Source organism: Mya arenaria, chromosome 9 (genome assembly GCF_026914265.1).
Source record: "Mya arenaria isolate MELC-2E11 chromosome 9, ASM2691426v1".
NCBI classification, from domain to species: Eukaryota; Metazoa; Mollusca; class Bivalvia; order Myida; family Myidae; genus Mya; species Mya arenaria.
Window position 1 is genome coordinate 26,043,491 of NC_069130.1, and position 72,089 is coordinate 26,115,579.

The 72,089-nt window shown below is 35.7% G+C and overlaps 3 protein-coding genes and 1 pseudogene across 3 annotated transcripts; 1 reads left to right on the top strand and 3 right to left on the bottom strand.

Moving 5' to 3' along the window:
• Positions 1-4,192: 4,192 nt before the first annotated feature.
• On the bottom strand, positions 4,193-8,025 carry LOC128203692 (uncharacterized). The gene is made up of 5 exons (XM_052905216.1): positions 7,963-8,025; positions 7,386-7,599; positions 6,929-7,065; positions 5,105-5,264; positions 4,193-4,441 (listed from the first exon to the last, which is right to left on the bottom strand). The coding sequence occupies exons 1-5, from the start codon at positions 8,005-8,007 to the stop codon at positions 4,281-4,283; spliced, it is 717 nt and encodes a 238-aa protein (XP_052761176.1). The 5' UTR covers positions 8,008-8,025; the 3' UTR covers positions 4,193-4,280.
• Positions 8,026-17,840: 9,815 nt separating this feature from the next.
• On the bottom strand, positions 17,841-20,104 carry LOC128245885 (uncharacterized). The gene is made up of 3 exons (XM_052964106.1): positions 20,037-20,104; positions 18,359-18,584; positions 17,841-18,059 (listed from the first exon to the last, which is right to left on the bottom strand). Exons 1-3 carry the CDS (start codon positions 20,102-20,104, stop codon positions 17,841-17,843), a joined length of 513 nt encoding a protein of 170 aa, XP_052820066.1.
• Positions 20,105-21,250: 1,146 nt separating this feature from the next.
• On the top strand, positions 21,251-25,303 carry LOC128245886 (uncharacterized protein K02A2.6-like). Its single transcript, XM_052964107.1, has one exon. The coding sequence runs from the start codon at positions 21,251-21,253 to the stop codon at positions 25,301-25,303; it is 4,053 nt and encodes a 1,350-aa protein (XP_052820067.1).
• Positions 25,304-54,630: 29,327 nt separating this feature from the next.
• LOC128245887 (uncharacterized) lies at positions 54,631-59,865 on the bottom strand (annotated as a pseudogene).
• Between the last annotated feature and the right edge of the window lie 12,224 nt (positions 59,866-72,089).

Sequence of the window (72,089 nt, forward strand, 5' to 3'; positions counted from 1 at the left end):
GTCTTTAAAAACTTAGTGAGATACCAATGACATGGTATCCATCCAGTACGTCTTAGAACGAAACATTCTTTATATCAAATTCAAACTTTTGCATGCGAAAACATTTTAATTTTACTAAACTTGTTCTATAAAAAAGTAAACGGGTTATCATGAACTGGCAATTGAAAAAATAACACACACAAACTTACACACACACACACACACGCACACACACACAACATTCTACTTAACTTCTGTTCATGCCCTTATTCAACGTTCGTGTATGGCCAGTATGTTTAAGTGTATAATTTGATTAAATGTATATAGATTTTCACGATGTAAACATTTCGATATGTAGATTTTTTCGTCCGTAAAATAGAACGCCATTATCAGCGGCCGTTGTAAAACATTTAACTGCAAGACTGTGACCTCACTAAGCTATAATACATTTAGCACTATAGCGCCACAAGATGTCTAAAAACACGTATTCCCAGTGAAAAAACAGTACCTTTATCCGTATATAGACGTGGCTAAATAGATTCAAGCGTAAGTTCATATTTTTATCGTAATTCGAATGAGTGTTAACATCATTTTAAACTTTCTAGTAAGTGATTGAAATCAGCAGGGTTGACATGCATTGACATACCGCAATAAAACATATGCAATAAAAAGAACGCCATTTTATGATAAACATGTACAATAATAAATAAAAAATGTATCCCCCACCACAAGAAGAACAGCCAAAAGGTCATTAAGATAAAAATGTTTCATACACGTATCTAGATGCGGTATCGCCCTCTTTTCGTTGATCCATAGACCCCTGTCAGTTTGACATTGTAATCTTGTATCCCTGACGGCTGCGACTAAATATAATATTAGACTTTCACACTTCTGGCGTAAGTGGTAGTAAGTAATAGGTAATAAGTTTACATGTGTTTGGCTGTTTATGTTTATTCAAAGCCAACCTTACTATTCTTAACAAATATAAAATTAAGAGTACGGGTGCGATCGTTTGTACACATCACCAGTTATATTTGAATAGATCAGTATTTATTTTCAATGAGGCCACCAATATGATGGTAGACAATCCCCTTCACATCACAAATGTTAGCTTGAGCGAGTTATCACGCATGGAGAAAATAATCCATGTGCCTTAAACTGGCTACACTATAGAATCAAGTGTTCCGCTAGTTTAAGAAGTAAACTTAAAGGATTCCCTCATTTCGTATCGTCTCCTGATCAACATGCATGATATTAAGCGCAGTTAACTCGCTTAGTTAATCCTAGAAAGCAGTATTTAAATTATTCATACATTTTTAACGATTCCTTTTTCCATCAAGGGATAGAAAATCCAATCAATCCAGATACTTTTTTTAATAAGATCTTGGACTTCTATAGCCAGCGTAAAACGTGATCGATTAGTGATGCAAAGTGGCCGAATATCGAATCAGTATAAGAACCTGTAATTAATGTTGTTGTTGTCTGAACATCGTTAGTGAGATCAGCATTTCGTACTAAATACTGGATATAATCAGTTCTCTGATATACTCAATTTTATGTCCCAAGACCTTAACTTAAGAAAGTATGAAAGTATGTTATTCTTATTTTATTTTAAACAATGTAGTATGGCTAGGGTAATTCAAGCATGGATTCTGGTAGAACTATTCTCTAGAAGTATGAAATTAACTATGTTATTCCAATTGTATTTTAAACAATGTAGTATTCTGGCGAAATGGCTAGGGTCATTCAAGCATGGATTCCGATCAAACTTCCTTTAGATCTGATCGACCCTTAGCTTGTCCAGCATATCAAAATGAACGTAAACATCTTCAATATAAACAGGAAATATGTTGGAAATCAGAAGTAAATATCTTCAAACAAACACATGTTAAAAGGAAACTCTTGATGAAATGAAACTAACGTAATCAGTCAAAAATATTGAAAAATATACGTTTTCAAAACAAACCTCTCGATGGTATGTCAAATAAGCAAGCATATCCTGTCTATATTAGTAAATCATATAAAAAGCCCTTTGCTCATGGTTGTTGCGAAGCGAGCGGTTACAAGAGCATGTTTACGTGATCTCTTGTATCAAACAGTTTCTAATAAAGTTATACCATGATGTTGTCGCAACTTATTTTTAATGGTTGTCGTTTATGTAGTAGTGCAATGAAGTAGACTAGTATGAAGACTTTTTTGTTATGTGTCCAATTTGAGTGTTATACATGAAGTTTTTTTTTCCTAAAAGATGTTGCAGCAATTTAGAAAAATAACATTTTACATATTTTTTTTAAAATCGATTGTTGCTAATGACCCTATGGACAGTAAAATTCACAAATTTAAATACACTCAGGAAGTCCTTCGATAGGAATTTGGTATAAAATATTCCCGACATTGAATAACCCATTAACATTCAAACTCTCTTATTGCCACTTTATGCTTACATCAGTCCATTAAGGATATCAATCCATCAATAATACAAACAGAGGCTTGATTTAAACTTCCAAAATTATAAGTTTTTATAGTTTTTAGTTTTCATCGGAATACATTATGTTATTGAAAGAAAATAATAAGATTTTCCTATATTTATAGTTATCTTTTCGTCCATAACCTCCCTTTAACAAGCTCAGTGGCCAAAAAAAAAACATTTACCCCGTTTAATGGCACAGGTTAAACGCCAAAGACATATAACACAAACACAAAATATCACAAACAAGAAACATGGAACAACAGCACAAAATTTCACAAATAAAGTGCATGTATACTATATAAAAACTAGGTGTGTTTATCAAGGCTTGTAAGGTACCGCCTTTGAATGGTAAGTAAAATGTAAATTTACTGGGGGAGGGGGAGGGGGGAATACCAGTTTGTGTGCACAACCTCACTCTTATTCCAATTATGCAAATATAATGTAATGGTCGATCAGTATACATTAAAAATAGTAATAGGTAATTTCTATGTTGATATCATCATTCTTTTCATGGATGACTTACCTCAGGATGCTTTATTTTTTATTTTCATTTCTTTAAGAGGTTTTCAACATGCGTTACACTATAATCAGGTCATCTGGTACTCACACAAGTAATAACATTCAAGTGAGTCAACAAAATATACGATTGTTTGCAGTTTCGCTGTCCCTCTTGGCTTGACAATTTAACGAGTTGAACGTCAGTGTGTAGTACCGATAATCATATCGATATAAGAGTACATTCACTTTCCAACGTCAAGCTGTGTATGCGTACATTCTCTCTCATCAAACTCCTAGTTTATTCGTATTTGAAAGCTATTCACCTCAATTGTTTATTAAAGTGCTGTTATTCATTACAAAGTATTTTTTAAATATTGTTAATAAAAAATCACGACTATTAATAATATTATGCGACACAGTCGTATACGCATTTACTTTGTATACTTATAATAACCTTTAACGTTTTAGTGGTCGACAAAATATTGTGTAAACCATCCATCGATTTACCTGATTAAAATTTATAACGGCCGACTGCTGATCTCTTTACAAATATTACAAGTAATCTGCCTTCTCCTTGGACAAAAAACATGTTAACCACTGTTTGATGCCGCTTCGTAACACGCAGCTTAGACATACACATGAAGACGTACTGACTCAGCAACAAGAATACGCTACTTTAAATTGTACATACATATATATTTGTCGTGCTCAATAATTTACCTAGAAAAAAATGCAATGATTCTTGCATCAGAAAAACATCCCATCACGATCAATTGAAACGTTGAAGTTTGAATCATGTCCTCCCAATGGTGTAAGTGGAATTCGGAAGACAGGGGTTTGTGAGAAACGTACACACAATTGCACATCTACTCGTATTTTGTTTTTCTGATCTTAACAATTTGAAACAAATGCTTTAATATTGATATCAGTCATGGTTTTATAACGTACGTACGTTCTACGACCGGACAGGCGGGAGAATGGACGATAGCAATTACGAATTTATTTGATCGTCTGTTAACAAATGAAGGAATCATCTAAATGATGTTAAAGGAGTTTGACACACATAGTTTCGTGACATGCGAACATCGTACGTCCGGACGGTAGGGCTTTGATATTACGATGAAGCAAAACCACCGAATGGTGCAAACGTTCAATACACAATGACCTAATACATACGTAGGTAATAAAAAGGGACATGAGGGTGGACGGGTATTCCCCCGAGAGACCCCCACAAAGCTTTATTACTTGTTCCATGGTTTACTTTATTCTCAAATATTGCAAATAAAGAGTGTCCATGAACGTTGTCCTCACTCTCTGGATATTGTAGCTAGCCTCATGGCGAAGCGGTAGTGGTGACGGGTGTCTGGCAAACCGGGTTAATGTGTGTGTCTATATGGCCATGTCCGTTTACCGTGGAATGATGGATGGACAGCCCGCGGCACTCTAGACCATCACCACACGGGCATCCGAAGTCATGCAGCGCGCCCCCAACATCTTCAGGTTTAGAGCGATATTGCATTTTAGACAAAGTAATGTATTTCAAATCGGTTTTTGAATCATGCTTAACAGAACATTAATATAATTATAACTAACATTATTTTTCTATATACTCGTCATTTTTTAAGGTTCAGTTGTCCTCCGAACTGTTATCAATTATGTATTACTTGCCTATTACAGTTGTCTTTCTTTATTCACCATGATCAGCGAAATATTTCTAATAAAGATATTACCATAAAAAAACTGAGCATACAACATTTACTGGATGAGAAATAAGTGTTAAAATATTAAATGTTCAATAAAGTTTAAACTTATCTATATGACAACGACTGTGAGACAAGTTATTAAAACATTACAGTAATAACTCTCGTTGGCACGATGTTACGAGAGCGTGTGGTCTTGTGTCGTGGGTGAAACTGGAGTACCACGAGGAAACCCATTTGGTTTGGTTACCACAAATTATACTCAAATGCGCCAAGGCCGGGAATCGAACTATGGCCACCAATCCAATAAGTTATTCAATATGAATTTTTAATTGTCAGAGTGTAAATCAACGTTTTACAGCGTAGGAATAATACTATTTATAATGGTTGGAAAAATGCAGTTCGGCAATAAATTCCAGCCCTTTAAGCGTTTTTTCCCAATGACTCGATTACTTACCGACAATAGTGCAGGTATCGTTGAGCTGTTTGAAGTTTCGGCAGTACCCTGTGGACTGTTGCCGCCGGTTGTCTGGGTGAAATACGCAGCACATGCCGCCAGGACAGTCTCCGTCTGCCGAGCAAACCTGTCCGCTGTACGTGGCAGAGTCAATAAGACTCTGAAAGAAACATAAAATATAAATATATAGATAAGAGGTATCTTGATAACGCTATAAGATCCTATTTTGTTTCAGGAATGGTCATTGATTTTTAATTGAATAAATAAATCAGCATCAAACATTATAATATTTTTCTACGATAACATATTATAGAAAGGTGTGAAAATAAAGATAAGCATTTATTCTTTAATTTACAACAATATTCCTTTTTTTCTGTTTTCATTTCAAACTATTATTTTGACATGTGTTTTGCTGTATCAGAAGTGATTCCCATCAAGTTTGAACTAAGGGATGTAATTTATTTTTCTTAAAGTATAAACGTTAATAGTTATTATCCTATTGATCAAATTCAAAAACCATAATAAATATGAATATGATTCGCAAAAAATAAGATTACTATAAACGCACAGTGTATGAACTGTATTTCTAGGAATGAATCCAAAAAGCGTTAACATTCATGTCATTTTGAATGTCCTCACAATTCATACATGAAAAGCTAGCATTGTTGCGAGTTTGCATGCGGCGTCTATCTCACAATTCATATAAGAAAAGCTAGCAATTTGAATGCCCTTGCTAATCTACCAATTCATGCAAGCAGTAGTAGCATTCATGCGATCTTGAACGATCTGGTCAATTACACAATATTTACACCTCTACTTCCATTCCTTAAATGAACTGCCTTTCGGCAATGGCGTTTATTAATCGATGAACGCAACATCTTCGGATATGTTCGGATCGGAATTTATTGCATAAAAATATACATGCAAACTATTGATCTTTTTGTTGTGTGTATTGTGTCAGCGGGTCAAGTAAAATATTAATCAACACTTAAGAAAGTGCTAATTCATTATATTTTAAATGAATTGTTGCAATAAGTGTTTCAATTTTACGTTTAAACGTGATTTCAAGTGGTTAATCTTTCCCGCGTTATTGTGACGTCATTTGAAAAAATGTTTCCGGTTATAGTCGGGTGGTTCTATTTACAGAATGGGTAAGAAAGGATTACTGAAAGGTTTTCTAAAATGAAATAGAGTTTGTTTTTTTTTGACAATTATTGCATGAAATAATGAACTATTTGTGTAAATATAAGTAATGAAGTACGGACTCCACACCTTTTGACCAGCCCAATTGCGTTCATACCCCGATAATGACATCAACCCCTCAATTCATTCCTTAAATAAATTCATGAAGAGCTAGCATACACGCGATCTAGCTTGTCCTGGTCAATCTAGCTATTAATCAAGAAACGCTAGCATCAATGTGATCTTGAATGCTCCGGTCTATCTAGACAATCACCCAATAAACGCTAGCATTTATGAAATATTGCATGCTCTTGCCAATCTAGCAACTCAAGCAAGAAACAGTGGAATTACTTCCCCCGATATTCATTTCAATTCTAAGGTAAATGGCCAGTCACGTCAAAAATGACGGGTTTTACATATTACGCTGCCTACATTTATCTGGACACACCTGTTAATTACTTTTTTAAATATATTTACAGTTGCAGTGCGTTTTGAAAACGTTTACATTTTTAGCATGGAATCATCCATGATACCTTTTATCCGAGGAATAAACAAATTTGATTCAAAACGGCTTCTAGTTGCCATGTCACTTTAAATATGCCATGCACATATTGATCAACTTAAACACTGCAAAGTACGTACCGACTCTGGTGACTGACACATTGGCCGTTCATGGACGATTTGATGGGCGCTCTCGTGCACAATCAAGCCCCGGCACTCCAGACCGGACGTACACGGACAGAAGAACTCGTATAACTCACCGTTTGCCGGGTCCCGACCTGAATGAAAAATACCTTAGAGCATGTTTGTTAGAAACAGATTTGGATAAAACATGAAATGGCCTGGTTAAAATAGCTAACCGTGTTGATAAATAAAAGTGTGTCAACATAATGTGGGTTAATGTTCTCCAATTGCATAACGGTGTTATAGTAATTCGACACACCCTTCCACTCATTTCGGGCATTTGTACCCTAAATGTGTGGTGCACACTTGTGCATTGCATATTTTTTCTACCATATAGACAATTATTGTTGGACACTTTTAGGGTTGTTGCTCGCCAGATGCCCCCAGCCAGCTCCCGACTCGTAAGTGTATTCACCTATAGGCCAGCAATTCTCATTTAGATTCCTCGCCGACCTGCAGAAGCCGTGGTCATGTTCATTGTAGTGATCAAACAGAAAGCGTTTGCGGGAATCCGGTTTATTTAAAGGATTGTGCACGCAGCACTGGTTGAGTGGACAATCCGCCTGGCTTTTGCAGGAGACGCCGTCCACAGGGGTGTCCGTGGAGGGCGCCAAACTCACATCACATGGCTGAATAAAAGTACGTAGATTCAGTATAATGGCACATATTTCAATGATCTTTGATTCGAGTAAGCGTTCATATAATACACAAATATATGGATAAGGATACCCGTGGAGTTGGAACATTGATGTAGGATGTAGTAGGGAAAGAGAACAGGGTGGCGATCGTAAGTTAAGGTCAATAGTAATATGTTCATGGGGAATGGTAAAGCGATACTGCAGGCAAGGATAGGAGGAGACAGAGTATCACCATGAAGAGACAGGATCGGGGTTGAGTGCATGTTAACCATTTGGAAAGATGATTCAAAAGGAAAAAGATGCAAAATGTAACATTAAATACTAAACAATATGTTATTTGAAATGACTACTTACCAATGAATAAACCACCACAAGAATCACAAGTCTGCTTAAGTACATCTTCTTATCATATGCCCATTTCATACACTATATTTCATGCAATGGCATACTCTTATCAGTTTAATAAACGTACAAAACCAAAGAGACATTGCGCCATTAGACTGATAACAGTTGACTGTAAAATTTGATAAGTCATCGCCATTATATACAATTATTTCAGTCGTTTAAATGAAATGTATTTTGATTCCTTAGGAATGGGCGAATGTCCAAAGGTGCGCCTCCTCTAACAACAAAATATAAAACAGCCTCTGCTGTAGGATTGAACGAAGGGGTTTTGAGTTCCATATCTTTCTCATGACTTTTAAAAATGAATTCTATATTTATTTTCTTTCTACAATGATTCCACAAGCTTTCGTCACAAAAAAAGCTTAATCAAATCAACTTAATACATTAAGGTAATGGTATGCATGTGCTACATATTTTCCTGATAAATAGTTCGTATTTTTGTTAACAAATTACATCATAATATAATATATTCCCTCTTCATATTAGCTATTTAATGCTAAAAGTTTGATAATGTATATGTACAAAAGTTTATTGCAAAACTCATTTAGTCGTTAAAGTATGACATGCTATAGCTGCTTAGTTCTAATACAATCGATAGAAGGTTATCAAAGGCGAACGGTCACGATGAAGCTGCAAACTAATTATATTGCTTTGTCACTGCATTATTTTCTCACAAAACAGTCAGTAGAAATGAAACTGTCTTGGGTTAGAGAATTTATAGGTCAGTTAATATTGAAGATAGTCATCTTGATACTTGACTTACGTAATGAATCCACATAGAGATTGCTTTCTAGACCTAGAGAGTTCTTGTGACGTTCGCTCTCAATTGGAAATCTCATTTACGTTGTCTTTATATACATTAAACCCAATGTTGCGAACAGCACGCTTTAAGATCGCAAAATTTTAGCAGATCAAATAGGGAGTGATTCGTTTTTAATAAAGATGTATTACTATATTTCATTTGAATAATATCGTTTGTAAAGAAGCACATTATTGGGGAGGGATAATTTTGTTACTTATAAACACAAACATTATATATAAGCACCTTGTTACAAGCAAAATCATAAAAAAGATGATACTTTGTACATTTCATTAATATCATGTGCTAATGCCATGTTTTCGGTTTAAAATAACATTTCTTTCTGTATTACACTTGTACAATATTAATTCCACATCCGCATGACACTTCAATTGTGAACAATACTTGCTTACTATATGTGGTAATATTCCTGCAAATCGGCAATTTTACATTTAAAGCATAAGGGAAAAATGTAATAAGGTTATGATCAGTTGCAGTTTCATCATTTAAACAAGGAGGGAATGTATTAGAAACGATTGGTTTGTCATCATTGTATTCGAGAAAGCGCATCTTTAATAACGTATTAAACAGAACATTATCATTGTGAAAATGACCAAAATACAAACGTTAAATGCCAATAAAATACGAGTTATTTACGTTCAAGCACAAACATAATAGTTCGTGACAGTCTTAAAGGTTAGATTCAAGAGTTAGTTTAAAGGACACTTAAAATGCTATTATTTTCAGCAATTAAATCCCCGTTTATTAAAATTTTATTAAAATGGAGGGATGGGAGATTTATTGGAAATGTTATTTCCAAAGATAAAATTATAAAATAAAAGAGGTTTATCTTAACAATCAACATTGTATAAAAACGGTCAGTCCGAACGATGTATCAGTAAATTAGACTACAGGTAAGCTTTCCTCCCACCCCAGATAAGTTGATACAAATATATGGTCATGCTGGAAATTTTAATATGGCCCATTGGCATTAAATATAAGAAAATACCCGTATGGAATTATGTTTTTTTTTCACTATGTGTTCCAGCGAAACATTATATTTCAACCTATTTTGTTAAACTAAAGTTGGAGAAGGAATTAAACCTATCCCTTGACCATTGAACATGCTTATAATCTTCCCTCCCCAGATAAGTGGATCCAAATATTTGGCCATGCTTGACATCCTTATCATACCAAAGGGCAAAGATAAAACAAGTACCATTATGAACCTGTTGTAGACAGTCCTCTGTAGCACCTATGAAACCTTGTGTTGTGATAATATTTAAAATACAAATAAATCATATCTCTCTTCAAATTGTACAAACAAAGTCACGCCGCATCCAAGAAATAATGCTGCACAGTCCTCAGCACTTTTTAAAGACTGATTTGACTATATAAATACTTCGAATCAGTGCGCGGATATCTATAACAACCACAAATGATCACATATCAAAAATTATATTTCACTTTATTTTCACAAAGTGTTTCAGCGAAAAAAAACATTTAAACTTTAGCTGGGGGTAAAAGTATCGACCAATGCCGCACTTGATAGATAGGGTTTATCCTAATCCTCGCGCTTGGGTTTGGATGAACCTAGTTTACACGAGCGGCCATGGTAGATACTTGTGTTATGCGTATGATGAAATTAACAGATACGCAAAAGTCTACGGTGTGAGAATATAAGTATCTTCCATGGCCGAGAGTGTAAGATAGGTTCATTCCGACCCGAGCGTAGGGTGTTTTGCGGAAACGAGGTTTACCGAGTTTCCGCATTACTCCCTGTGCGGGGGTCGGGATGAACCTAACTTATACGAGCGGCTATGGTAGATGCTTTTTCTCCCACCTCAGTTAAACAAAATTAAGTAAAAATGTATTTTTTGCTGGAACTCTTTTTTGCTTAGTGAAAATAATTGCGTATGGATATGCGATAGCACGTGGTTGTCATGGATATACGCGCAGTGATCCAGTTAATGTTAACAGTCAAATCGGTCTTTTTAAATAGTTCTAAGGAAAATAAAGCATTATTTCTTGAATGGTGCCTGAAAACTGTTTTATGGTGACATTTGAAGCGAGAAATAATTAATTAGCGTTCTAAATATTACCATAATACAAGATTTCCTTGATGCTACTGACGACAGTCTTCAACAAGGGAGGTAATGACAATGTGGTAAAAGGAGTTCCATACGGGCATTTTATCTTAGCCCGTGGGCAAGATAAAAATATCTAGCATGGTTAAATTATTGGATCTACTTATCTGAGGTGGGAGAAAAACTGGGACAGTTCACATAGGCTAGGACAAAAAAACGGTTGTGTCTGATTAGAAGGTGAGAGTTTATCACGTGTTATAATTAATAACTATGATAAGAAAATGGCATGTGAAAGTGTTTACGTTCACCGTGTAATAGTTACGAACAATAACAATTAGTTCTTTTCAAAACTCGTATTTAATTTTTAGGCTTTTCTCATCCGTTTTAAATCACAAAACTTTATAACATATATTGTAGTAAAACCGTTATGTTGATGCGACGATAAAAATCGTTTTTTCTACCGATATACTTATTAAAAAGAGTGTCAAATTGTCAAATTTGGCATATTCTTGTGTTAATTCGTACATGAAAAATGATGCGTGAAACAGCATTAAAAATCGCCGTTTTTAACAATACAGACTTATTAAAAACAGATTCACTAAATATGAAATATGCAGAAATGTAACAAACACATTTCTGGTTTTGAATGGCGAGGGGCGGGATCAAGATGGCCCTAATATGATTCCTTAAACATTTTGTGTGTATTTGTACATTACTTTGAAAAATATACGGAAGTATATGTCAGTTAAATTTCAGGGGTATAATTTCTTCTAGAAAGTTAGATAATGGGCTATAGTAAAGTAGACATTAAGTGATATTATTGACTTTAGCATGACCACTATATCTACTGGTTTTTCAATTGCTAATGGTAATAGTTTAGAGGGTGACATCAGCGTTGCGTCCACCTCTGCCATAGCACTAAGCGCTTTTTTGAATGTTTAACAAACCGTATCCCGACTTTTCAAGATGAATGTATTATAATTGATGAAAAACCTTCACAATATTACTAAAACAAGTTGTCTAGACAGATAGTGGTTATTCTTATTCCACATTGAAGAAATTAGAGCTTTATCCCTGTGTAGCATGACGACAGGACAAGGAATAAAGTCAACAAGGCATAAAAATGCTTTATTCCCCTAGCCCGACAGAGCCTTTCTTATTTCTTTCGACCTAACCCTTTTTTGCCGTAGTGTGGAATTGTTGAGTGAACATATTAAAATTTGATCGTTTTGGACCTATTTACTTCTACAAAAGCGATATAATAGGGTAGAAGTACTGCGTTTTGATCCATGAGGTTGTATTCGACTCCAGTGGATTTTTACAGATTCGGATTTCACGAGGTGAAAGCCGAGTGAAATCAAAATCTGCAAAAATCCACGAGATATCTATACACAGTAAGTTTGTTCATCAGAAAGTTAAAATCGATACAAATCGCAAACATGGCAGCTAGTACAATTCATCTGTAAACGGCAAATTGTGTATTCAGTTTATATAAATATTCCATTTATCTAATACTAATTATTGCGTGTCTACATAGCCCTATGTGGATTTTAATATACTAGTACACAAACGAATGTCCCCATTTCTCAGTGTCAATATTTATAATACATTGAAAACTACAGGGACATACCAAGTAGTCAAAAATTCAAAAATAAACTCTGTTTGGAGGCAATCATTGTTGTCAATATCTAGCCGTATACAATGGGCATCTTTTGTGTCAAACATTGGAATGATATACATAAGATCATTAAAGATGTGGAATACAGAAATAAATAAAAGATATATAGTAATACGTTACACAATTGATCAAAAAGAGTATAATAGTGTAAACATTGTTTTAAATCAGATTGCCTATTGCATTTATAAAACCTACTTCATTTGTAAAAGGAGATCCAAACCGATCAATTTATTACCTTTATATAATGATATTTAAATTCATTTGAAAAATAAAAGCATTTCTAAACGTTTTAAACGATTTTGTTAGTAATATTACAATATAATTCTAAGGCAATTTTTTAAAATGTTTACTTTTTAACTCATTTGTTAAAAGATATCGTTCATATTTTTGTATATATAAACATATTTATAAATTGTATGATATGTTTGTTCTATAAAAAAGCGGGTTGTCATGGGCTGGCGAAATCAAAAAGAAAGAAAAGAAAACAAAAAAGACCAGCCATCTTGTATTAGAAATGTCCGAATTAAATAAAATGGCCAATTTGATAAGACTATAGGGTATGAATGACGAATTCATTAACGCAGTATTCGTTTGCGGTCGATGTTATACATGTGTGAATTCTGAGCATTTGCCAATATTAAGATCAATAACAACGCCGATGTAATTCGAGAAATCCACTTGTTACCATCTGTCACGTCCGATTTGTAAGCTACGACTAAAAATTCCTCTTACGAAGCACGCCAAATAAATGTGTGTGTCACAACGATCTCAAATGTTTATATCTACGTCTATTGTGATATAATGTGCGTAATCTTTTAATCAATCGTAATCACAATATCCTAGTTATTTGCAAAGTAAGCTGTGTAAAGTCAAAATGTAAAGACATCGATGTAACATCACAAAAATATTTGTATAGCAATTAGTCGCTAACACTTCACGAACACGAACACTGATTTTTCTCTTCTAATTTGACGTTGAATTGAAATTTGATTTTCAGTTTAACAGACAACACAGAGGACCCCAGTAGTTATAACAAAAACAATTTGATGAGTCAAATATCTTTTAATGTGAAATCACATCATAAAACGTCAATAAAGCAAAACAATTAACTTAAAGTTAATGTAACAGTCTGAAAATCAATACAGGCATTGTTTTTCTTTATTAAATACATAAATTAAATCGGCAGGTTTTGTTTGTAAATCTTGTTAATTTATTTTGGGTTTACAGATAATATATTCGTTTACAATATTTGTAATTATATTCCCTCAAGGAGCTTGTTTCTTTGCAATCCCTTGCTGGCCATTCCAATGATGCAGCACCTCAGTTCTGCTCTATTGTATTTGTTAATTAATGTTTATTTAATATGTTTGTTATTAATGTCGTTTTTATTTGAATGTAGGTTGGTCAATTCGCATATTATTTATTATGAACACAGGCAGAAATATCCTTTTAAATAACAAAATACAACATGAAAACATCAGTCGCGGTTGATATTGAATGAAATCATAGCTTGACCTTGTACATCTTTTGCAGTAATGAGTGTTTGTATATCGAGTTGCGTCACTAGGTATCGACGCATTTTACACTCGATTTTTAGACTACAAACACTGTATTGTTATTTATTTCAAAATCAAACACGTATATTGTCACTCTGAACATATGTACAAAGTTTCATATCAATTATATCACCCATTTATGTTGTCACTCTGAATATCTGAGCTAAGTTTCATTCAAATTGAATCAAAGATACATGTTGTCACTCTGAACGTGTTTACCAAATTTCATGTTCACCTCAAATATTTATGTCATCAGTCTGAACATGTCAACTTAGTTTCATATCAATTATATCAAGCATTCATGTGGTCACTCGGAACATCTGAGCTAAGTTTCATTTAAATTGAATCACATATACATGTTGTCACTCTGAACGTGTTTACTAAATGTCATGTAAATCACATCAAATATTTATGTTATCACTCTGAACATGTGAACTAAGTTTTCTTTAAATCATATCAAACATGATTATTTCCTCGAGTTGACAATAAATATATAACCCCATCAGCCATCTTATATTTATATACTGTTATAAACATGATATATGAAAAAGGATGCGAACGAATGCAGAGCTGATAATAACTGGTACGTAAAAAAATTCTTTGTTAAAAGTTTGACAGATTTCACCAAGTTGAAATTTTTCACTAACTTGAAAGATTTATAAATACGGTCCCTGTCATTGATGGCGAAATACATTTTCAGAAAGTCTACAGACTATATTCATCCTTCAACATAAAACCAAACTTGTGAAGTAATAATAGGCAAACACATGCAATTGCCTTGAAGAACAAACACTTTTGTAAAAACTGTGTTAAAACAGCATGCGGTTTTCGGAAAAGACAAATAAACATATTTGTTATCCCATTTCTTTTATTATTCATCGGATCCTTAAATTTGTTATCCTTTGAAAGCGTATTGCTTGCTGATAACAAAATTCACATTATAGATCATAACGAAATTGCAGTTTGTACTCTTATTCTTTTTTTTTTTCAACTGAAATCAGGTGAATTGTTGGTATTTTTTTCTGTATCATGTTTCCTGTTTACATTTTCTGTCTCTTATAACCCTCATTAAAAAATGAGTAAACTGTAATGAATGTCTAAAGCATCTTGGTTACGATTTTAGATTGACATTTATTTGTCTGGACTAAAAAATCATTTGTTATTGCTTCACTCAGTTAAATCGAATACTGTAGCTTTCAGACAATACTCAAACACTCGAAATAACAGAGACTGTTATCTGCTTTCTTCATCAGTTGTTAGTTGTAATAAAATGCATGTCCATTGAACAAAACAAGTATATGATACGGTCGAACAATGATTTAAGAAACAGAATTCATCTTTTGAAATGAAATAAAATATATATATAAATGCATGTTTCATATTTCTCCACAGAAAATTAACAAAGGTTTAAGTTAAGAAAAATTAAAACAAATTACTGTATTCATCCTTTTTGAAAAAGTTTGAGCTTTAAAAGTACAGTTTTGGTTATTGGTGGCTGAATACATTATACGAAGGCTTCAATGATTATTTCCACACTTCGACATAATATGCAACAACTGCATCTGCATTGAAGAGCTCTGATGCACAAATATATTTATTGTTGTAATTTTTGAAAGCAGTTCGTCGGATATGTTATCCCTTGACAGGGTTTTGATTGATGATTTTAGATAATAACGGAATTGTTGTATGAATTTTCATTCCTTTTTTAACAGAAATCAGGCATTAACATTTTATACAAAAAATATTTTGGTATAATAATTGCATTTTCTTTTTCTACACATTAACACCTTCCAAATTATGAAAAGTATAGATTCAACAGATATTCCAATTTCAAATAATTAAGTTTTGAGTGATGAATCTATTAAGCGACTTGGTCACGAGGAAAACATTTATTTGTCTGGTCTAAAAGTTCAAGTGTTATGGATTAACTCGTTCAGTTAAGTCAATCGAATTCAAATATAAGGATGTCTCAGCCTAATCCATGCGTTCTGGTCCTAGCGTCCGTTTCATTTGAAAAAAACGACCACATGTTTTGCTTAGTTGTACTGGGAGCGCTTCTTACAAAAATACTCGTAGCATATTTGCAACAATATCTATAACACATTCCTTGATAATACAATATGGATAATATCGTCCGCTACTGTCGGAATGCTGAAGTTCAGTCCATGCACGACTAAACCAAGTCGTGTGTATTAAAGTTTTTTTTTTCCATAAGCCCGTTAATGCCTACAATAAAAGCAATGCGAGTAACTTGTTTCCATCCTGGCGGGTTCCCTGTCAACAAAAATACCCTGTGCATATTTGCAACAATATCTGTAACGCATTGCTTGGTATAGCAATACTGATCATATCGTCCGCTAATGTCAGAGTGCTGAGGCTCACTCAAAGCACGAAGAAACCAAGTCGTGTCAGTTCAAGTCTGTATATAAGCCCGATTATGTATACAAAAAAGCACTGCGAGTTCCCTTTAAAGCAATCCGTTGTCATATGAGGGTTTTGCGCACAACTTGTCATGTTTAAGGAAAGTTTCATGAATGCCAGCAACAACTTACTGAGAATTTTGGAATAAACTTCATAAAAGAGATGATCATGTCCTACTCGAAAAAAATGCCTGCTTTTTATAACAAACATTAGCACATGTTCACGAGCAAAAAATATGATTTCCCTTGCTTTGATAAGATTTACCTTTTGCGTTTTATCTTTATATAGGATTGTTGGGATAAGAGTGAGGTTTGTGCACAACCCTCACTAAATTTGCATTTTACTGACCTTTCCAAGGCGGTACCTAACAATCCTTGATAAACATACCTAGTTTTTTATATATAATATGTATGCACTGTGCTGCTTGTTGAGTTATGTGCTGTTCTTCCATGTTTCTTGTTTGTGATTTTATGTCATATGTCTTTGGCGTTTACCCAGTGCCATTAAACCGGATTTATGTTTTAACTTGTTGCTACTGAGCTTGTTTCTGTAGCTTTTCGCATCAGTATCATTTAATCGTAATTGTCCTCAAACATACATTACTGTGCATTCATGTCTGACAGCAGATTATTTTTACAAAGTAATGTAGAACTTTTCAAATATTTTTTAAAAGTACAAGCGTTAAGGTCATGGCCCGAAACCTATTAAATTGTTTTTGCTTTAGATCTACCATTGCATCACAAACAGGTTCATAAGCCTGCCAATGAGATTGAAGCACGTTGCAAACAGGCTCAATATGTTGTTGTAGTCAGCAAGAGGATCGCCGCTGATTATGGCAAGAAAGAGGAGCAGATGGAGCCAAAGGCCAACGCACAATATGGTGAATGTTTACAGTTTGTACATTGTTTTGTTTGCAGGTATGAGGATGTGGCTTATTATTCGAAATCCTTTTACGAATAACTCAAGTTCTAGTCGATTTTCCATGTTTTCTCCGAGATAAACAACAACAAAAGTTCGATGTCAAAATGCATCCAATCAACGAATAATTTTATTGGGAAAACACAATATTTAATCTACTGACGGCGCATTTTATATATATTTATTTTTATTTTTACTTTGTTTAACTAATTTTCCTTTTTGTCTCATTGCCGAAAATTTATTTGATGTGTTTTTTAAAAATATTCTGAAATATTTTACATTGGAGTACATTTAAACTTCAACTCAAAGGTATTTAAATGTTAGGAAATTATGAGGTCTTATCAGACGAAATCAACGGCTAGCATTTGCTATGACTTATGTCGACTTCCATTGCAATTTTGTTCATGATTATCTACATTCGGAAAAGCACTATAACCAGAGTGTATTGGCGCAGACTGTGTCATCTCTCCTTCTGTCATGTAATATATGAGAATATCAAAAAGCGCCGTCCACGATTCACTGACTTCATCTGACCACGTGGCATCAATGTGAGGCTTGATTGCCATGAGGAAATGCGGAAGTATCGTCTAAACGTAAAAGGAAATGGAGTTAATTTACATACATTTCATGTGAATTATCACCAAAATAAACAAAAACGATTTGTAATGTACATAAATACCTCTTTTACTATGATAATATCTGGCTGACACTAAAATAAAAATATGCGTTTCGGGTAAGTAATTTCTTTTGTAGTAAAAAAGCTAAAAACTAGGTATAAGTCTTTGTAAAAGCCATTGAATTTTCTACAATATTTCTTTTATTCTAAATTGGAAACGTTACTCATCTAAACTCTGTATGCACTACTAGTCTACGAATTCGATCTTACCGGAATTACGTCACTAGGCACATTGTATTTCCGATGTATCTGGCCAACATCCTTAAGAGTCCTTGCCAGTGTGCGTCTATCGTCAAGTTGCGTAACAACAGCGTCCACTGTTGCCATGACACGTAACGCGTGCTCGTGTATTAACCCTAAATGTTGTAAGGCCGGTAACTCATGACCGTCAAAAGCTCCAAATATTTGTATTAGCTCTGGACGACCTTCAAACATCCTGAAAGTACAAAACAATCACGGAGTTTTTTTCAAAGTATTAGTTTTTTGAATGATTTGAATCATCTTTTTTTAGCGAGTTCCCCTTTGCCTAAAGTTTCTCGGTTGGATTTGAAACATTATCTGTCCGAACACAGGTTTTTGTTTTGTATCGATTGACTCAATGCTTTTGGAAGCTGTTGCCTATGCAGTGGTGAAATAAACGCGGCAGTTATCCACTGTCTTTTCAACTTATCAGTTATTATAACAGTTGTGTCTAGTTGAGTATCCGCTGTTACAATGGAACAATAAAAATGGCAAAAAACAAAACTACTTATCTTGAATGAACTTGTAATATTCCTATATCGTGCTCAAGAATATAATGATTATCCTATTTTCATAGTTTGAACATATGTCAAATGCGTTGGCACCGATCTGTCATAAAAGCTTTAGTTTACCATTACAGGGAATCGCATAGATTATATGCGGAATTCTTCTTTAAAAGTCGAGTAAGAAGTTTTTGTCAAAACTATTTCTCAAAATCTACTATAACCATAATTAAATTCATCCGATGAGTGCAGACATGCCTTCTTCTTACTGATCTTTCTGTGATAAACAAAGTTAAATATCATCTAAAATACATTTTCTGTATCATTTTTCATGTTTCTTTCAAACCATACCAATTAAATACGGCCTGAATCAGGTTTCGTTTTTTTTCAATTGAAACTTTTTTTTTAAAACTTGGAACGCAATATTCAAATTGGGCAAGAAATGCCGTTCGATTTTAAAGCCATATTGTTCTGAAATCGTATCTTTGGAATGTTTTTTTTTAATGAACAACAGTTTTATAGAAGACCATTTTCAAATCTCCATTTTCCCTCCTGCAGCAAATTTTTAAGTTGAGCCTTGTGGCTGTCACTTGAAAAAATGACCACGCACAAATTTATTGTGTTAAAAGCAATAAACAAAGAGTGACAATCTATCCTAAAAAAGTATAATGCTATTGCTCCAAGACTAAAACGATTAAGTTTTACGGAAATGCGCCACAGATAATTTAACAGTGCACACATGAGGGTTCAAAGTAAACACCGATGCAGTCTAGGGCTGTGTATCGTCGCTCAACTCACGATACGATACGTATCACGATACGGAGTATGCGATTCACGATATATCACGATACGCTTATATATATATAAAAAAATATGTAGGACTTTAATGTTTGCCTATTTTGTAAATTGTTGAGCATATCCTTACCAAATCTATATTTTAATGTTTTTAATAGTTTGTAAATTGTTTTCTAGATTATTAAATGAATATTATTTGTTAATGTTTGCCATTTTCATAAATTGTTGATCACATTTTTATTAAATGAAAATTGTTCATTTAGTTTTGCCTCTTTGTTAAATGTTAATTGTTGAGCCAATTATTGTTATTAAATGAGTATTATTTATTTGTCTTTTGTTCTCTTTACTACCGGTAGTATTTCCTTCCGCCATTCTTGTCTTTGCAGACGACTAACACTGTCAAAACAGCGAAAGCCATTTCAGCCGCATTTTCGCATACAGCTAGCTCGCAGATTCCAGTTTTTTCATATCATTTGTAAATCAAATTTAAAAAAGAAAATTAAAATGCAAATCATTTCATAATTTTATTTACATTTTTCATTTTAGTTTGAAAAATAAACACGGTGAAGATAAGTAAGATAACTAGTTGTAACGTATTTTGCTAGCTCTACCTGCTGTTTACGAAAATGCGGCTGAAGTGGCTTTCGCTGCTTCGACAGTTAAAAATGAAAATTAACAAATTGACCGGATCGTGCAAAGGTGTTTGGAAAGTGTTTCAAGCATACAAATCTTAAGTCGAGGTAACGAATCTAACGATACGCGATACACACGATTTTTTACAATGCGATACGATACAGTATATCGTCGGGTACCGAATCGCGATTTCACGATGCACCGATGAATCGTTACAGCCCTACGATGCACTGTTCTGCAATATCCAAATATATTTGACAACATGATCCGCCTTCTAGATTTTATAACGAGAAATAATGAATAAAAAAACATAGTTTGTTTTAATATCAAATACGTTTATAAATGTAACAATTATCGGAAAGTAACAGCTGCACCTCAGCATAGTTTTGTTTGATCGAAAAAAAATAAGTTTCGAATTTCTGTCTACGTTAAAGACGGTGTCACTAAAATAGGTGTTTTGTTATTTTGCCTATCGCTGTTGTTCATTTGAACTATGGGATTTGAAGCGCTGAAATAACTTTCTGAAAGGTTTTGTTACATATAAGTGCTGGTATGTTGTACTCGAACACTTCAAAGGCATAAGTCGAACCATTTCAACATACAATTATGCTATTATTTTTACCCAGACATAGTTGTTCTATATCTATGGAACGGACTATAGATAGACTGACCACGTGATTGGCCAGAGCCCGCGGAGCCCGGCACGCTCCAGCGTCAGTCATTAACTATAGCTCGATAGGATAACATGCAACTGTAGATTGTGTATTAAACTGTTAAATAGACATAGCCTTTTGTACTTGCCTTCACCCTTGTGTTGACTTTACATTAGCACTACTACAAATATAAAACATGATGTCAGAAAATAGACGAATTACGTAGTCCTGTGACAGTGATCTTGACATTATTTGGACTTAATTCATAACAGCGAAATATGGATATGTCAGGAATTACACCTCCGTGCATGGATTGGGACAGTACAAACCTCCCGGAGGCGTGGGAAAGGTTCAAGCGACACGTGGAACTCATCTTCACTGGACCTTTGAGCTCCAAATCAGAGATAGAGAAAGTGTCATATCTTCTCTTGTGGATAGGCGACAAAGGCCGCGACGTTCATCAAGCGTGGACTCTGACTGAAGCCGAGAAAAAGAGCCTGAAATCCATTTACAAGAAATTTCAAGCTCACGTCCAGCCAAAACTCAACCCAATTTTCGCGCGCTTCAGATTCTACAACGAAGTTCAAGGAGCTGACACTATCGACAAATTTGTCACTCGACTACGACTACGCTCACGTGACTGTAAGTTCAACGCAAACGAAGACGAAATGATCAGAGACAGGATCGTTTTCGGCACGAACAATTCAAGAATAAGGGAAAAACTCATCAATGAAGGAGAGAAGCTAACGCTTGACAAAGCACTCCAGATAGCTCAAAGCTTTGAGTACTGCCAGACTCAAATGGCAACCATGAATTTGACGTCAACGCAAACGGACACACCGCCAGTCACCCCAACACCCGTGGACGCCATACACAGACGTAACGGACGTAAGCCACCGCCAGACAACCACCAACAGCAGCGCCAACCACCACAGCAGCGCCAACAACAACGTTCATATCAACGATATGAGAAATCATGTGACAATTGCGGACGAGTGCACGGACCTACCAAAACTCAGTGCCCAGCATTTGGCAAATTGTGTAACAAGTGCCAAAAACAAAATCATTTTGGACATATGTGCAGAAGTAACCAGAATTACCACAAATCTGTACATGACATTGACGCTAGTGCTGTAGACGGTGCATGTGGATATTCATGTGACACACCGGAATACTACATCGACATGGTAAGCACACGTTCTTTATCACAATCGCCAGACCGTGCCTTCGTTCCCATCACTCTTGGTCCTAGCAAAGTACCAATACATTTCAAAATTGATACAGGCAGTGAATGCAACATAGTTTCACATGAAACGTTCAAACGCCTAAAATTAAGTGCCCCTCTCGAGCCCCCCGACAGCAAACTGACCTCTTACTCAGGCGACCTTCTCAAGGTTCTTGGAAAAGTGAGTCTTCCCTGCTGCCACAAATCTGATACAATCATGGCTACAATCTATGTTGTTGAGAATCGTGCCCCTCCATTGTTAGGACTCAGATCATCACTAGAGTTGAATTTGATCAAGCTGACCTACTCTGTAGAAAACTCCCCCAAAGAGCCCCAAGTACTGACTAGGGATTCTGTAATGTCCGAATACAAAGAGCTTTTCCATGGAGTTGGGGAAATTCCAGGGTTTGCGAATTTACACCTTAAGGAAAATGCAGTCCCCGTTGTGAACCCCCCGCGAAAAGTGCCCGAAGCTCTTAAACCACGACTTAAGGACGAACTCGACCGCATGGTCAAAGACGGAATTGTCACTAAGGTCACCGAACCCACTGACTGGGTAAATTCGATAGTTTTGGTAGAAAAGCCAAAGACAGGTAAACTTAGGGTTTGCATTGACCCAAAGGCTCTAAATGACTCAATCCGTAGACCGCATTACCCAATGCCGACTTTAGACGACGTGACGTCAGAGCTATGTGGGGCTACACATTTCAGTATTCTAGATATTACGCATGCGTATTGGAGTGTCAAACTAGATCACGAGTCTTCCCTACTTACAACGTTCAGTACGCCTTTCAGCAGATATAGATACCTAAGGCTCCCATTTGGCATCACATCTTCAGGCGACATATTTCAGCAGAAATGCAATGAAATCTTTGAAAACTTGCCCGGAATTCATGCCATAGTAGACGACATTTTGATACATGGTCGCTCACGGTCAGAACACGACGAAAATTTGCGAAAAGCGCTCAATAGAGCACACGAAATAGGCATTAAATTTAATCCCGACAAATGCGTTATCGGAGCGACAGAAGTCCCTTTCTTTGGTCACGTCATTTCTAGTCATGGCCTCAAACCCGACAATGCCAAAATAGACGCCATTGTGAAACTCAAAACGCCGGACTCCCGCGCAGAGTTAGAAACATTCCTCGGCATGGTCAATTACTTGGCCAAATTCGCGCCAAAACTCGCCGAAACCACATCCCCTCTCCGGAGCCTCTTGCAGAAAGATATCGAGTTCTTTTGGGATGAGCCGCAGACACGCGCGTTCGAAAAGGTCAAGGAGACGATAACAAGCTCACCCGTTCTAGGTTACTTTGACCCAAAGAAGCCCTTAGTCTTAGAATGTGACGCATCACAAAACGGGCTCGGATGCTCCTTATGGCAGGACGGTAGGCCCATAGCATACGCTTCAAAAAGCTTAACTAATACTGAGAAAATGTACGCAAACATTGAACGCGAACTCCTTGCAATCGTGTTTGGTTGTAAGCGATTCCATCAGTTTACGTATGGTAGACACGTAATAGTTCACAGTGACCACCGACCGATTTCTGCAATAATGAAAAAACCCCTGTCGGCAGCCCCTCCCAGGCTTCAGAGATTGCTGCTATCTCTGCAAAAGTATGACGTAACAGTAGAACACGTACGCGGAAAGGACATTCCCGTTTCTGATTACTTGTCAAGGCACTCAGTAAATGAAACTTACCCGACACTGATTGAAGGTTTGGACACACACGTCCATTCGGTTAAAAGACAGCTTCTTGTAACCGACTCACGACTTGAAAAAATAAGACAGGCTATTAGAGACGATCATGACATGAAAGTATTGAAACGGACTATACTACAAGGTTGGCCGGAATCGCGGTCAGACTGCGAGTCCGCGGTAACCGATTTCTGGAATCACCGGGACGAATTGTCATTCGAAGATGAACTATTTTTCAGAGGTCAAACACTCCTCATTCCAAAATCCCTGCAAGTAGAAATGGTTAAACAGGTTCACACAGGTCACCTAGGTGTAACCAAGACTTTACAGCGCGCCAAAGACTGTTTGTTTTGGCCTGGCATGCAAAGGCAGATCACAGAACACGTGTTGCAATGCCCTATATGTTTGACTCACAGAGATTCAAATACGAAAGAACCCATGATCTCTCTAGAATTCCCAGACAGACCGTACCAAGTTTTGTCAACAGACTTGTTTCATTTGGACGGCAGAGACTATCTACTTACGATTGATCATTATTCAAGATTTTTTGAAGTTGACCATTTGACAAATACACGATCTAGTACGATTGTTCACAAACTGCAGGCACATTTTGCTCGCAATGGAATTTGCGATGTTTTACATAGTGATAATGGGCCTCAATTTTCGAGCTCAGAATTCGCTGATTTTGCAAAATCATGGAAGTTCAAACATCAAACGTCTTCACCTCTTCATCCCCAGGGTAACTGCTTGGCTGAACGCGGAGTAGGTATTGCGAAGAAAATTATGAAAAAAGCAAGAGATAGTGGTCAAAATGTATACCTTGCTTTATTAGAATATAGAAATACGCCACTAGATTGTGGATACACCCCTGTTCAACTACTTTGTAGTCGCAGAACCAAATCAGTTTTGCCAATCACAAACAAAGCTCTATTGCCCCAAATAGTGAATGCTAGCAAGGTGAAACAGACGGCTATTCATACAAAATCGAAGCAAAAGCAGCATCACGATTCATCATCAAGGCAATTAAAGCCCATATTCATTAATGACTCTGTTAGAGTTCAAACAGGAAAAATTTGGGTTCCTGCAAAAGTCGCGCAACAAAATGGACCGAGGTCATTCACTGTACAAACACGAGATGGAAAAATTTACCGCCGAAATCGCAAAGTTCTACATAAAACAAATGAAATTGTGTCAGACATCCTGCCTTTAGATTACAACATTTCGGCTAGCTCTCCGATTTCCCCAGATGCGCCCCAGTCGGTCAGCTCAGGTCAAATTCCGACTTCAAGCAATTCAAACAGTGAATCAGGCTCCCCTTATGTAACACGGTCTGGCAGATTTGTGAGAAGGAATGTGCGCAACTATGATCAGAACTGGGTTAACCACTTATCAGCGATCAAATGCTGATAAGCACATTTTCCTTTACCTGTGCTTTGAACAATGTAGGAGCAGTGGTTAGTTAACTAGCACGATTTATTGTTTTTACATGTAATGTATACAACTAATCCACATTGGTATTAGCATCTCATTTTGTAATGCAATTACTTATTTTATTCCAGAACGAGGAAGATGTTCTATATCTATGGAACGGACTATAGATAGACTGACCACGTTATTGGCCAGAGCCCGCGGAGCCCGGCACGCTCCAGCGTCAGTCATTAACTATAGCTCGATAGGATAACATGCAACTGTAGATTGTGTATTAAACTGTTAAATAGACATAGCCCTTTGTACTTGCCTTCACCCTTGTGTTGACTTTACATTAGCACTACTACAAATATAAAACAATAGTGTTCGGCTTTGGGTGAAATAGCTAAATTGTTGTGTTTTTTACGTTAATAATGTTTTTCCACGAACACTACTATTGGATAATGATTATTTTAAAACAAATCTGATTTGTGATTTATGCAAAATGATACTTATCTATCTTTGACCGTTGCCAAGGTGAGGATTTCCAGCATCCAAAAAACTAAATCTACTTATCTGGGGCTGAAGAAATTTGTATTCAAACAAATAAGAATCACGTGTACGTTTCCGTAGATATGTTCAGATTTAAGGTCATCAACATGCAATGAAAACTACTGGGACAAGCCCGGTATTAACACAATCAAATATTTACCCTGTTTTGAGGCACAAGCTTAGTGCCAAATGGACACTAAATGAGAAACACAAACATTCAAATATCACATGCAATCGTATTAAAATAACACCAAAATAGCTTTTCCGATAAATAATGGGATAAACGCCAAGAACCGTCACAGAATTCGATTTCACTGGAATCCAAGTCTACTGGGGGCTTAAATCAATGATAAGAAATTCTGAAAACTTAACATAATTTTTACTTTAAAACGGATTATTTCAGAGCTATGATGTATAAAAAAGAGAATAATACTTTAGCTAGTAGATCATGTTGATACACACGAATACGTCGGAGAAAAATACTAGAAAATCTATTCACACGACTCACATCATAACAATGTGACACATTTGCTTTCTGCTTAAAGCTATATTCATACACACAAAATGTTAATGTTATATATTACTGTTATTTGATGTTAAAAGCTTCCTTTGGTCAATTAAGAAACACACGATAGACTGAAAATTATCACTCATGAACATTCCACTAAGCATGACTTAAAGCGTTTAAAGGTAAATGTAAACAGCGGACCTGGCGGACTTTGCGACACATTTTAGACGTTATATAACCAGCAAAAAATATTCTTCCGTTTGGCAGATCGGATGTGTTTGTTTGATTGATTATTTATTCAATAAAGACCATTTCCGATATTTCATTGTTATTCAAGCCAAATGCGCGAAATAATGTATCTGCATTATCCGTTTGTTCGCCCTTATTTACGGCATTGTGACCTAACCCATCTCCATTGCAGTGTATAAAGAAGAATTTAGTAATCAACTCTTTTCATTTTACTCGGTTAAAGCCCAACGAGATTACTTAAGACCCCAATGGATGCTTGTTGAACAAAGATGAATGACATCTGAAACCTAACACGACCTCCATGAGAGAAAATAAGGGTTTGTACTGGTTTAATGGATGCCGGTCAGTCAATGTGTATGTCACCTTGGTTTGTTTCAAATTAATCTTTTAAGGACGCTCAGATCCTTGAATTTGATTATCATCAAGTCCCATAGTTATCAAAACCGGATGATTATATTTATGCAGCTCGTAAGTTTTTTAAGAGTATATGAAGGTCTGTCCGCATCAAATGATTCCATGGCAGCTTACCCCAGCCGCCGTGACGCATTCAAGACTTAAAAATGGATTTTGTTTTGCCATAATAATTATGAGATATACTGTTTGTAACTACAATTCCCATGAAATCCAGATGTTTGTAGATTTGAAGAAAAGAGAGAGAGATAAGTGATTTGGATGCGGTGGCCTTGGTCTACAAATTGCTCAACATCAAGACCGATACACGGGATACAACTTGCCTGACTTTCATCCATTGTTAAGAACACCATGTTTAGGTTTTTCTAAATGTCAAAATTCGGATAACCTTATATCTAAAGAAACGGAGTGACTGGCTATTTCTGAATATTCGATTTTAACAGCTTTAATTAGTGCCGATTATACCATTTCCCTGAACTTCCCATTAAATGCTGAGCGCCATGCAAATGACCTACCGGTACAATATTGTAACGTCAGTATGACGAGGTCAGGGTTTGAACCACCTTCTGCACCTAAAGCAACCACTAACTATCGGGATGGGTACTTATTTGAACAATTAACGCAACATCATTTATGTTCATATACAACGTCACATGATGTTGCCGAGGTATCCAGGGCAAAGAAAAAAAATCAAATCAAAACAGTTGTTGGAACTACAATATGACGTTTCAGCACACCTTTTGTGAAAGTCTTATCAGAAACAAATCAACGTTAACATTTTTTGTTACGTATGCAATAAAGTAGTCGACGACAGTAAATAAATAATACATAATTGTTTTGGGATAGGAACTTACGTCTAATAAACCAGTTTAAGGGTTTTTGCTTAATATAAATATAAAAATGCTATTTAAATACATAATTTGTCCATTGGCATCTGGTACCCATTCAATTATGACTATTATGATTTTCCAAACATTGTTCTTTCCATCAGTTATTAACTAATGAGTGTTGCTTATAGTTCCATCTCATTAAATCGTCTTTCAGTATCCACCAAGTACCAATATTTGGATCAAGACTCTTCACTTAAAAATGCAGCTTAGCAACCTAACCAACATGACATCATAATTAAGTCCCCTACATGCAAAAAACACGTTATAATCTAATATGTTATATTATAATGTGTCAAATTTTAGCGACATGGAATGGCACGCTCGCTCATTTGTGTTGCCCTTCTTAATATTTTAACAGTGAATCATTTAACCCAATATGATCTAACTTTAACATATAGCGGTTCACTCAATCGTTGAATAGTTAAAGTATGTAATAATGCTTAATTGACTTAAAGTTGTACAGATCAAAATACAAATGTTCGACAAATGTTTATTGCAATTCTCTTGCATTGTATGATTTGTATGTATGACATATTTATGCATGGAAATAAGGTATTAACTATTGCGTTTAGTAATGGTGGGACAAATGTGAGGTTTAGAACTCTGAACTGAGCCCTAGCCACCTAGTGAACTCCTGCTTTAACATAGTGTTCCTTTGCAAAAACCCAAACATTACTTGATATTAATGAATTTAATGTTCATGTTTTCTATATTAATCGTAATTTTAAGACATTTGCCTCTCTTTGAGTAACAATGATGCTTATACCTTATGTTGGGACGATTGAGAGGTTATGAACTCAGACAGTCCTTGTTGCCTAACTCGGAACAATGGGTTTTTCCCATTGCTGTAAAGTAATCAATGCTGTCGTGCGAATAACGTGAAGCTTATGATGTCTTTAAATTAATATTTTTCTTTTATTTGTAATCCATCTATATGGTTTAAGTAAGGTAATAACAATGCTTAATTTAACTTCAATAAAACACGTGATAAAAGTATTGAAAAATACCTTTGCTCGTCAAGGGAGATAACTTGTAAGGGGATGATTTTATTTTGGTTTTTTACAAGTTCAACGTTATGTTTTGGTTCCTTAGCTAAAACCGTGTTAAAAAATTACATAAGAATGACAGAGAACATGAAAGGCATGAATATAGAATGGCATATTGGCATCCATGAAAGTAAATTGTCCTTATCTAATTGTGAAGAAGGCAACATATTACAAATATTATATGAATTTCCCAATTTTAATATCGGTACTAATACGTGGTCATTTTTTTTTTTGAATTTTTGAAATACACGTTACAAATTTTAATGTTCCAGGACAATAACCATAACTACAGAATCAGTTGAACATGGAAAGTTAATATTTATCTAATATGGCGATATATGTCTCTCGTAATAATGCTTTAATTTTAAAACAGAGAAAAAACACCAAACAAAAAATATACAACCACTAAATAATTCAATACTGAGCCAACAAATGTCTTTACTCCCACGTTTGCAATAGTTAGTCTGAAAATTTGCCAAGTGTCTTTGACAATTAGTTTTTTGAGAAGTTGTAATCCGGTGTAAGCACTTCTCAATGAGCTGGTCTCTAAGTTTGATATATAGCATTTTGTCACATGCACAACCCCTTGTATCAGGCTTTTTCACTTTTTGTCTTGATTAAACGTCTTCCCTTAAGCCAAAGTTTAACCGAACCTAATTCATCTTCATGGGACCACCTTCCCTTTTCTGCGTTAGTATGTGAATAGGGCGCCTTCAGTTTTTTTATCATAACTTGTTAAATACCATGATTAAACAGCACACCATATCAACATAACCATTGAAAGATAACCATTGAAAGATAACCATTGAAAGACATATTAATGTATTACAAGTCTATCCAATATTAAAATATTTTAACTCCTCGTCTTCAAATCGTCCATTAAAACTAATTCGAGAAATAACACGTACATATCAATCCCGTACTGTGCAGAAATGCAATACAAGTTGAAAAACATATATCTTTTTTAAATTGAATTATTTAGTTCTTAATTTTCAATGTTCGCGTAGCAACGCTAATTTATGTATTCTGAGTAAGGACTCCAAATTTCTGATAGAATTTTTTTTTTCTTTTATTGCTCGCTAAAACTATACCGCAAAACCAATGCTGTTAATACGAAAATGATGGGATAGCTTAATTTTCTGGTTATTAAACGTCATTTAATCTGTCGACTTTCATGTAATATATTTTATATCTATTATAACCGTTTCTTTATTTTCATTAGTGTATCTCGCATTTCTAGTAGAAATAAAATAATTAATTACTAGTCCGTGTTTATAAGAATGTATTGTATGTCAATATTTCATCATACTCTATCGTCAAATTTACATGCATATGGAATTAGGCGCTACCTCTACGGCTTAAAGAGTTATTGCCAAAAACGTCGTAGTTATAGTTCAATACTACAAGTTGGACATAAAAGAAATGAAAGGGAAACGCATGCTAACAATGCACTTGAAGGTAGTTCACCTTATTTTAAAATGCAAGCAGCTATACTCAATAAATACTCAAAAAGTCAATACCTACCCAACAAACGTCTTCACGCCAACATTTGCAATGTTAAGTTTGAGAATCTGCCAAGTGTCTTTGACAATAACTTTTTGAGAGGGAGTGATCCTGGGTAAACACTTTTCAATGAGTTTGTCTCCAGATTTAATATGTGACATTTTGTCACATGCACAACCCATTTTATCCGGCTTTTTATAAGTTTGTCTTCCTTTATCCTTTGAAAGCCATATTAATGTATCATCGAATATTAAAATAGTTTACCACTTTTCCTTCAAATTGTCCTTTAAAATCAGGTCAGGAAATAACAAGCACATATCAATTCCGTATACTCCAGAAGTGCAATACCAGCTAGAAAAAAGAGATTTTATAACTATTCATTACAAAGTTCTTTATTTTCAATGATCGCGTAGCAACTCTTATTCATGTCTTCTGAGAAGCAACTCCCTAGTTGTTATTATAGAATATTGCCTTTTTTAAATGCTTGCAAAAACCAATACCGTTAACCAGAGCAGTTTATGCGAGAATGAAGGGACTCCCATAGCGAAGTATTATCTGGTTGTTACATTATACAATTTTCAATTTAGCGTCCAAAAAGAACAATGGGTGACGTACCAGACATGTTTTATATATCGTGATGTGAAAAAACATTCAGTTGCCGGGCCACAGTTAAGAGAATGTTGAGAAAATTATTGATTCAACACATAAACATATTTCGACATTAAACACACTTGAGTGACATTGCATGGACAATTTTTATCGTTGAAAAAAAAAGATCAACTATTTTGTCATCAAAGTTCAGTGAACAAAATACATAATAACCATACCAGCCAAGTTGTAAAAATAAGTGTGGTATCAAAGCAGCAAACGTTTGAAATAAAGTTACAGCCATAATATAGCTTTGTTAAGTATCTCAGACAATAACATTGTAGCTATAAATTTGACACCGAAGCATTATTTAGCCTTGATATAAGCGTTTAATTGTAGTGATTGACTTAATACAATCGGAAGATGTCATGTTTAGTAATTGCTCAAATACTTGGAATAAAAGGGCCGTTTTTTTACTTTGCATCACAATGTGTCGATAACAATGAACGTTGTGTCTAGTTGATATGCATCTGCTACACTTGAACAAAAATATATAAAATGTGATGAGGGTTAACAATTGGAATTGACAAAGTAAGTATATTTTGAAATTCTTGAAACAATATAGTTTCTATTTAGCGAAACAAATAACCTCAAATGGAACTCTTTTTACTAATACCAAAAACAATATTTTCATGATGCTTATAAGAAGACAATATACAAAAAATAAGAGACGAAAACCGGGATCGAATTGCCCTTTATCGCCACAACTGTATTATATCCGATGTTGAAGTATGTATACATTCCTCATACGTTTGCACACAAATAGTTTCAACATAACAAGGGGATCGCCTAAATCGTTCCATAAATTCCATTTGAAATCACGTAGTTTATGGCAATTAGATACTCAATATTTTAAAAGCGGTCCGCTCCTTCCACGTAGGTCTATACTAGACTATGACTCAAAGTATCTTTAGTCAAAGGGTAAGGGTTATTACATCTTATTGTTCAATTTAAGTCGGCCATATATTCGAAGTCAGATAGGCTTGCTTCTTGGCAAATAAGGAAATTATTATCTGTATCATGATTGCCTTATTATACTAAAATATGTGTCGAATATTTCTAAAACATTCCTGTTTTTGAAGAGAATTGAATTAGATTAAGATTTTTGCTGGCCTGACTTGAACTTGAAATCCCATTGGTCATTGTTCAATAAGTCAAATAAAATAAGGAATTATCAAAAACAAGCTCAAAAAACCTCTAATTGTTTAAAAAAATGTATATTATAATTCCCCAACAACGAGTAAATGTTAAAAAAGTATGTTCGGACTTAATTGTGTTTGGTCGGTCCTGCTTCCTTGCGATAATGCCTACCCAACAAAGAGTCATTTCGGGTATTTTTTATTATTTTTTATTATGATGTTTTGTTAAAGTTGATATTTCATATTTAATTTTGCTTTAATTGCAAGCCACAAGAAAGTTGGTTTACTACCTTCAAGATAGATCAATATAGTCCAAAGGAATGTTAACTCAATCCCTCAATTCCTGTTTCTCATATAGATGGAGGCCCTACTCTAAATCTAATAAATCAGCATAGCAAAACTCTAATGTAATATTTTGCTAGGTTATGATATTCCTTTTAAAAAAAAAACATTGACAATTACCAAACAATAATTAAACCAAAAACAGTCTCTTTTACATGTCGAACATTCAAATCATTCGTAACTAGTCATCCCACTGGTTTACCACGACCGTGTATCTTTTTAAAGATACTTTTATTTTAAGATAATCAGAGCAGAGGAAAAGCCACAAGATCTGGAATCCATATTGAAGCCCTGCTTTTCTGGAGAATAATTTTAGAATGGGCACGTAGTTTCAGAAGAGAAGTTTCCATGGCCAATTGCAATTAATCCGTTTTGTTTGTGTTGTAAATCTCTTAGCCATTGACACATAAGAAGAAGGTCATGGTTACATTGGGCGCTGTTGGGTTCGTCCAATAATTAACTCTATAAAAAGATTATTTTTTTGTTGTAAACAACTATCTTGACTTCTTTGATTAGAGATGCAAGCATCTATACAAGTGTACTACGCTCATAATATTTTTATGACGTGTTCGTTAAACGGTGACGTAATTAATACTTGCACATCTTTGAATTGCTGTTGAAAATTGGATGTCTTTGATGACAGATTATTTTCAAAGCTATCAAAAGACCAATATAAGAAAACACCTCTTTCCGTCTCTGCAGCAATGATTTTAGTCGATCAATATGGCTGGAATACGACTTTAATTAAAAGAAACCCGTGAATAGATGTCCACACAATGGATGTTCCTTTGGTTGAATATGGCTTAGTGCTTAAGTAGATGATGTTGATTAAAGCATTCCCAACACACTACTCAATATCCTTCATTATTCTTTTATTATTGCATTAACACTATCAAAGTATAATGTTACATTACGGTTATGAGCTACAGATTAAAGTCCACAATCATGACGGATCATAGTAAACAGCAATGCACTTATACATATATCTATAAATATAGGATTAATACACGAATAAGTTTCTAGAACGATAAATAATGTATAGAATCAAGAATGTATTTATTATCAAAACATAGCTTTACCTTAGTTTTGTTTTATTTGAAAGCAACTCATTGCTATCTACTGTCAGGGAGGTGTCATTAAAACAAACGGTTTGTTAAGCATATCTCTGTCGATCTATGATCTAGAAGGCGCTAAAATCACTTCTTGAAAGGTATTAAAAATAAACATGTATACGAAATTAAATATTTATAATATAATAAATTTAGCTAGGCAAACTTTGATAGCTAAGCCTGAGATTTCAAAGATTCCTGTTATTTCTATAACTTTAAAAAAAACAATATGTTTGATATAAAATCCTTAGGGTCACTTGTATTCTAGACTTTGAACTGTAAGGTGCTCCATTACATTTTGTGTGTTACCAAAGTAAGGACATTTAATTTGTATTAGAAAAATATAATGTAGGAACAGTTTAGACATTTAACTTATGTTACAAATAATGTTATAAGGAACACTTAAATAAGGTAAAAATTTTGTGTTACAAATTTATAATACTTATACACATGTGCTACAAGAATATTATGATGAAATTATAGGATTTATTTCTACCGGTGTTCCATAGAACTTATCGTGGAGACTATTAAAACTTTGAAACATTCATTGTGATTTGCATCAGCACTGTAAGCTCTCAGTCACGTCATAATACTTGTTATGATGTATCTCATCACTATAGAAATCGGGTAATACTGGGGATATAACGAGTAATATAATTTGCTGAAAAGTATGTATGTATGGGTTATCCAAGATAGCAGTATATAAATTATGCATCAAGTTTTAAGGATTCCTATTTTAAATCGCAGGACAGAAAATCCAATCAATCTAAGATGTTGGACTTCTAAAGCCAGCATAATAGCATGATCGATTAGTGATGCAAAGTTACCGAACATCGAATCAGCATAATAACTTGTTATCAGTGTTTAAATTTCCAAAACTACTGTTGTCTGAATATCAGTAATGAGACTAGCATTTTGTATTATTTACTGTATATAATCAGAACTCTGGAATACTACACTTTAAGTTCCAGATTCCGTTAGTATTTAAGGAACATATTCGAATTATAATCACTTATTTTCTACTACATTTTTGTAACCTTGGTCAAGGTCGGCTACCTGACTTCAAGATATTATGCCAATATGTTATTGGGAAACAAAATGTTTGTTTAGCTAACAATGTGATTGTTATGACCATGATATATTCAAACTATTAAGATATTATTAAAGTATGAAAATTATACACAAGCTTCTTGTTATAGAAAGTTTAAACCAGTGAACTTCGTTTCCACCAAACTTATCATCATATGCACCCGTCAGATCATCGCGGCACGGGATGACGGGTGGACAATTATTGATTATCGCAGCACTGCCCGACAAAGACGAGCACGTTTTCACCCTGACCTCATTTTCTTTCTTTATAGTTCAAATAAAAGTGAAGTTATTTTTTGGGACTTTTTTTACACGTTAACTGCACTTTAACATACGGAAAAGGTTACAAAGATGTAAAGTTTTTTTATTTTTTTTTTTATTTTATTCTGTTAAGCAATGTATTTTTTCTGTTGAAATGGCTGAAAGTTATTCCATAATATTTAAGCAACAAACTTGAATTTATTTCCTTTGAAGATGAATGGTTGTCCTTTTGGTATTAAGTTGCAATTAAGAAGAAAATTATGAATACCTTTTTTGTTAAATGTTCAATTTTTGAGTGCTATACATGAAGTTTTCTAAAACAAAGGTAAGTTTGATATATTTTAGGTTATAAAATTGACTAAAACTATAATATACTTGTAAACATGGTTTAAAGTCAGCTTGCTTAGTTCATTTATCATATATGACTGTTATTTGAAAGAAGCTGATAGCAAATAAAAAGTTCTTCAAAATCGTTTTAAAATAAAAGCATTTCAAAATGTACTATTTAACACAACTACTCGAAAATTATTGGTTCAGTTCAAAAGGAACTATATCCGATCTTATGAAGTTTAGCATAATAGTTTATCCTTTATTAAACTCCATACGGCGGATAGTTTAATATGGATGTTTGGTTTATGTTTGGTATTTGTTCATATTGATAAAAAATAAATAACTCAACCTGAATTCGTTTTAAAGAAAAGAAAATGTCACCATCATGAAGTGTTTTCATTTTCTTGTACATAATATATATGCTTGTTGTCTAAGACAATCTGGACAGTAAAATTCACAAATTTAGATACTCTCAGAAAATTATTCGAAAGGAAATTGGTATAAAATATTTCTGACATTGAATAACCCATTAACATGGAAACTGTCCTGTTGCTTACATTAATCCAGTAAGGTAATCAGTCAGTCAATAATACAACAATAAGTTAATTGATATTTTAAAGTTACAAAATGTTAAGTCTGAATAATATTAAAGTATTCCCCGAAATACATTATGTTATTTAAGAAACAAATCAATTAAATTGCCATAAACTTTTAGTAATATTTTCATGTGTTACCTCTCTTTGATATTTAATATCATAAGAGATCAATATAGATTAAACATAGAAAAAGCTGTGTATGAGTACATCCTTCCTCATAAAACTCTTAGTTTATTAATATTTGAAAGCTATTTACCTCAATTGTATATTGGAGTGCGGTTATATATTACTAAGTAATTGTTAAAAGGTTGTTAATTATGAGCTGACAATGGCTAATGGTTTAATGCGGCACCGTCGTATAAGCATTTGCTTTGTGTACTCATAACAAGTTTTAACGTTTTAGTGGTCGCAAAAAAAAGATTGTGTAAAATATCCACCAACACTGTTTATATCCTCCGATTTACCTCATTAAAACGAATAAGGGCCGACTGCTGATTAACTTACAAATATTAAAAGTAGTCTGCCTTATCGTGGAACAAAATATTATGTTGACCACTGTTGTCTAACGCTTCGTAACAATCGACTTAGACATAAACATGAAAACGTACTGATTCAGCAACAAGAATAGGCTACTTTAAAAAGTACATGTATACACAATATATTTATCGTGCTCAATAATTTACCTAAAAATCAAATGCAATGATTGTTGATAAAAAAGATGCATCAGAAAAATATCCCTTCACGATCAATTGAACAAGTTTGAAGTTTGAAGTCAGTCCTCCCGATGGTGTAAGTGGAATTCGGAACACAGGGTTTTGTGACGAACGTACACACAATTGCACATCTATTTTGTTTTTCTGATCTAAACAATTTGAAACACTGGTGTTGATATGAGTCATGGTTTCATTACGTACGTACGTTCTACGACCAGACAGGCCGGAATAAAGTAAATGAAGCAAATCATCTAAATATTGAAAGTGTAGTTCGACACACATAGTTTCGTGACATGTGTACATCGTTTGTCCGGACAGGAGTGCGGAGGAACGAGAGCTTTGATGAAGCAAAACACATTAATGGTGCAAACGTTCGACACACAATATCGTTATACATACGTACGTCATACAAAAGGTCAGGAGGGATGGGTATTTCCCCTAGAGAAGGTAAGATGACAATATAACAAGTTCCACGGTTTACTTTATTCTCAAATATTGTAAACATAGAGTGTCCATGAACGTTGCCCTCGCTCTGCAAACATTGCAGCTAGCCTCCCGTGAAGCTGTAGTGGTGACAGGTGTCTGGCAGACCGGGTTTAAATGTATTTCTCTATGGCCAGTTACGTAGCAAATAAGAGGTTAATTTCCTTTAGAACTACTACCAACAGGTGTTCTACTTGACCATTACAGTTGTATCTCTTTATTCACAATGGTCAGCAAAATATTTCTTATGGAAAGCGAAATATTTTTTATAGAAATATTAACATTTACAACTGATCATACAACATTTACTTATAATAATTGATAAATAAGTGTTTAATATATTTGATGTTCAATTTAGTTCAAACTTATGTATGTTACAACGATTGTGAGACATATTTTTACACCATTTATATTAATCACTTTCGTATGCACAATTAACGAAAGAGTGTGGTCTTTTTTTGTGGGGGAAACCGGAGGACCCGGAGGAAACCCATTTGTTCGGCTTGGTGGACGCAAATCAAACTTACATGCGCCAAGGCCGGGAATCGAACCTTGGTCGTTAAGGTGAGAAGATATTCAAGGGCATTTTGAACTGTCAGAGTGTAAAACAACGTTTAACAGCGTGGGTAAAATACTTTTGGAAAATGCAAAGGTTCGCCAATAAAACTCACCGCTTTAAGAGTTCTTTCTCAATTCCTTACCGACTATATTGCAGGTATCGTTGAGTTGTTTGAAGTTTCGGCAGTACCCTGTTGACTGTTGTCGCCGGTTGTCTGGGTGGAATACGCAGCACATGGCGTAGGGACAGTCTCCGTCTGCCGAGCACACCTGTCCGCTATACGTGGCATAGTCAATAAGACTCTGAAAGAAACATAAAATATAAATATATAGATGTAGAAGAGATATCTTGATTTCGCTGTAAGATCGCATTTTGTTTTTGAGGAATGGTCATTTTTTAATTGAATGAATAAATCAGCATCAAACATAATAATACTTTTCTACGATAATATGAATAATAGAAAGGTGTGAAAATTAAGCATTTATTCTTTAATTTACAACAATATTACGTATTTTTTACTGTTTTCATTTCAAACTATTATTTTGACATATGTTTTGCTGTATCAGTATTTTTTTCAATCAAGTTTGAACCAAGGGATGTTATTTATTTTTCTAAAAGTTAAAATGTTCACAGGTATTATCCTACTGATCAAATTAAAAAAAAACATAATAAAAATGAATATGTGTTGCAAAACAATAAGATTACTATAAACGCACAGTGTATGAACTATATTTCTAGAAATGCATCCATAAAGCGTTTAGATTCATGCCATCTAGAATGTCCTCACTATTTATACACGAACAGCTAGCATTCTTGCGAGTTTGCATGCGGCGTCAATCTCACGACTCATAAAAGAAAAGCTAGCACTTATGCAATTTGAATGGCCTTGCTAATCTAACAATTCATCCAAGCAGTAGGTGCATTCATGCGATCGTGAACATTCTGGTCAATTAAGCAGTTAATTCACGAAGACCTAGCACGCATGCGATCTAGTTTGTCCGGGTCAATCTAGCTTTTAATCGAAGAATTGCCAGTATATATGCTATCTTGAATGCTCTTGTCTATTTAGACACTCACCCGATAAACGCTAGCATTTATGAGATATTGCATGCGCTTGTAATTCTAGCAACTCATGCGAGAAGCAGTGGAATTAATTTCCCTGATAATGATTTCATTTTTTGTTAAATGACCAGTCACATCAGATAAAAAAGAACTGTGTCAACATAATACGGTTTAATGTTTTCAAATATATATATATATATATATATATATATATATATATATATATATATATATATATATACTCACTGAGGTAGCTAGGAACTAGTACGTACGAGAGTGTGTTGAATCTCGTGTTCCCTTAGCAACATACCACCAGTCAAAACGTCCAGACTCAGTGGGGCTATGGCCTCCCCTTTATTACCTATCTTACTGTATTATGGATAGGAGTTTAACGCGCCTGAGGCTGGACTTCAATCTGTTACCTGGAAGCTTGGTGCAATACTAAAACACACTAGATCCTATTTGTGCCCAGTTCGGGGATATATTTAACAGTGCACACTTTCTGCTTTATTGTACCACCTTTAGTGCTCAAATGACTATTTAATATGTGGCTCTTATTACGCTGATTGTACTTTCAATAAGTATGATCTATTGGACCTCTGCAATGCTCTCAAGAAGTATGTCTATCGTCCGGTGGACGTGCTCATTCGGTATTGCGAGATGTCCGACAAACTCTAAATAATACAAATAGTTAATGCCCAGGTCAGTCTATATCACTACAATATGTTAAAAATATGCAATGTTTGAACTCATTTATAAATTTAAATAAAATAATAATGTAGCATAGTTTACAAATATCAGAGTACGGATATCTGAATATAAGGTCTAACTAGGACAGAACTTGAACCTGAGACGTTCCATAACGCAGATAACTTTATAGTATGCTTATGCTTGACTGCTCTACCATCTGAGCTACTAGGAAAACAAATGCCTAAATGCTAATAAATGCTGACTTTAAAACTCCCTGAGAGTCTCCAAGAAATGATGGCATATATGTAGCTAAATTAAAAAAACAACAACATTAAAACTGGTAAAATCTGACAAGTTTGTATCTGGTGGCCAGAACTTAGATGGCCACTACTTATCTTGTGGCCTCAAATTACTTGCCAGAACATAAATAATGTGTTGCATATGTCACCTCTGTGCCACCAAATATCAAAAGTATTGATGTATACTAATTGTAATGGTTTGCACTTCTACCTATTTGAATTGTTTGCCTCCTTTAAAACGTAAAAATAATCCCATATTTTTTTTTTATAATTTAACGACTTCAGAAATTCAGTCTGCAAAACTTATCGTTGTGAGGATACCCTTGTAACTAAAATTTATATCAGCATTTCACCCTTCAATTAATACACGTTTGAATTTCAAACTTTTTTAAGTTTGCAATATATTGGCTTAATCTCACTGAATTTTATTTACTCCTATATTTTTATTTCATTTTAGATTTATAATTACAGTACAAGTTAAAAATTGAGCATGCGCATTTTAATGACTTCTTCCATATATTATCTTTTTTCTGTGCCAGATTTTTTCCCGCTCCAAACTCGATCAGTCAAGATACGCTTTCCTATCTTGACCAAACGACTTTGGAGCGGGAAGACATTTGGCAAAAGACAAAATTTCACAATATTATTATCCCATACATTAACACTTTAAATGAGAACATATTAACCTGTTCGCATGGGTTTTTTTGTCTTATTTCGCCAAAACACATTCCCACTCCTCCAAAAGAGCAAAGCTACCAGTCGTTAATAGGCTATACTGTTAAACTGAAATATAGTAGAAAATTTTCATTCAGAGCGTTAATACGTTTTGGGTGTGAACTATGTTAACTTCAATGTAATGTAGCAATGGTCATGAATGTCATGTTCAGTTCAATACAATGATAACCGTTCTACGTGAGATAATAGTGACTTTTATTGTGTAGAATATTGAATATATTTTAAAATGGCAATGTATCTGAAAACCAAATGATGTGCAGATTTTAAAATAATAAGTCAGACTTAGAATAAAACATATTCTTTAGTTATGCTACAGGCAAGATTAAACAACTTATTTCTGTTCATTCATCCATCAATTAAAACACGTTTGATTATGAATCAAACGCCACACGTTTTTCGAGTTTGTAATCATGTGTCAAATGTCACTAAAATGTATTATATTTATAAAAACTGTCCAATTAGAACAATGAAGCATGCTGATTTGATCTCTTTGTTAATGGAGTTTTTTTCATTAGTCTCTTGTCTATGTCAGATTTTTCTCCGCTCCGAACAGCAATCCTACCAGGCTCGGTCCTTAAACGTATTGAAATATCATTATCCCATGCATTAACACATTTTGATATATTTTTCTGATTGATTCCTACCAAAGACCATAAGCAATTCGACAAGTCATGTAACTCGCTATGCGGTTAAACCTGAAATATATTAACACATTCTCATTCCTACCATTAACACGTTTTAGGTGTTAACTATATAAATTACCTTTTTTACTATAGTTTGTTGTTTGATGTTCATATTTTTGGCAACAAATTTACGCAATCCCAGGAGATGAATATATTAGCAGAGAACAATACACTATGGAAGCTCTGGGCATTATCAGGTCGATGTTTCAAAAACGCATGATATGCATCCGTGAGCGTGATCCGTGAATTCTTATGAATTTGCAAATGAAGGTACCGAAATAATATTAACAGTCAAAATCCGTTGAGTTGATGTCGCTTGGCTCGATATCCTCGTCTTTTTTACTTTATGTTCATATAAAATTCGATCGGATGGCTCGAATTCTCGAGAGCCGATTTTTCTCCATCCTCCCTAGTAAAAATTGCACACTTTGATTGGTTTGCTTGGCTCGATGTCATTTTCGCGGTGCTAGGTAAGAATTTCAGACCATAATTTGTTTGGTTGGCTCGATTTCGCACAAGGCGCTAATCAATTAGATGTACTTGATTGACATGATAATCATTATTATAGGAATCTTTAATTTCTGTCTTTAATTGGCACGAGAACAAGGTGTCAAAATTATGTCATAACATATTTCAAATCCTTCTGAATTTTGAGAAGGCCTCATTCACATAAAATCGTTACCCCCCCCCCCCCCCCCCCCCCACTGATAACAGTATTCGGTTTCCTTAAGATGTCTTAATATATGACAACTATAACTGCTGGACTACTGTTGATAACAGTATTTGGTTTCCTAAAGATTTCATATAAATGACAACTATGACTGCTAGACTGCTGTTGATAACAGTATTCTGTTTCCTAAAAATGTCTTTATATACGAGAACTATGACTGCTGGACTACAGTCGATGACAGTATTCGAATTTCTTAAGATGTCTTTATATATGAGAACTATGATCGCTGGACTACTGTTGATAACTGTATTCAGTTTCCTTAAGATGTCTTTATATATGAGAATTATGTTTGCTGGACTGCTGTTGATAACTGTATTCGGTTTCCTACAGATGTCTTTATATATGAGAACTATGACTGCTGGACTGCTGTTGATAACTGTATTTGGTTTCCTAAAGATTTCATATAAATGACAACTATGACTGTTAGACTGCTGTTGATAACAGTATTCGGTTTCCTAAAGTTGTCTTAATGTATGAGAACTATGATTGCTGGACTGCTGTTGATAACAGTATTCGGTTTCCTAAAGTTGTCTTAATGTATGACAACTATGATTGCTGGACTGCTGTTGATAACCGTATTCGGTTGCCTAAAGTTGTCTTTATATATGAGAACTATGACTGCTGGACTACTGTTAATAACCGTTTTCGGTTTCACTTAGCTGTCTTTATATTAGGGCTTTTACTGCACTGTTTTAAGGCAGGATACTTAATCGTGTGGATTGAGCATTCTAATGTTAAGATTAAATCATGGTGGTACCTTTCCGTGCAAAGGAAAATACTATCCCCAATTCCAATGGCACTGATATAACGCCCGCCTGGAGGAAATCTTTGAGGGTTTTACCATTCTTCATTACCTCAATTCTGGAAGAAAATCTGTCCAACTCTTGCCCCTATCATCTCTGCATACATATCATAATCAATTCGCCCCGATATACAGCAAATATATGGTCTAAAACCAAGTTTCTTTTCCTAAACCCCTGCTTAAAACAAAACGTATTCCTTATTTCATATTTTCGATAAGCAAACGTTTCTCACCCATGTGTGGAATGTTGCAAATAATGTCAATTACAAATATATCAGTTATACCCCTGCAACTTAAAACGTTTACTCAAAATACTCTATGTTATTATCAGAAAGTCTGCTCTCCTGTTTGTTTCCGAATTCTATGTTTCACACTACTGTGATGATACTGTGCAGGTCTTCTTCGCTTCGCTTTATGTTTTTCGGGACTACATGTTCAGCTTTCATTTCGCTGAAATCATTATAATAAGGTATTATGTTGCCAACGTGTGAACATTGAAATAACGTCGAGATAACATGCATTCCGAAAAGAAACTGTGTTTAAACCATAAACTGTTTTAGGCGGATGCAGCTTCAAGTGTGTGTTGTATTGATGATCAAAACATGCTATATATAACAGGGAAACAATTTCCATAAGTTAAGAGCTTGCCTTCGAACACAAATACAAATACTGAACTAATCAATCAACAACAACAATTCAGATTTCTTGGCGAATGCATGAGTTGTCCTACGACAAACAACCCTGACAGGATGTCGCAATACAAAGTTCTTGTTGTTGAACATATTTTAAGTTTGATGCTTATTTGTAGCTAACGTAATTCATTCGATTTATTTGTTGATCGATTTGATGAATGATAATATTTTATGCCGATTATTTATGTACAGTTATGGTTCGTGAGTTTAGAGCAATGATAACAATGTTACGTCCTCACATAAATGGCTTGGACAAAATAATGTCAGTTGACATGATCTTGTGGAACTCCCACGTATTATTTACAAGCAGTCCGGAGACATCGATGATGCGGACGTAAGTTCAATTGTGTGATATAGTGAAATGGTTTAACATATTTTGTTATAGTATCATGGTATGTATCATAATATTTCGCGACACATCGCCCTTATGTAGAGAACCATCTGCTAATTCGATTCAAAGCCCCCCTGTGCATGACAGACAAGTTTAAAGCACGGACAAGGACAACTACTCCATAAAGACAAACCTGTAAGTGTTACCTTGACCTTTCAGGTAATAACGTGTTGTTTTTTTCTGACACGTCATACCGAACATATACGCCAAGAAAGTTAAAAATTCTCTCTCTGTATGACAAAGTAAGAGCTCGGACACGAACAACTGGACAGATGGACGCAGGGTGACGTAAGGGGGGGATAATGAAATTGCGCAATATAGTATGCCTATCAACATTCTATTAAGATTAGTAAAGATTCTATATAAAATTAGTTAAGTTAGGGAACATACAAGTTTAATATTTTGGACGTGTCGAGTGTTAATTTGTAAATATGCGTATGCGAGTGCGTTTGATTGTTTTATTATAAATGAATGCATTTCAAGATTTCACTCTGTTTTCGTTCAAAACAATAAACATATCTATTTATATATGGACATATGTCTTTACTGCAGGTTTATGCAAGAATCGGCACGTGATTGTGCTAATATATATTCTCTGCATGATCATTGTTTAGCCACTTTGGCGATATCAACACTAGCAAAAAGTTAACTCTGCGAAAAGGTGATTCAGTGTTGCAGGAAAAGCGATTAAACTTAAATTATTTTACGGAGAAATTTACTTCTACTAACAAAAGGTAACACTTTATTTTATTTTTAATTGCATACAATAATTGAAACGCTATTAAATAACTGCCTTAGAACAGTTTGAATATTAAAACTGTTTTTAAATGCATATAATGTATTACGTAATGAAAATATACTTATCTTTATTTTAAATATACTATGTGCAAAGACCTTTTCAAATCCTTTGAAAATACATTGATGTAAGGTCACGAGGTCAGGCCAACTCAAAAAGTCTTTAACATGGTTTATGCATTTTCCTTGGCGTTTCTGTAGATCTTAAAATGCATAACTGATGTTATATTATGGGAATCAACTTGCAAGTGCCAAGTGCAATTGAATTAATCTAAACTGCATGTAAGCAAGATAATAACGTACTAAATTTTCACATGTTTCCAATAAATAAATCAAATCGGACTTCGAGAAAGAGAGCTTAGTACGATTTTTTTCGGATACAATATCTGACATATTTTACAGGTATGTAAAAGCGTTTTGATTAAAAATATCCATTTCTAATTAACTTAATTAGCAATTCAAAATAGCAAACGTTCGCTTTTTAATTTTAAAATAAGATATGTCTTAAAATTGTTAACTTGTTTGCCATGGTTTTTCAACAAATTGAAATCATGAAATATCGGGCCATATTAGTGTGACTAAAATCATATAACAAAAATCCGCTCAGGCCATGTCATTGACATTCAAATAAATTTATTACAAATGATTTATTTAAGTTGCGGACAATGCATGTATAATTAAAACACATAACCTGAAATCTGATATTTTTTTATTCAGATTTAACAACAACAGAATGCCAATTATACCCTCGGCGACGCTCCTTTCGGCAACTTTAGTGGCCGCTGCTTCCCTTCTTTTGCAAAGCGAACGGGGAATGTCAGAGAGCACCTTTATATTAGAAACAATGCGGTTTGACAACCAAACCCTCATTAACAGCCAACAAGCAAACAAACAGAACTTGAGTGCAAACTCAGGTCACTCACATCAGAATATTTATATCGCATCGTCGAAGGTTCGTCGGGAAAAGAGCTCAATGGGGTCCGTAGGAGGAAATACACAGAAGCAAAGCAAACGACGCCGCCGTCACAGCAGACACCATAACTCCAGACAATTACAAAACAAAGGTCTGGGATTCAAGACGCACGCTTGTCCAACAAACCTGAGCATCGAGTTTAAGACAGATGCGGTGGACATATTTGGACACAAGGTTCAGGTTATGCCAGATATATACGTTGGTCTACTTAAGACACCCCAGTTCTTCTATGAGAGTTATTGTACTGAAGAGAAATGCAACTGTGCCGGAATTGACAGCGATGTTTTCAAATCCTCATGCGAAACAAGCCACACTCACACTTACGCTAGTATATTCAAGAACGGCGAGATTGGTTGGTCATACATCAAGGTGCGTTCAGGATGTGCTTGTTCAATTCAGGAAAAGTTGGACCTTTTAAGTAATGGATGACGGCCTTGGTGTCGAAGCCCTTAGTCGACTGCTGTGCAGTCTATGCGTCGACGTCATTCTTATTTTAACTTTTGTATGTATTCATTGTACATCTCTTAGTATCTATTGTTTATTATATTTTGTCCCGGCGATGTCTTATTTCAACAAACATGCAACACAAGCCTTTTAATCATCAAAAAGCTAGAATATTCAAGCACGGAGAGCTTGAAGATTCGGTCTTACAGACTTGGAGTTGGAAGCCCATATGATCACCGCTATTCTTATATAAAATTTTATGTGCGTTCAATATCCATGTGTCGTTGTATATTGTGCAAAAAACGATTAAATGAAGACAGTCCGAGACACAACTTGTATCTGATGAACTCACTATTCATGTGTGTGTACGTGTAAGCTCTCCGACATTCGCAAAACAGTAAGTTAGCATGTGGTTTTGTCAATTCATGACCGTTATGTCCATGTTTAATGAAATAAATGTGAATTTGCTTCGCACGAGTATATTCATCCCTTTAGATCTGTTAAATCAATTTTATAATGTGTATTTATATAATAAGTACAAAAACAACAGCAATTAATGTCTTTAGATGGATTGTAGTAATAATTCATATTAGTGGATTGTTTTGTAATAGGGGGCATTGCCTCTCTTCCAGAGAAGTGTTAGGGGTCATTGCTTCCCTTCAAGAGGAGTGTTAGTGGGCATTGCCTCTCTTCCAGAGGAGTGTTAGTGGTCATTGCCTCTCTTCCAGAGGAGTCTTAGTGGTCATTGCTTCTCTTCCAGAGGAGTGTTCGTGGTCATTGCCTCTCTTCCAGAGGAGTCTTAGTGGTCATTGTTTCTCTTCCAGAGGAGTGTTAGTGGGCATTGCCTCTCTTCCAGAGGAGTGTTAGTGGTCATTGTTTCCGTTCCAGAGGAGTCTTAGTGGGCATTGCCTCTCTTCCAGAGGAGTGTTCGTGGTCATTGTTTTTCTTCCAGAGGAGTCTTAGTGGTCATTGCCTCTCTTCCAAAGGAGTATTAGTGGTCATTGCCTCTTGTCCAGAACACTCTTTGTAATCATTACTTCCCTTCCAGAGGATTGTAAGCGGTCATTGTCTCTCTTCCAGAGGAGTGTTAGTGGTCATTGTCTCTCTTCCAGAGGAGTGTTAGTGGTCATTGCCTCTCTTCCAGAGGAGTGTTAGTGGTATTTGCCTCTCTTCCAGAGGACTCTTTGTGATCATTGCTTCCCTTCCAGAGGAGTGTTTTTGATCATTGCCTCCCTTCCAGAGGCGTGTTAGTGGTTATTGTCTCTTTTCCAGAGGAGTGTTAGTGGCCATTGCCTCTCTTCCAGAGGAGTGTTAGTGGTCATTGCCTCTCTTCCAGACGAGTGTTAGTAGTCATTGCCTCTCTTTCAGAGGAGTCTTTGTGATCATTGCTTCCCTTCCAGAGGAGTGTTTTTGATCATTGCCTCCCTTCCAGGGGCGTGTTAGTGGCCATTGCCTCTTTTTTAAAGGAGTGTTAGTGGCCATTGCCTCTTTTTTAAAGGAGTGTTTGTGGGCATTGCTTCTTTTCCATAGGAGTAATAGGGGTTATTGCCACTCTTCCAGAGGGGTGTTAGTGGTCATTGCCTCTCTTCCAGAGGAGTGTTAGTGATCATTGCTTCCCTTCCAGATGAGTGCTTTTGATCATTGCCTCCCTTCAAGAGGCGTGTTAGTGGTCATTGTCTCTTTTTTAAAGGAGTGTTAGTGGCCATTGCCTATTTTTTAAAGGAGTGTTAGTGGGCATTGCCTCTTTTCCATAGTAGTATTAGGGGTAATTGCCACTCTTCCAGAGGGGTGTTAGTGGCGATTGCCTCCCTTCCAGAGGATTGTTAGTGGTCATTGCATCTCTTGCAGAGGAGTGTTAGTGGTCATTGCTTCTGTTTCGGAGGCGAATTAGTGGGCAATGTCTCTCTTCCAGAGGTGTGTTAGTGGTCGTTGCCTTTCATTCAGAGGTGTGTTAGTGGTTTGCCTCTCTTCGTGAAGAGTGTCTGTGGTCATTGCTTCTGTTTTAGAGGCGTATTAGTGGTCATTGCCTCCCTTCCAGAGGAGTGTCAGTGGGCGTTGCCTCTCTTCCAGAGGAGTGTTAGTGGGCGTTGCCTACCTTCCAGAGAAGTGTTAGTGGTCATATCCTCTCTTCCAGAGGGGTTTAAGTGGGCGTTGCCTTTCTTCCAGAGGAGTGTTTGTGGTCTTTGCTCCTCTTTACGAGGAGTGTTAGTGGAAGTTGCCTCCGTTCCAGAGGAGTGTTAGTGGCTATTGTCTCTCTTCCAGAGGAGTGTTAGTGGTCATTGCCTCTCTTCCAGAGGAGTGTTTGTGGGCGTTGCCTTTCTTCCAGAGGAGTGTTTGTGGTCTTTGCTCCTCTTTACGAGGAGTGTTAGTGGGCGTTGCCTCTTTTCCAGAGGAGTGTTAGTGGTCATTGCCTCTCTTCCAGAGGAGTGTTAGTGGTCTTTGCTCCTCTTTACGAGGAGTGTTAGTGGGCGTTGCCTCTTTTCCAGAGGAGTGTTAGCGGGCGTTGCCTCTCTTCCAGATGAGTGTTAGTGGTCGTTGCCTCTCTTCCAGAGGAGTGTTAGTGGTCATTGTCTCTCTTCCAGAGGGGTTTTAGTGGGCGTTTCCTTTCCTCAAGAGGAGTGTTTGTGGGCGTTGCCTTTCTTCCAGAGGGGATTATGTGGGCGTTGCCTTTCTTCAAGAGAAGTGTTAGTGGACGTTGCCTTTCTTCCAGAGGAGTGTTAGTGGGCATTGCCTCTTTTCCAGAGGAGTGTTAGCGGTCATTGTCTCCATTCCAGAGGAGTGTTAGTGGTCATTGCCTCTCTTCCAGAGGAGTGTTAGTGGGCGTTGCCTCTCTTCCAGGGGAGTGTTAGTTGGCATTGCCTCTCTTCCAGAGGAGTGTTCGTGGTCATTGCTTCTCTTCGAGAGGAGTGTTAGTGGGCGTTTTCTCTCTTCCAGAGGAGTGTTCGTGGGCGTTGCCTCTCTTCCAGAGGATTGTTAGTGGGCGTTGCCTTTCTTCCAGAGGAGTGTTAGTGGGCGTTGCCTCTTTTCCAGAGGAGTGTTAGTGGTCATTGCCTCTCTTCCAGAGGAGTGTTAGGGCTCATTGCCTCTCTTCTAGAGGAGAGTTTGTGGTCATTGCTTCTCTGCCAGAGGAGTGTTAGTGGGCGTTTCTTCTCTTCCAGAGGAGTGTTAGTGGGCATTGCCTCTCTTCAATAGGAGTGTTAGTGGTCATTGCCTCTCTTTCAGACGTGTCTTAGTGGTCATTGCTTGTCTTCCAGAGGAGTGTTAGTGGACATTGCCTCTTTTCCAAAGGAGTATTAGTGGGCATTGCCTCTCTTCCAGAGTATTGTTAGTGGGCATTGCCTCTCTTCCAGAGGAGTGTTAGTGGGCGTTGCCTCTCTTCCAGAGGAGGTTTAGTGGGCGTTGCCTCTTTTCCAAAGGAGTGTTAGTGGTTATTGCTTCTCTTCCAGAGGAGTGTTAATTGTCTTTGCCTCTCTTCCAGAGGAGTGTTAGTGGGCGTTGCCTTTCCTCCAGAGGAGTGTTAGTGGTCATTGCCTCTCTTCCAGAGGAGTGTTATTAGTCATTGCCTCTATTCCAGAGGAGTCTTTGTGATCATTGCTTCCCTTCCAGAGGAGTGTTTTTGATCATTGCCTCCCTTCCAGGGGCGTGTTAGTGGCCAGAGGAGTGTTAGTGGGCGTTGCCTTTCCTCCAGAGGAGTGTTAGTGGGCGTTGCCTCTCTTCCAGAGGAGTGTTAGTGGGCGTTGCCTCTTTTCCATAGGAGTGTTAGGGGTTATTGCTTCTCTTCCAGAGGCGTGTTAATTGTCTTTGCTTCTCTTCCATAGGAGTGTTAGTGGGCGTTGCCTCTTTTCCAAAGGAGTGTTAGTGGACGTTGCCTCTTTTCCAAAGGAGTGTTAGTGGTCATTGCCTCTTTTCCAGAGGAGTGTTAGTGGTCATTGCTTCTCTTCCAGAGGAGTGTTAATTGTCTTTGCTTCTCTTCCAGAGGAGTGTTAGTGATCTTTGCCTTCCTTCCAAAGGAGTGTTTGTGGTCATTGCTTCTGTTCCTGGAAGTGTTAGTGATCTTTGCCTTCCTTCCAAAGGAGTGTTAGTGATCATTGTTTCCTTTCCAAAGGAGTGTTAGTGGCCATTGTTTCTCTTCCAGAGGAGTGTTAGTGGGCGTTTCCTCTCTTCAAGAGGAGTGTTAGTGGGCATTGCCTCTCTTCAATAGGAGTGTTAGTGGGCATTGCCTCTTTTTAATAGGAGTGTCAGTGGGCATTGCCTCTCTTCAATAGGAGTGTTAGTGGGCATTGCCTCTCTTCCAGACGTGTCTTAGTGGTCATTGCTTCTCTTCCAGAGGAGTGTTAGTGGTCATTGTTTCTCTTCAAGAGGAGTGTTAGTGGACATTGCTTCTTTTCCAAAGGTGTATTAGTGGTCATTGCCTTTTTTCCAGAGGAGTGTTAGTGGTCATTGCTTCTGTTCCAGAGGAGTGTTAGTGGTCATTGCTTCTCTTCCAGAGGAATATTGGTTGGCATTGCCTCTCTTCAAGAGGAGTGTTTGAGGTCATTGCTATTCTTCCAGAGGCGTGTTAGTGGTCATTGCCTCTCTTCCAGAGGAGTGTAAGTGTTCATTGCTTTTCTTCCAGAGGCGTGTTAGGGGTCATTTCATCTCTTCTAAAGAAGTGTTAGTTGTCTTTCCTTGTCTTCCAGAGAATTGTTAGGTGTCATTGCCTCCTTTCCAGAGCAGTGTTGGGGGTATTTGTTTGTGTTCCAGAGGAGTATTAGTGGTCATTGCTTCTGTTCCAGAGGTGTGTAAGTCGCCATTGCTTCACTTCCAGAGGTGTGTTACTAGTAATCGCTTCCCTTGTGTTCATTGCTTCTCTTCAAGATGCTTGTAATCGGACTTTGGTTTCATTTACAGAGGCGTGCTAGTTGTACTTACTTCATTTCATTGGCGTGTTTATGATCATTTTGCTTTCCAGAGGCGTGTTAGTGGTCATTGTTTTCGTTCAAGAGGCTTAATTGTGGTCATTGCGAACCTCGAAGAGGCTTTTAGTCGTAATTGCTTCCCTTGCAGAGGCTTGTTAGTGGTAATTTATTTCCTTCTAGTGGCGTGCTATTGGACTAATTCCTTTTCCGTTGGCGTATTAATCGCCATTGCTTTCATTCAAGTGTCGTGTGGCCATTGCTTCACTACTAGAGGTTTGCATAAGTACGTACTTCTTTTCCGTTTGCGTGTAAGTGGTCATTTCTTCCCTTCAAAGGACTTGATAGTGGTCTTTGCTTCCCTTACAAAGACTTGTAAATGTCCATTGCTTCTCTTCCAAAGACTGGCAAGTTAACATTGCTTCCCTTGCAGGGAGGCAAGTAAGTGGTCATTGCTCACCTTTCAGTGGGTTTTTATAGGTCATTGCTTCCCTTCCAAAGACTTGTAAGTGGCCTTTGTTTCCCTTGCAGGGGCTTGTTAGAGGTCATTGCTTCCCATGCAGGGGCTTGTATGTGGTCATTGCTTCCCTTGCAGAGGCTCTTATGTGGTAGTTGCCTCCCTTGCAGTGGCTTGTAAGTGGTCATTGCTTACCTTGCAGAGGCCTGTTAGTGGTTATTGCTTACCTTGCTGAGGCTTGATAGTGGTCATTGCTTTCCTTCCAGTACATGATTAATGATCATTGCTTCTCTTCCACAAAAGCCTGAGCCCTATGGTTAATACTTGTTAATACTCTTGTTAATCAAACCTATCTTAAAAAGAAATAATAAGTATTGTCTTAACATAAATAAAAAATAAGTGAATATAAGCGTGCCTAAATTTCAGACAAATCGTGTCTTACATTCAGAGAAGAAGTAGTTTACTTTGCTATAAAATTGGCTTAAGCCTCTTATGTGACATATGTGGTGTTTATATTCGTGTACGTGGTGTTTATATGTTTATGTCTATAGGTCATTGGCGTAAGGGCCCTTACCTTGTGCAACAAAAGAGGGCTTTTTTGACAATAGAGCCCTGCAGTTTTCACTGTATTATTGTAAGTGAATGATAGGCTAGAAATTTGGATTAAGTTTTTTTCTTGACACGTATACTAAATGTTAAGGGTAATTGGACGTTTTCTATCAATGTATAACAAAAACTTGGAACCTAAAGATGGTAATGTCGGATACATGTACAACTTCTTATTTGGTAATGATCACCTAGTATTATTATGGTTATAGACTTAAGCTAAACAAAATCAAAGCAATGGAAGTGTTTCATTATTGCCGGAAAGGCAGATTGAAATGCTTCCATTGTATGGAGAATACTTTCAGAGCTATTTTCGTTTATTTGAGCTTATAAATAATGTCGAGCTATTTAAAGTTAATACCTCTTTAACTTTTACTTGCAAAAACATTTTACTAAACATTTTGCTAAACTTGTTCTATAAAAACGTCAACGGGTTGTCATGAACTGGCAATTGAAAAAGGAACACACACACAAACAATATCCTACTTAACTTCTGTTCATGTCCTTATTCCATGTTTATATATGACCAGTATGTTTAAGTGTATAATTTGATTACATTTATATAGATTTTCACGATGTAAACTTTCCGATATGTAGATGTTTTTCGTCCGTAAGATAGAGCTCCATTATCAGCCGCCGTTGTAAAACATTTAACTGCAAGACTGTGGTAAAACCCGGTATCGCCCTCTTTTCGTTGATCCATAGACCCCTGTCAGTTTGAGATTGTAATCTTGTATCCTTGACGGCTGCGTCTGAATATAATATTAGACTTTCACACTTTTGGCATTAGTCGTACTTGTGAATTAAATCCCTCGGCATGATGATTCAAAGAAAAACAGACTGAACATATGAACTCTTTTGGGTGACCATCCGGTAAAACCGTTATGTAACAATTAACTAGAATGGACAAATAAGCATTGTATTAATATCGCCATCCCATAAAATGTATACATGTGTTTAGTCCAAATAATTGTACATGTTGACGGATTTTTTACAATTTTTGATACGGCAAATACTTCACGTACAAATTGTGTAATGGGTAGTTATTCCAATAGGGTTTCCGGTTTAAAGAATATTGCGTCTATAAAATATCATAAAAACAAGAAATATTACCAGATAATGTTATTTTACATTAGTTCCGTACACAAAAAATAAATATCCAACGAATTATTATGCGTTTGATGTGTTTTTCTTCATTTCATACTGCCAAAACATAATGATATATACATGAAGGGCACCAGCAAGGCTGCGGTTCACAGTTTACAGCAATCGAAACACTTCCGCTATGGCCGAGTTGTTATGATTGTATCTCGAAGCTTGCCGGAGATGGTCGAGTTGTTACGCTTGGCATAATTGTTGTCTGTGTCAATAAAGTTCTGTTTTATTGGAAAGGTAAATCTTGTGTTTTGATGCATTTAATGCTTGTTTTGTGCAAAATATATTTGCACTTTCATGGTAAAATATAAATATAAACCTAAATATCCATTTCAAACATAAATAGCTTCTCTAAATACAATTCCAATATTTTTCAAACCCCCCTTTTCTGCACAGACCCGTTTAGACGTTAGGGTCTGGAAGAATCCCGTGTAACACGTCTATTATTTGAGACTAACATATGTTTGGCTGTTTATTCAAAGCCAAACTTACTATTTCTTTACAAAATTGAATTTAAGAGTACGGATGCGATCGTATGTACACTTCACCAGTTATATTTGAATAGATCAAAGTTTGTTTTGCATTAGTTTTTAAAGAGGTCACTAATATGATTGTAGACAATCCCCTTCACACCACAAATGTTAGCTTGAGCGAATTATCACCCATTGGTATAATAATCCAGCAACAATGTGTGATGTAAACGAATGTTGAGAAAACATCCCACCATGTTTGCGTATAAAAACGTATCATTATACACCAGTTGTAGTATTAAAATAATGAAATAAACGAAAGAAAAGAACCCAGTCTACAATTGTCCGGTCCTTCTAAGGTTTCAAATCATTGTTCTCGCACTATTTTCCCATCATTCTGTGCCATGACGTCAACACGCAAACTTGTAACATGTCAAAAATTGTCATATCTGCTATGTTAAAAACAATAATTACAAAAGAACAACAGTGGACGTCAGCGCACTTTTGCTGTTGGCTTTACCGTTTTAATACGTTTTCAATAAAAAAAAATGTATAATCCATCTGTGTGAATTGGCTAAATTTATTGAGTTCGACATAAACCTCATTCGAGACCTTTGATTTTTTTGCTCTTAGCCCCCAGCCAAACATTCATAACATTCCTGACGTTGGATGGTATGACCTTAGCCACATTAATATTACATTTTATAACTGTCACAAGTTATGTGTCTTTACATGACATTATCAACATTCGCAATATTTAGTATATTGTGACCAAATGAAGCAAATCCTCTAAATGATTTAAGAGGAGTTCGACACACAAAGTTTCGTGACATGCGTACATCGTACGTCCGGACGGGATGGCTGAGAAACAAAGCTTTGATATGACGATGAAGCAATGAAAGGACAGGGTTACGGACGGGTTTTTCCCCAAGGAAAGGTTAAATGACTTATATAAACGGTTTATTATATACTCAAATATTTCAAATAAAGTGTGTCCATGAACGCTGTCCTCACTCTCAGCTAGCCTCCTGGTGAAGCGGTAGTTGTGACGGGTGTCTGGCAAACGGGGTTTATGTGTGTTTCTATGTGGCCATGTCCGTTAACCGTGGAATGATGAATGGACAGCCCGCGGCACTCTAGGCCTTTTCCACACGGGCATCCGAAATCATGCAGCGGGCCCCCAACATCTTCAAATTGAGAGCGACATTGCATTTTAGACAAATTAATGTTCTTTATACACGTATACGTTTAAAGTTGCCAAACATACGTATACAAATAAGTCAATTGTCCTCCGAACTGTAATGAACTGATGAATTACATGCCTATTACAGTTGTCTCTCTTTATTCACAATGACCAGCAAAATATTCTCATCAAAATATCAACATCAACAATTGATCATACAACATTTATTTCTTGATAAATAAGAGTTTACTATATTTAATGTTCAATTAGGCGTTCTTTCTAAATGCATTACCGACTATAGTGCAGGTATCGTTGAGTTGTTTGAAGTTTCGGCAGTACCCTGTGGACTGCTATCGCCGGTTGTCTGGGTGGAATACGCAGCACATGCTGCCAGAAAGTCTCCGTCTGCCGAGCACACCTGTCCGCTGTACGTGACAGAGTCAATAAGATTCTGAAAAAAAACATACAATATAAATATATATATTTCATAAGCAAAGATATAGATCTCTTGATTTCGCTGTAAGATCATATTTTGTTTCAAGAATGGTCATTGATTTTTATGCCATTCATGCCATCTTGAATGTCCTGATCATCCTCACAATGCATACAAGAAAAGCTAGCATTCCTGCGAGTTTGCATGCGGCGTCAATCTCACAATTAATAAAAGAAATGCTAGTATTCTTGCGTGTTTGCATGCGGCATCAATCTCACAATTCATAAAAGAAATCCTAGCATTCTTGCGAGTTTGCATGCGGCGTTAATCTCACAATTCATAAGAGAAATGCTAGCATTCTTGCGAGTTTGCATGCGGCGTCAATCTCACAATTCATGCAAGAAAAGCTAGCACTGATGCAATCTTGAATGCCCTGGTCAATAAAGCAATAAATTGATGAAACGCTAGCATGCATGCGATCTTATATGTCCTGGTCGATCTAGCAATTAACACAAGAAGCGCTAGCATCAATGCGATCTTGAATGATCTGGTCTATTAAGACAATCACCCGATTAACGCAAGCATTCATGAAATACTGCACGCGCTTGTCAAACTAGCAACTCATGAGAGAAGCGCTAGAGTTTATGCAATCTTGAATGCTCTGGTAAATTAAGACAATCACCCGATAAACGCTAGCATTCGTTTAATACTGCATGCGTTTGTCAAACTAGCAACTCATGAGAGAAGCATTGGCATTAATTTCCCCGATATTGATTTCAGTTCTAAGGTAAATGACCAGTTACATCAAACATGAAGGGTTTGACATATTACGCTGCCTACATTTTTTTGGACACATCTGTACAATACTTCATTAAAGGTAATTTTCGTTGCAGTGCATTTTTTAAACGTTTTAATTTTTAGCATAGCAAGCATCTATGGTACCAATATAGCTTTCATCCGAACAATTAACGAACATGATTTAAAATGGCTTCTAGTTGCCATGCAACTTTAAATATGCCATGCAACTATTGATTAACTTAAACACTGCAAAATACGTACCGACTCTGGTGACTGACACATTGGCCGTTCATGGACGATCTGATGGGCGCTCTCGTGTACAATCAAGCCCCGGTACTCCAGACCGGACGTACACGGACAGAAGAACTCGTATAACTCACCGTTTGCCGGGTCTCGACCTGAATGAAAAATACCTTAGAGCATGTTTGTTAGAAACAGATTGGGATAAAACATGAAATGGCCTGATTGAAATAGCTTACAGTGTTGATAAATAGAACTGTGTCAGCATAATGCGGGTTAATGTTCTCGAATTCCATAATTGTATTGCAGATATTCGACACACCCTTCCGCCAATTTCGGGTATTTGTACTCTAAATGTGTGGTGCATACTGGTGTATTTAATGCATTTTTTCTCTACCATATAGACAGTTATGGTTGGACACTCTTATGGTTGTTGCTCGCCGGATGTCCACACCCCTGGTTGTTGCTCGCCTGATGCCCACACCCCGCGCTGGACTCATAAGTGTTCTCACCTATAGGCCAGCAACTCTGGTTTAGGTTCCTCGCAATCCTGCAGAAGCCGTGGTCATGTTCGTTGTAGTGATCGAACAGGAAGCGTTTGCGGGAATCCGGTTTATTCAAAGGATTGTGCACGCAGCACTGGTTGAGTGGACAATCCGCCTGACTTTTGCAGGAGACGCCGTCCACAGGGGTATCCGTGGAGGGCGCCGAACTCACATCAAATGGCTTAAAAACAGTTAGTTGATTCAGTTTAACGGTACATATTTTAATAGTCTTTGATTCGAGTAAGCTTACAGCTTATGTTATATATACTGAGTACGAGTTTTTCTTCTGTATCTGACTTATACGCCGATAAGTCTATTGCATAAATAAGTGAGCAAATAAATGCATTAATAAATACATAAATTCAGAATTATAGATAGATAAATAGATTTTTTTTTCAGAAAGATAAACATTAGATTATTAGCCTTTCTAAATACAATGGATCGGCTAGTGGGATTACTCGAAATATTCATACACGGTCCGCTTACAACCGTAAGAAGACACTTTTTCAACAGCTCTGACGGGGATATAGTCGTATAAATTATGAATACGTATACCGGTGAAGTTGGAATATTGATGTACGATGTGGTAGGGAAAGATCATTAGATGGAGATTGTTAAGTTAAGGTCAATGTTAATATGTTCATAGAGGATGGTGAAGCGATGCTGTAGGCGAGGGTAGTAAGAGACAGAGTATCATTATGGTAACACAGGAGCTTTGAGGCTGGGTACATGTTGGAAAATATGACAATGACGACAGAAGGAAAGAGATACAAAATGTAACATTTAATACTAGTTAAAACAAGATGTTATATGAAATGATTGACTCACCAATGAATAAACCACCACAAGAATAACAAGTTTGCTTAAGTACATCTTCTTATTATATGACCAGTTTATGCATTGTGGCATTCAATGACATATTCTTATCAGTTTAAAGAGACAGTGTGCCATCAGACTGATAACAAATGGCTGTAAATAGTGGAAATATCATCTACATTATAAACAATTATTTCATTCGTTTTTTTTTGCAGTAAACTGATGGATTATATCAACATGTTTTAACTGTATTGGATAAAACAAAATACACCAAAGTACCTTTTTTCAGAATAAAATAACCAAAGTTAAACCTCCAAACTTAATTTTATACTATATATATATATATATATATATATATATATATTGATTGTAGAGAAATGGACGCATGTCCGAAGATGCACCCCTCTAAAACCATTTTCTTGAACAGCCTCTGCTGAAAGTGTCCCGTCTGAACGAAGAGGTTGTGAGTTCGATATCTTTCTCATGGCTTTTAAAAATGGACACTAGATTAAGTTTCTTTCCAGAGTAATTCCATCAGCTTTCGTCACAAATGAGCGTAATCAAACATTATAATCAACTTATATCATTAAGGTAATGGAATGCACGAGCTGAATATCAAGCTGATACATTGTTCCTGTTTTTGTAAACAAAGGACTTCAAAAAATAATAGTCTCCTCTTCATGCTATAGTATTAACAATTAAATGCTTAAAGTTCATTTGACAATGCCTCTTAATATGTACAATAGTTTCTTGGTAATGCTCATTTAGTCATGAAAGTATGACATGCTATAGCTGCTTAGTTTTAATACGATCGATAGCATGTTATCAAAGGGGAACGGTCACGATGATACTGTAAACTAATTATATTGCTATGTATGCATTATTGTCTCACAAAACAGTCAGTAGAAACGAAACTTTCCTAGCTTAGAGATTTTATAGGTCAGTAAATTCATCCACAAAGAGATTGCTTTCTAGACCTAAGTTGTCTTGCGACGTTCGCTCTAAATTGGAAATCTCATTTACATTGTCTTTATATAGCATAAATTTCAATGGTGCAATCAGCTCGCTTTAAAATCGCCAAACTTTAGCACAGCAAAAAGGGAGAGATTTGTCATTAATAAGGATGAATGACTATATTTCATTAGAAGAATATCATTTGTAACGGAGCACCTAATTGGTGAGGGATAAATGTGTTACGCTTAAACACAAACACTATTTATAAGCACCTCGTTACGAGCATGATCACAAAAAAGAAGATATTTCGTACATTATATTTTTTATCACGTGCAATGCCATTTTTCTGGTTTGATATAACCATCACGTATTTTTCTGTATTACAAATGTATAATATGAATATCACTTCGCACGTCCGTAAACAATTCAATAGGAAACAATATTTGATAATATTCCTGCAAGTCGGAAATTTTACTTTTAATCATAAAAAGAAAATGTAATAGTTCTCTTGATTTCTTGAACAAACACATTCTTAAATCCTTCGTCACTTTATGTCTTTAAACAGGAAATTACCTCATCGACATATTCAAAGATTATGACCAGTTGACGGTTTCTCACTTAAACAGAGAGGAAAAGTATTAGAAATGAACAATTTGTCGTCATTGTATTCGAGAAAACCCATCTAAAAAATCGATTTCAACAGAACATTATCATTATGAAAATTACCAAAATATAACCGATAAATGCCAATAAAATACGAGTAATTCACGTCCAAGCAAAAACGGAATAGCGCGTGACAGTCTTGAAGGTTAGCTGCAATAGTTTAAAGAACCTTTATGTTGCTATTAATAAAACTTGATTTCAGCAATTAAAACCGCTTTATGGATATGAATTAAATAAAGGGATGGGGGATTTATTGGAAATGTTATTTCCGTGGATAAAATTATAAAACAGAGGTTTATCGTAACAATCAACAATGTATAAAAACGGTCAGTCCGGGCGTTGTATCAGTACATTAGGCTACAGGTAAGCTTTTCTCCCACCCCAAATAAGTAGATCCAAATATTTTGTCATGCTGGAAATCCTAATCTGGCCCAATGGCATTAGATATAAAAGTTATACCCGGCATATGGAATTTTGATTTTCACAACGTGTTCCAGCGAAACATTACATTTCAACCTATTTTGTTGAACTAGAGTTGGAGAAGGAATAAAACCTACCCCAAGAGCGTGTAAGATAATTATATTCTCCCCTCCCCAGATAAGTGGATCCCAATATTTGGCCATGCTGATGATCCTTATCATGCCAAATGGCAAAGATAAAACAAGTACCATTATGAACCTGTTGAAGACCGTCGTCTGTAGCACCTTTGAAACCTTGTGTTGTGAAAATATTTAAAATCCAAATAAATCATGTCTCTCTTCAAATGACACCAAACAAAAACACCCTGCATCCAAGAAATAATGCGTCACTTTCATTTGATGTGTTTAAAGAACGATTTGACTATATCCATACTTCGAAACATTGCGCGCATATCTATAACAACCACAAATAATCACATCGCAAAAGAATCACTTAATTTTCACAAAAGTGTTTCAGCGAAAAAAAACATTTTAACTTTCACTGGGAGTAAAAGTATCAACCATTGCCGCTCTTGAAAAATAGAGTTCATCGAGCGGCCATGGTAGATACTTGTATTATTCTATGGATGAAATGAACAGATACCAGAAAGTCCATGGTGTGAGAAAAGCTGGGACAGTTCACAAGGACAAAATAACGGTTGTATCTAATTAGAAGGTGAGAGTTTATCATGTGTTTATAGTCAATAACTATGATAAGAAAATGTCATTTTTAAGTTTTGTTTACGTACACCGTGAAATCGTTACGAACATTAACATTCAGTTTTATACAGTTTTTTTAGGCTTTTTTCATTCGATTTAAATCGCACAACTTTATGTTATATATTGTAGTAAAAGCGTTATGTAGATAATGAAAATGATGCGCCGATGCGACGATAAAAATCGCCTTTTTTCTCCCGATAGCCTTATTAAAAAGATGCACCGAATCCATTGTCAAATTTGGCATATTATTGTATTAATTTGTATAGTATTTTCATAAAAAATATGCGTGAAACAACATTAAATATCGCCGTGTTTCACAATACAGACTTATTAAAAACAGATGCACTAATTTAAAATATGAAAAAAGCGAAAATGTAACGCGAGGGGCTGGATCGCGATGGCCCTAATTTGATCCTTAAACATTTCGTTTGTATTAGTACATTACTTTGAAAAATATACGGAAGTGTGTGTCTGTTGTCAAAGGTATTATTTTAGTTGGCTAAATCGGCATATAAAATACATATTGCCATTACGAAGGGGCAAGCGAATAACAAAATATAAACATACATCAATACAACATTTGTAAAAGATACCACTGTTTAAGAAACAGTTAAATTTCGAGGGTAGAATTTCCTCTTGAAAGTTAGATAATGGGCTATTGTAAAGTAAACAACAAAACATAAAATGTTATCATTGCCTCTAGCATGACCTCTATATCTACTAGTGTTTCAAGTTTAGAGGGTGACATCAGCGTCGCGTCCACTTCTGCCATAGCACTAAGCGCGTTCTTGTATGGGAATGATTAAGAACCCGAAGTAGATTTTTCAAGATGAATGTGTTATAATTGATGGAAACTCTTCACAATAATACTAACAACATGTCGTCTAGACAGATATTGGTAATTCTGATTCGTCACTGATCATGTTAGAGCTTTATCCCTGTGTAGCATGACGGCAGAATCAGGAATAGAGTCAATAAGGCGTAAACTTGCTTTATTCAACTAACCCGACCGACCCGATAATATCTTCCGACCTAGCCTTATTTTGCCGTAGTTTGGATTTGTTTTGTGAACATGTCATTCAAATGGGAACAATTAAGATCTGTTTTCTTCTACAATAGCGATATACTCTGATAAAGTTCGTTATAAAACAGAATTCAGGCTCTCAAAAAAGAATATGAAAACAGTATCGCCTACCTACCTACTCTATTATTTGGGAAATGTAAGTGGAAACATGGAATTCTTTTAGCTTAACACAACATGAAGTTTTTAATCCCCATTACGAAAGTAAGACCTCTCAGTCTATAAACAATGTGCAGCTAAATGTCTTCATTCGAACATTACTACTTTCAAGAAACAGTTTTCCCACAATCCTCCTGTCAACTCCCCGCACAGTCATACACATCTAGGTTATATGGTACTTCTACTCTCCTGCATGATAATCATAAAAAAGATTGTTTACGCAAGTTGATTTCATAAGCGTTGTTTTATAACAGTTTATTTTTCACAACTGTTGCTTTATAATAATTTCTCGACCATTCTGGATCGGCCGAGATACCTGCATATTTTGCCATATATGTGCATCTTTATTCTGAATGACTCTACCTCATACATATGTAATAGGTTGGTTGATGCAAATAAACAAATGAAACAATACTAGGTTGTATTAATACGTTCAATCATAATGACGTCCGAGTAATAACGGAACATCTCGCTTAATTAACCTATTTCAGGAAATAACTGTTGCCCGCTTGCAGAATGATGTTGAGTGACACTTAACTCATAGTTTGCATACAAACCAAGCGTTTGTTTTTATTCTCAATCGAAACATCATCCGTGGGTCAACTTGAAGGGGCTTGCACGTTGATATCTTTTACGGATCTGACATTTTGTCTGTTTCGGATTTCAGAAAATATGATTGGCGTTAACTTTGCAAAATATGTAGATTCTCATCAGCCATCATATTTGTTAAAGTTCATATATTTCCAAATGCGCCAACGGCTTATCGTCCTCTATTTGTTGTAAAAAAGTTATCATATAAGTCCAAAAGGTCATTAGGTACATTTTAACCGTTTTTTGGATATACTTGAAAATTGTTCGTATATATCAGTTTCAAAACTCACAAATACTATTGTTCACACAAAAATTTGTTTTGCAGGAATGGTAACATGCGAAAGAGGTGAGATATAACTATTTTTTCCACAAAAAAGCAAAATTATTGGTCATTTTAGCACTGAATTGCGAAAAAGAACGGCCTGATCCGAACACGTGTGAATAAATAAAAAAATACTAAATAATTCAATGTCAAAGGTTCGATCTAAACCACATCTATCAAAATCTTTATAACATATACTTCCAAATGTTTAAAACAAACAACCAAAGATCCTCATTGATGCGATATTTTTTTCATATATGTACAGTAAATCAACAAAATATTATCAGCAAACTATGGAATTCTCCAATATTTCTCTTCATCCTGATCCCTCATATTAACTATCCAACATGCAAATCTGCCCAGACGTTACATTTGCATCTTGATGTGCTGACTATTGTGGTACATTAACATGCAGCCTACTACAAGGAGGAGACAGGTACCAAAATTTGTATTTGTTGGATCCTCTGGCTACAAATCTGCATCAGCTGCTTTTACCCAGATCTTTGCTTAATAACTTTCGCTCATAATGTGTAACGCGAATTCAGCTTTAGTTGGCGGAAGCAGCTCTCAAACTTCCAGGCTTTAAGGAACAGTCGGTATCGGCATCAATACTGGGTTAATGGGTTTCTGGATTGCATCTGTAAAGGTCATTTTTCAAGTACAGGATTTTTCCAAAATTTCCTCTAACATGCCTTTTCACCTTTTTCGAAAAAGGAAGAGTCGATATTGCATCCTGTCAGGGCGTAAAATCAGAGAGTGCGTGCACAATATGCCTTTGAATTAAGCTTCTATATCATGTCTACATACAATGCTGGCTAGCGAAATATAACGTGCAGGAATCTGAACACCAAGCTTATTTGGCACATTTATGTATGTGTCCCATACAGCTTTCCTATCAAACACGTGACCCTTACCTAAACCGTCTTGAAGATTTGAAATATGTAGAAATAAACATCTGCACACTTTCCTTATTTAGCTGTATGGGGATTTATGTCCGACTATCTCACAAGCATGTAGGCAATTTGTTGCGACTTGGCACACATTGTACACTTACCTTTAAGCGATTTTTTTGTACTTAACATGCAAACATAAGGGATGCAATGGATTATCTAATAGAAGGGAAGTAATTTTAGTTGTCGTTTTTTAGAATAAATCATGAGAGGCTGCTTTTGGTAAAAAAAAAATTGTAATCAGGTTGCATAACTTATATAACATTATCACTAGTTATGACATTTCAAATAAAAAAAAACCTGGTAAGCTGTTTTAGTATTTACTAAGTATTTAAAGTTTCGCTAACATGTCTAAATTAATATCAGGCATTTTATAAACAAACCTAAAACATTGTGCCTGTTGAACTAAGCTTATTTCTGTAGTTTTTCACATAAGTATAAGTGTGCATGGCAAATAGCAATATAATTATCATGTAAACCTGCCCCAAGCCGTTGTTAAATATAATGGTATACTTTATTTATTATTTATTAAATATTTATCAAATTTATACTTTGACTTCTTTAAAAATGTTTCATATATTACTTCACAAGCGATTGCCAATCTGAGTGTCAATCTTTATGATAGAGTAATATTACAGGGCCTAGTAGTAGGAAAATCAACAGCTTTGGAGGTAACCATTGTTGATAATATATAGCCGTTTGAACTTCCTTTGTGTCAAACATTGGAATAATATACATGAGATTGTAAAAAAGGTATGGAATACAGAAAGAATATTTTGCATAATGCATATGTATATACATATATTTTTAAATATAATGTATTTAATGTTTATTCTATAAAAAATATAAGGGTTGACATGAGCTTGCAATTCCTAAAAGACAAAAAACAAACAGAAACTTTGCACATCAAATGTCCGAATTTAATTAGATGGCCGAATTGATAAGACTGGAGGGTATTAATGACGAATTCAATGACGAAATATTCGTTTGCGATCGATGTTAAATCTATGTGATTTCCGAGTATCTGCCAATACTAAGATTACCAACAACGACGAGGTAATTCGAAAAATTAACTTGTTGCTATCTGTCACGTCCGATTTGTTAGTTATGACCTCAAAATCCTTTAATGAAGCAGGCCAAAGGAATGTGTGTATCACAACTTTCTCAAATGTACATATTTACGTATTCTGTGCTATTATGCGCGTTATCTTTTAATCAATCGAAATCACAATATCCTAGTAATTTGCAAAGAAAGCTGTGTGAAGTCGAAATGTACAGACATCGTAGTAACATCACAATAATATTTGTATAGCAATTACTCGCTATTTTACAATTTTTTTAAAGATAGATCTTGCGAAGACGTCTCATTTTTTTCTTCTAATTTAATGTTGAAACTTAATGGGTTTTTCAGTTTAACAGACGACACAAAGACCCCCAGTAGTTATAAAAACATTATGTTTAGTCAAATATTGTTTTAATGAAAAACCAACACAAAACGTTAATAAAGCAAAAGAATTAAGTTAAGGAAATAGTCCGAAAAATAATTCAGGTATTGTTCTTCTTATCTAAACATACACAAATACAATTGGCAGATTTATGTTTTAATCCTGTTAATTTATTTTGGTTTTGGTTGTACAGATCTCTTTGTTTTTGTTTGTATTTCTAATGATATTCCGTCAGAGTGTTTGTTTCTTTGTTTTCATAAGCTAATTGAAATATCTTGGTGACCGTTCCAAGACTGCAACATCTTAGTTCTGCTTTACGTTTTGTAGATTAATATTGATTAAATATGTTGTTTTATAGTTGTTGTTTTTTTAATGTATGTTGGTCATTTCGCGTTAAATCGATTATGGACAGGCAGAAAAATCCTTTTGAGTAACACAATTCAACACATAAAACAACAGTCGTGGTGGCTGTTGAATTCATTCATGGCTTGCCTTTGTACATCTATTGCAGTAGTGCGTTTTTGCTAAGTATATCGTGTTGCGTATTGTTTGCGGAATACGGAAGACTCACACGTTACTTAAGTTATTGACGCATTTAACACTGAACACTACAATAAAACAGACATATACAAGGACCGTAAACAACTGCGACAAGAAAGTCTAAACTGCTAATAAAAGAGGTGATAACATCGTTTACAGTCACACATTTTACGCAGCTATCGGTTACATGATATCTGTTAACGGAACAGTTCACATAAAGTGCACCATTGGCAATGCATTCAATCACTGACTTTAGAGCAACAATATAAATGCCCCTTTTAACCAACACTGCCAATGGTCTTTATCACAACTTAAGTGCTACACTGCCAATGCCCCTAATAACCGATTATAGTGCAAAACTTTAATGTTCCTTATTGTCGACTAAAGTGCAACACTATCAATTCCCTCTATCACTGATTAAAATGCACTTATTTCAAATAAAGTGATACACTACAAATGCCCTTAATGCTGGATAAAGTGTTACACTACCAATGCCTTTTATCACTGACTAAAGTCAAACACTATTAATGCCCTTTATCACTGACTTATGACCAACACTATCAATGTCCTTTATAAACGACTGAAAGGCAGCACTGTCAATGCTCTCTAAACCCGACTAAAGGTACGCACTTTCAATGCCCCTTATTGCCTACGTAAGTGCAACACGCTCACTGCCCATTGCCATCGACTTAAAAACAACACAGTCCCATAAGAACTGGTTCAAGTTGAACAGTGTCAATGATGGACATCAACGACTTAAATGCATCACTTCCAATGCTTAAGTGCATCACTGTCAACGCCCTATATAACATACTAAAGTGCAACCCTGCCATTGCCCCGTATTACCAGCTTAAGTGTATCACTTTCAATAATCCGTTTCAACAGCTTAGGAGAAACACTATCAATGCACCAAATATATTGCCTTAAGTGTACCATATGCAATGTAACGTATCATTGAATCAAGTGCATACCCCTTTTCATCTTAAGTGCAACGCTGCCGATGTCCCTTTTCAACAGCTATAGTGCAACACTGTCGATGCCCCTTTTCACCAGCTAAAGTGCAACACTGTCGATTCCCCTTCTTCACGATCTTAAGTGCAACACTGTCGATGCCCCTTTTCAACAGCAAAAGTGCAACACTGTCGATGCCCATTTTCACCAGCTAAAGTGCAACACTGCCGATGCCCCTTCTTCACCATCTTAAGTGCAACACTTTCGATGCACCTTTTCACCATCTTAAGTGCAACACTGTCGATGCCCGTTTAAACCTGCTAAAGTTCAACGCTGTTGATGCCCCTTTTCACCAGCTAAAGTGCAACACTGTCGATGCCTCTTTTCACCAGCTAAAGTGCAACACTGTCGATGGCCCTCTTCATCAGCTTAAGTGCAACACTCGCATTGCCTCTTTTACCAGCTTAAGTGCAACACTCGCATTGCCTCTTTTACCAGCTTAAGTGCAACACTCGCATTGCCTCTTTTACCAGCTTAAGTGCAACACTCGCATTGACTCTTTTACCAGCTTAAGTGCAACACTCGCATTGCCTCTTTTACCAGCTTAAGTGCAACACTTGCATTGCCTCTTTTTCCAGCTTAAGTGCAACACCGCCAATGCCCACTGTTTACAAGCTTAGGTACAAAACCGTCGACGCTTCTTTTTACAAGTTTACGTGCACAACTGTCAATTACCCTTTTCACAAGCTTAAGCGCAAACTATGTCACGGTTTCGTATCAACACCTGGAGTGAAATCATGTCAAGACCAAGTATCACCAGCCTAAATGCAAGCATGTCAAGGTCTCGTATCATCTGCATAATTGCAGCCATATCATGTCCCCGTATCACAAGCTTAAGTGAAACATTAAATATGCTCCTTCGCATCAGCTTAAGTGCAACAACGTCTTAACCGTTATTGCTTGATTTAGTGCATCACTGTCTTTTTTTTTAATCACAAGCTTTTGACAACATGTTTATATTTAATTTAGCACACAAAATGACACATTTATAAATATATAATATAGAAGGAAATTAAATTGAAAACAAAAAAAATTCTGAGTAAACTTACATTTACAATTTACGATTTTAAGACCGAAAGTTAGTGAGCTACAATGATAATCTTTGGTAAATACCAGAGATGTTTTACCAAACTTATACATGTATCTGTAATACTAAAAAATGCAATTACTCTACTTGTTCATATGTCTGACAATTGAAGGTAACTTTATTTCGTATAACATGCTGTTTTTGTCACGTTTTGGTAACAGTTTGAGGGTTTTGTAGGAGTTGAACCTACTACGGGATGTTCCCCTTAGTGACTTGTATTCTGGAGCTCTGCCAACTGAGCTATCGCGGATTATTTAACTTGTAATTAAAACAACTTTTATTTTACATGTCTGGAAAAAAGAAACTCTGTATGGAAAACATATTCAGACATTATGAAAATTAATTGATGTCATTAGGAAAGACCCATCAGAGTAAACCGCAAACCAGTTTATACAGATATGATTTTTTATCTAGAGTCGAACAAGAGAAAGCGAGGGTTTTTAAAAAAAAATAGGCTTGTCTTGCCCTTAACAGGTTTTTGAGCCTGTTATTTTATTTAAAATAATTTTAATTCCAACAAACATTTCCGTAAATTGTAGAACTTATTTTAAGTGGACGGACTGCTCGCGCGAAAATGAGATAGCATTGACATAACGGTTAGGCTGCAGTTACTTCCCTTCGCAAAGAGGCCACAGAAAGGGACGGTCTTCAAACAAAATTTACTCCAGCGGAAAAATATATTGAAAAAAAACACGATAAATGCATGAAATAAAAAAACAAATGTTGAATTTAGTGTAAGATCGTATTATTTTTTACTTGTGGTCACAGAAAATTTATTTTCACTCGTGGCTACGCCACACGTGAAAATATTTTTTTCTGTGACCATTCGTGAAATAAGATACGACACTGACTTCAACAAATATCCTCTATATCATCAGATTTCCATTCTTGAATGACGATTTCTATAAGACACGTAAACCTTTGCAGTGAGATGATTAGTTTCAAAATACCACAAACAATTCACGTTAATGGTTTGATGAATAATTGACTGGTTTTGTTTTTATATTGAGGATCATGTTACGTAGTAATGAGAAATACTTTTATCCTCAGCATGTACAGAGAGGTTATAGCCCAACTTCAAGGTAGGATACAGTTAATGGGTCATGATCAATAATACATAACGTATGGTAGTTTCTATTTCTGAAGAGTATGTACAATTTAAAATACCATAATACATATGCACCTATATATGGTTTCATTTTTGCTAATTATTCGCTATTAAAATGATTGGTGTTCGCACATAGTATATGTTGGCCAATGCCAATCGAGGCATTATCCCATTTTTCTGTAGCTCCATATTATGTTAAGTAGAATGAATACAAATATTTGTTTTTCGTAGAGTGTATTTTGTCCGACTGCATGATTTTGTACAGCCGTTTATTTTCCCTGGTTCACTGTTCCCTCTTCACATGAACGAAGCAACTATGATTGAACGCGAAAGGGGCAGTTGTCTTAAGACAGTCGAACTTCGTATTGAGCATCGAATTGAAAATAGATGTGTGACAGCATTCAAACATAAGTTAAGCATTTTCATTAGATATTTTACTTCTTCTATTATTTTTCTTCAAATGTACATGTACGCAAGCCCAATGCAGAACCAAAATGTGCGTTTTTGCTCATATTTATGTTAATGCGATGACTCAGTAGCAATATCATTCCACTGGAATCTCTGTAAGATCAACATGGAATGAAAATATATCGACGAAATCAAAGGTTAGCATTTGCTATGACTTATGTCGACTGCCATTGCCATTGTGTTCATGATCCTCTTCGTTCGGAAAAAGTATTATAACAAGAGTTTATTGGCGCAGACTGTTTCAGCCCCCTTCTGTCATGTAATATATGAGAATATCAAACAGCGCCGTCCACGATTCACTGATTTCATCTGACCACGTGGCATCAATGTGAGGCTTGATGTCAACGAGGAAATGCGGAAGTATCGTCTATAGAATAAAAGGAAAAGGATATAATTTATTACTATTTCATGTGAATTATCACCCATAATAAACTATACCAATACTGTTATATACAGAAATACTTTTCAACTTTGATTACAGAAATATTTTTCTACTTTGAATCTTTCCGGTTGATACAAAATAAAAACATGCGTTTCGGATAATGAATTTCGAGTCTTGTAAAAAAGCAAAAAGCTGGGTTAAGTATGCAAACATTTGATTTTAATTTTTAGCATTGGCACTTTTGAGAAAGGGCAAGAACGGATGAAAGGGTCTTTAAAATGCCATTGACTTCTCTTCAATAAATGGTGTTTTCTAATTTGGAAACACCACTAATCTAAACGCTCTGTATGCATTCCTAGTCTACGAATTCGTTCTTACCGGAATTATGTCACTATGCACAATGTATTTCCGATGTATCTGGCCAACATCATTAAGAGTCCTTGCCATTGTGCGTCTGTCGTCAAGTTGCGTAACAACAGCGTCCACTGTTGCCATGATAGGTAACGCGTGCTCTTGTATTAACCCTGAATGTTGTAAGGCCGGTAACTCATGACCGTCAAAAGCTCCAAATGTTTGTATTAGCTCTGGACGACCCTCAATCATCCTGAAAATACAAAAAATCATGGAGTTACTTCATAGTATTAGTTTTTGAATGATTTGAATAATATTTTTAGCAAATTCCTCTTTGCCTTAAGTTTCTCCATTATATTTGAAAAGTTATCTGTCCGAACACAGGTTTTTGTTTTTATCGATTGATTCAATGCTTTTGGAAGCTGTTGCCTATGCAGTTGTGCAATAAACACGGCAGTTATCCGCTGTCTTTCCAACTTGTCAGTTATAATAACAGTTGCGTCTAGTTGAGTATCCGCTGTTACAATGGAACAATAAAAATGGCAAATAACAAACCTACTTATCTTGACACAACGTGTAATTGCCCGATATCGTGCCCAAGATATCATGATTATCCAGTTTTTATGGTTTAAACATATGCAAAATGCGTTGGCACCGATCTGTAATAAAAGCTTTGGCTTAACATTACAGAGGATCGTCTAGATTCTTGGCTCAATTTTTCTTTAAAAGTCGAGCAAGAAGTTTTTGTCACAACTATTTCTCAAAATCCACTATAGCCATAATTAAATTCATCCAATACGTGCAGACATGTCTTCCACTTATTGATCTCTCTGTGATAAAGTAAGTTAAATATCGTCTAAAAGACATTTCTCTGTATCATTTTTCATGTTTCTTTCAAACCATATCAATTTGATACGGGCTGAATCCCGGTTTCGTTTTTTTCAATTGAAACTTGTTTTCAAACTTGGATCGTAATATTCAAATGGGGAAAGAAATGTCATTCGATTGTAAGCTATATTGTTCTGAAAACTAGTATAAAATTAAACATATTTCGAAATAGCACACACGAGAGTGTCATATCAGGGACAATTGTTGTTATCGAAATAAAGATCAAGTATTTTGCCATCAATGTTCAGTGACCAAAACGCATAATAATCATACCAGCCAAGTTGTAACAATGCGTGTGGTTTCAAGGCAGCAAAAGTTTGAAATAAAGCTACAGCTACAATATAGCTGTGTTGGGCATCTCAGACAATACAATTGTAGCTATAAATTTGAAGCTGAAAATTTATTTATCCCCATAAATTTAATGATACAAGCAGACATACGAGTTGAACTGTTAACGTTACAATAACCTGGCTTTAGCATGAACATGTATATGTAACATATACTCTCTTTTTTGTTAAGTTTTAATAAACATATTAGCTAAGTCCAAATGTCGAAATGTATATGCTTTATAAATCCTTAATGAATTAGTCACTCAATTAGCATTTGCCAACACGCTAATAGTTGAAATGCCCTTCCCATTTACTTCAATTATACGATTCACCTCAGTTTCATTATGATTAAATGCCTTACCAAAACAAATTAAAGGGTATTTCAAATCATTGTTAATAAAAGCATTGATTTGACAGCAACTAAATTTATTGATTTGAAAGTACTAAACTTATTTATGATTAGAAAGCAATTTAATTCTGTATTGATTTGACAGCGACTAAATTTATTGATTTGAAAGCACTAAACTCATGAATGATTAGACAGCAACTAAAGTTGGTATTGATTTGACAGCAACTGAATTTGGTATTGATTTGACAGCAACTGAATTTGGTATTTATTTGACAGCAACTCAATTTACCATCCGCTATTGACAGGTCAGTGTGTAAAAAATATCACGTGACTTGCAAGATGTTCATAAAAAACATCTTCGCTATTTTTAATAGGGGAAACTCATCACAGACAAACTGTGAGACGACATGATTGTTGTGTATATTCTTTACATCAAGTTAAACTATGTATCATCGGTAACATTCTTGCTCGTGCCATTAAACTGTGTTTATGTTTAAACTTTTGACTACTGTGCTTGTTTCTGTAGTTTTTTCATACAAATATTGCACTGTGGAATTACTGCATTTGCCGATGTTTGGACCATGAAATCTGGTCACTTAAAAGCTGGC

Coding starts and splice junctions, on each gene's coding strand:
- LOC128245885 (XM_052964106.1), bottom strand. CDS start 20,104: ATGGCTTTCGCTGTTTTGACAGTGTTAGTCGTCTGCAAAGACAAGAAT. Junction 18,585..20,036: donor GGCGGAAGGAAATACTACCG/GTAGTAAAGAGA, acceptor TTGTACTTTCAG/GATGTTTGAAGGTCGTCCAG. Junction 18,060..18,358: donor TGCCTAGTGACGTAATTCCG/GTAAGATCGAAT, acceptor TTTTACGTTTAG/ACGATACTTCCGCATTTCCT.
- LOC128203692 (XM_052905216.1), bottom strand. CDS start 8,007: ATGTACTTAAGCAGACTTGTGATTCTTGTGGTGGTTTATTCATTG. Junction 7,600..7,962: donor TTGTGGTGGTTTATTCATTG/GTAAGTAGTCAT, acceptor ACTTTTATTCAG/CCATGTGATGTGAGTTTGGC. Junction 7,066..7,385: donor TGAGAATTGCTGGCCTATAG/GTGAATACACTT, acceptor TTTTTCATTCAG/GTCGGGACCCGGCAAACGGT.
- LOC128245886 (XM_052964107.1), top strand. CDS start 21,251: ATGGATATGTCAGGAATTACACCTCCGTGCATGGATTGGGACAGTACA.